Source organism: Homalodisca vitripennis, chromosome 1, assembly GCF_021130785.1.
Source record: "Homalodisca vitripennis isolate AUS2020 chromosome 1, UT_GWSS_2.1, whole genome shotgun sequence".
Classification (NCBI taxonomy): Eukaryota; Metazoa; Arthropoda; class Insecta; order Hemiptera; family Cicadellidae; genus Homalodisca; species Homalodisca vitripennis.
The window spans coordinates 112,780,524-112,841,471 of NC_060207.1; the positions used below are offsets into that span (position 1 = coordinate 112,780,524).

The following is a 60,948-nucleotide window of genomic DNA, read 5'->3' on the forward strand; positions in this document are numbered from 1 at the left end:
ATTTGTCAATAATTGTTTGAGAGATTTGGTGAGCTTTTGACTGTTTATGTTCAATAATCTTTTTCCTCAAAGATTTGAGTTGGTTTGTTCTATTTGAGCCATAAAAACTTTGTACGAACGCCACTCATAAGAAAGCTAAACATGTTCTTTTTTGTAGGCTCCCAAATTACCGACTTCAAAACAAATGTTACAGCTTAATTTACCTTCCTTTGAGTATATCCAAGGAAAAGCCGCCTTCTTTCTCTGCCACATATCTTCTGTCCAAATTTCAAGCCACTGTGTTCTGTGGGGGAGAGGGGGTCATCTGCTCGAACTTCCTTTTCATTAGGCTCAGGCTCAGCGAGGTTACTTATTTTAATTTTAGCTTTGGGATTTGATGTTCCAGGAACTGGATTTGAGTCAGCCATATTAGGGGCACTAAAAAATGACGTTATATATTTATGTTTAGGTTTTGGTTCCATCACTTCACAAAATTCACAAACTAATGATTAAAAAAAATAGTAATAGGCTTTCACAAATGTATTATAGAGGACTCAACTCAAACAAAAAACTAACAGTATATACGGTACGCTGTTTGAACTCAACCACTACGACTAAGACTTTTGACGATAACAGCTTAATACAAGCACTCACGACAACATAGAGACCGGGAACGCGAATAACAAGTCTCTGTGTAAGTATACACTTCCTGCAGTTAGTGGGAGATGGACGGGCGGGGTGGTGTGGCACACCGTGACAAGGGGAGGTGAGAGGGAGAGTGAGAGAGCATCCTGATTTTTATGAAGGCGCTAGTTGCGAGTTACAAGAGTTGTCTATTGCACAGCGCCTACAATTACCTTGATACCACTCAACGGACATATAAGTGATGCTGGTTTGTTCTGGCCTTTTTATTATCCAGCGACTCGTCATCCGCCTACCACTTTACAGGCGGGTGGCGCTCCAGTTCACAGCTCCGGCTCTAGATGCTATGCCGGAGCGACGCTCAGTTTCTTAAAGCTGTGCCGGAGCGCTGCTCCGGACCGCTCCGGCCCCACTACACCACTGTAGTGCTCCTGGATTTTCATTGTCACTGGGTTACCCAGATGTGACACATTAGTTTTTAGTATACCCAGTGTAGATTCCACTGACAGGTATAAACCAGCTGGAAGTAACCTGGGGGAGTCAGAGGGTTGGTTGCAGGTGCAATACATATCTTCAAATACTAGATCAGTATTTCCTGTTTTCATCCAAAAGTGAAAATGCATGTACATTTTGCCACTACATGCATGAGATTATGTGCAGTATCTTTGCTATAAACGATAAAAATTTATTGAAAACCATTGAAAATATTTTGAAAAAATGTATAATTTTTTTGTAGCAAAACACCTTGTGAATGGAAACACAAGAACAGTTAGGAAAATGTTTTGGACCCTTTCTTATCACTGGATGCAGGTAATTGCACTCTAAACCAGTTGGTGCTGCTTCTTATCTAAGATAATAACAACATTAGAAGTTGGCATGATTAGTTTCCTTCTGTACAGCCCAACATTTGGTTTGCTCACGAACATCTATCAGCCAGTATTGACCCGTGTTTTGTTTAAAATGAGTTGTTTGGACTACGAATCTCTGAATCAAGCCATGGGGATGCTAAACATTGGTGAATCTATGCGTTCAGTTACAGATCGGTTCAATGTAAGTGTTAGTGTGATACATCGGGCCAGGCAAAGGTTTCTGGAAACTGGTAGTGTTTCTTACAGGCATGGTGGAGGGGGTGGCCGTCGAACTACAGCAGCCCAAGATAGATTTTTAGGAATCCAGGCTCGAAGAAGGCGAGCAATTACAGCCAGAATCCTTCAAGCTGAACTTAGACAAGCAACACACACATTGGTTTCAACACAAACCATACGTAGGAGACTTCATGAGCAAAATTTGAGGTCCAGGGTTCCCAAGAAATTTCCAAAGCTAACACGAAATCATAAGCAAAGGCGGCTGGAATGGGCTTATGACCATGTAAACTGGACTCGTGAATAGTGGAACAAATGTCTGTTCCAGAATACAAAATGGCTGACTGACTACAGTCTCTAGTGAAGTGTCTCCCAAGAAAGTAGTGTTTTAAAGTGGTAATACCCCAACAAATTATTATTACTTGCACATAAATCTTACCTTGGAACACTTGTAAGTAATCAACATTATATTATTATCAAGAAACAACTTAAAAAAAAAAAAAAAAATACACAAGCAACTGACACTGCCAAACTTGTAGTCAGTAATTCACTTTCAAGAACAAAATAACTTCTTCTTATAGCAACTTCATTGTAATAAACTACATTTAATTTTATCCTTAACAAGATCGCAGTAGTAATAATAAAACAAAAGGTTGACTGTGACGTCGCAGAAATTGCCAACACATAAGCGACTAAACACGTCACTGTTTCCTCAGGCATTCCTCAGGAAGCAGTGCAAGACCTTATAAACAGCATGCCTAGAAGGTGCCAAGAAGTAATAAGGAAAAGAGGAGGTCCTACTCACTACTAAAGATGACAAATACGTAAAAACAGAGGTTTCTTTGAATTTTTATTTGATTTTTAAGAACGCTTAACCTTCTTTATAATAGTGAAATTTATTTTGTTTAACATTTTATATCAATAAAGTTGTTTAATTTTGTTTAAATTTGTTAAAAATTTATTTTTTCCATATGATCTTAAATATGATATATTCTAGAAGCAAAATAACCATCATTACGTGAGCAGAAAATGAAAGGGAATCATGGAATCGCAAGAACTGCTTGTGTTCCACTTCGAGTGTTGAGCAGTATATAAACAATAAAAAAAAATTATTCTACTAATACATAAAAGTCAAATTTATCTATTTAAGGTGAGGTAAGGTCTATCAGTCTAAACCTAACAGCAACATATTTTTGAATGAAAACAATACTTTCTCTTGGATGTATTTTGTATTGGGAAAAAGTTCAATATAATTGAGCCTTTGAACAATGAAGGCTCTGTTTAGATAATCTAATAGAATCCAAATTCATTACTTTGGCCAAAAGAAATACTGTAATCAAATGCTCTATATGTTATAAAGAGAAGTTGTAACACAATTTACACAGACAGTTTTGCCTTGTGAGTCAGAGATATATATGGGATACCCAAGTATGAGGTCGTATTTGTTCCGGATACTTGGTAATGAATTATTTGCACAGTTTAAATTAAATATCACTGAATCTTACTTATTATCCCCTTCAAAGTTTTTGGCTTAATATTACGTTCATAGCAATTGGGTAAACTGTGCTACTGACATAATATTACACATCGTTATATTGTTCTTCTTTTGTTCTGCTTTCTGCTGTAATATTGTGTAAGGTCCATTTCTACACAAGTAGTTCTTGCGTTATTTACTAGATGTCAGCACTTCCTTGCTCCTTTGACATGAGTGTTTGCACATTGATGAGTCGCTGAAGTCACACAGTGTGGACGGCTGCTGCGTGTGGTTGCATGTAACTTATCTTGGAGTATTTCGTGGGTTTATTTCTAGTGTTTATTGTACCATGGAAATAACCGATGCACAAATAGACAATTGGCTTCGATGATGAAACAAACAGGGATAGTAAAAATAATTTAGCAGACAATATATAAAAACTTTCAAACATGACACTGAAAATAACTTTTATTGTGTAAAAAAGTATATCTCTAAACTCTACAAACCTGTTGTTGTAAAAAATAGCAGAATAAAATTCACCAAAACAACATATCTTAAGATACAAAAAGAAAACTGTTAAAGGATTAAGAATTGTTAGATTCTCTAAAAAAAGTCTATATTTTACAGGGTGAACATAATTTATTCCTTACTACTAATTTTTAAACTATAGCATACAGAAAAAGGAAACATGTATTTTTTGGATCAGTGAGATCAACTGATTAGCATGTTCAAAACTTCCCCATGTCCCATAAAGGGAGGATGGCCACCAATTTAAAATAATTTAACAGCATCACATCTTTTGTATGCAGTACACCATTGTAAAGGGGACAGACGTAAAGCATGTTTGTGTAAACCATAACTTCAGTCTTTGTTTCCCATATATGGTAGATAAGAATATCAATTTGACATGTTAAATATTCATAAACCATATTTATGAACTACCTGAAGTCATGGATAGCGACTGAAAAAGATGTATATTGAAAAAACTTAAGGATGTACCTGAGGGTTCAAGATGATTCGAGCAAGTACAAACCATGTCACTGCACAGACATGCCCTGACTAACACATCTATAACATAACATGTCTGTAACCTCGCTTATTTGACATATAACTTTTTCAGTCGTCATCCATGATTTAGGTGAGTACATTGCCACATATTTATTAGATTAATAAACATTGTCTGTACGTAACGTATAACCTTATCATAACTTAAAGTTTTTTGACACCTGATAAAGGAGAGGATAAATTCCAATCTTCAAAATATAGTGTTCTACTTTTGTATCATTAATAATGATAAATGTCCAAAAATCTGTTGTCCTATCAAAATATCCAATACACCCATCGTCAATAATAACTTTAAACAAAGAATTGATGAACCTAATAGAGAACATATACAGAATATGTATAGTGCAGTACTTTAAAAAGTCTGTGTTGTGTAAAACAAGGATAATAAATTTTATTCATCTAATTCATGGATATTAATATGTGCATTTTTTTAATAAATAAATACCAGGTCTCAGAGAGTACCATCCACAAAGGATGAGATAAACATGAAAATATCTTAATCTTATCTTAATTTACTATTTTTTGCTTTGATGGATCCTTTGTTGTTAGTATATAATTAAAGAATTAGTCAACCTCATTAAAAAACGTATTATTATTTTGACAATTTTAATTTTAATCTAATTCTGAGGAAAAGTTGAAAACTGCCTTGGATATTTTTCCTTTCCTGAGAGAATCAAATGCCTCTTCATGTTTTTCTGGTGAAAACAGTTGCACTCCCAATTTCTCAAATTCCATATATCTGCAAAATAAGTAGAAAATCTTAAAACATTTCTTTCTAAATACAGTAACGAGTGATTTTCTTAGATTATATTTTATCACTTTCACTGTGGCTCTACAATGAGTGATCTCAAGTTGTTTAAACATCCAGCACACACTGTGGAATATGCCACAGTCAACATGTTAATAATGTGTAAATAATTTACAAAAATTTGATATAGCTTTTAATAATTTCAAATTTCATAGATAACACAAAAACGTGTTCTAAATATAAAAGAATAATCTCATCAAAGAATATTGTTTTAATTTAATTTTATTTGAATTTTTTTGGAAATGTCATTACTTGGGCATGTCCTAAGTATGGGTAATGAAGATCAATATAAACTTATAACTTATGTAACGCAATTTAAGAATTTTATTCTGTTTGTTCCGATGCCAAAAATTGACTGCACTTCTAAACAAAAGTAAATAACAATTTCTTAAAGGTTTAAATCACTTTAACATTGATTCACACATTTTGACAGCATCTTTTTTGTTCAAAATTCAAAATTGTTTAGATACGTTTTCCAGACCAGAAGACCTTAATTGGTGATTTTCAAATGATGTATTCCTATTACCTTATTTTTTTATTGTTTATTTTTTGGAAGTTGTACTTACCTGGAACCCATAGCGTTTATGAGATTGATAGCGTTTTGAAAACTGTATGGATTTAATGCAGAACCTACAATGCTCAGCTCTTTCAAAAACATGTCAAATGGTGATATTCTGCAACAAATAAAATCTATTAAAATGCAGTTAAGGTTACTGCAGTTTCAACACCATAGTGTCAGCATAAAACACATAAGTAAAAAATCAATAGAAAATTCATTACAAAAATATAAAACAGATTTTAAAACATTTTTAAACATTCAGAAGAAAACAATTAAAATAAAACACAGATGACCTCTGTGGTACATCACGCTTTTGTGGTTGTCATATAATTTCTAAAATTGTCATGGGAAATAAGACATATACCATTTATGATGTTCCAACTTACTGAGAGAATAGTGTACAGGTGTTTAAAGATGATTTAACTCAACGGTGGTGAAAAAACAGCAGTCAATAAAGAAAGTCAAATATGCTGTATTCTTTACGAGCAATGAACTGGTGAACAATATAAATTTGGAAGCATAGAGAACTGTCACAGAAAGTGGATACACTTAGCAATATTTGCCTGAAGTTTGCATGATTTACTCATTAAGAGATTTAATGCTGCACTGCAACCATTAAATGCATAACTGTATGGTGACTCTTGTTTTACAATAATAGTAGAGTTTATTAATTTATGGTTAGGTGTAAGAGAGGACTTAATAGTCCTAACCTCGCCAATTGAATATGTTTTACGTTATATTCAATAAAGACATTTTTCATTTCATTTCAACCATTGATCTCACACTTTTAGAATGTTTGAGAGAAAATGCCATCATAAAGATATAAAGTGCATCTTACTACTTTGGTCTTGCTATTATGTGATTTCTGGTAATTCTTCAACTTCAAATTTATTCATAGTCAGTTAAAAAATAAAGTGACTGGATGTTTTCAATATTTTGAAAATTCTACTTCAAATACATATTAACACAAGTGCAAGACACCTGATACACAATAATATACTAAGCACATTAGTGTTGGTTACTTTAAATATGTATGAATTTTATGAACATAGCACAAAAACTATCCTCTTATCTCAACACTTTTGGCATTACTATTATTTTTAATAAACATTATGGATGGAAATAAACATTAAAAGAAATAATAAATGAAAAGTGTAAGAAAAAATTTGTTGATAAAGTTCATGTGGAATAATAGATCTTAAATACTTATTTCAAATATGTATGGTAATTAAATAACTTTTGTTTTAAAGCCATTATTATAAACACATAAAAATCAAGAGGGAGATGGTTTCTTCCTGATAATGACACAAAAAACATGTACATTTTATTATTCTTTCTATTGTTTAATGTTTGGAGTGAACAAAAATAGGTTCACATTATTTAAACAAATTTGACACTTGATAAATAAATCCTGAAAACAAATTATTGTCTTTATTAAAAGCTAATTATTTTTCATTTCCCTGATAAGCATCCATGATGTATTCTCATCAATTGAGTTTATAACATCAATTAGGTATTCATCATTGAGTTATAAAAATTTTTCCTTCCATTGGCTCTTCCTGGTTGGGGATGGGATCCTGTCGTCACAACTATATACAGACTAAGTTTTTTAGATCAAGTAATAATTATTATAATACTTAGAATATATGATCATCTACATTCCTGTGTAAGTACCAACTATATTATTATTACGGAAGTTATATAGAATCATTTATAAAAAGTATTGTAATCACTAGGATGTATCTCAACTCACCGGGAGGAATCGTTTTAAGTTAAGTTAGTTTTTCGCAACCTTGTTCCTTTTAAAAAAACAGCTATATATCTCCAATAATTTAGGTTTATGCCTGGAATATATATAACTTGTAACTTACTTGATTTTCTTCTCATTTCTAAACCATGTTCAGATGATTTGGTACCATCCTTGAAGATAAAGAATGAACTGAACTTTTGGTTTATCACTCACCTTATTTTAGCCTCAGGGGAAGCCACGCCAAAGATGTACAATCTGCCGCAAGGATTTAACAAAGACATAGCTTCCTCCATGGCATGACAGCTACCACTGCAGTCTACACACAGGTCTACCCCCCACTGAGGATTACTGTCCTTCATGGCCTTCAGCTCCTCTGGGCTGCAGCACTTGAATCCTGTGTCTGCAGGCTAATCAGGTTAATTGTGTATGATTATAGAACTACGTGACAAGGTTTCCACTAGCTTTGAACCCGATTGTGATCTCAGCTCTAACTTATCAATACAAAGAGACAACCTAATAAATGCACCAAAGTCATCTTAGTGGGGAAACATAATTATCTGTAAGTAGTCTGTTACGTCTTATCTAGTGCAGTCATTGAAGCATTATTGCTCCGAATTTTTTTTACTGTGAACCGAATTGCATACAATTTTGGAATGAGGTTCATTTTAACTCTTAACTTCAAAAGTGAAAATGATTTGTACTCCGCAACCAACCACCCTGGGGGTGGTTGCCACCCCTTCTCGGGGGTGATTTTTTGTTTTTCAAAATAACCTTGGATATAGATAGAAGGCCCCTAATTTTAAGCAAAAAATCATCTATAAAGTTTTTTCGAAAAATCCAATACTTTTTCTAATTATTGGCAATTGAAATTCGCAATTTTTTCACGTTTTTTTCATCGTTCTTTTGCAAATATATCCAAAAAATATACGTTTTTAAATATCGAAAATTGTATAAAAAACAAAATTGTAGCAGGTAAAAAAATGAACAATTTGGTTATTTATAAAGTAATCTAAGTGCAATATTAAGGTAGATATTAAAGATCAAAGCCCGTTTTTTATTTTGTCCTGAAATTAAATCGATGTGGTCAATGCCATCTAGCGGCAAGCAGATGCATTTTAGGCATTCTAATAAAAAATTGTTTTGTAGTGCTTGAAATAAACTTTAAAATGAGCACTATTAAAAGTCTTTTGCACGTAAAATAAGTGAGCTGTATTGCAAATAAGAGGAGCATCTTAAAGTTTTTTTCTTTTTAAATCAATGGGTTTCATAAGTGCCATTTCCACCAAAATTAAAATTAATCGTATTCCGCCTAGAATTAACTTTATTATAAAGAGTTTGATAGATTTTATCAGTTTGGCTGCTTCAGGACACATATGTTTCAAAAAGTCACGATTAAAAACAAATTCAAATTTTAAAAAACCACCTTTTTTCATAATATCCCTCAAAAATGAGGACAGATACGTATAAAATTGTATGAATGAAAAAATTAGGTATGTTTCTGACAAACAATTTGGTGTTTTTGTTTTTTCTGTCAAACAAAAATTGACGTAGATATGATTGTTTAAAGAGCGCGTGGTAGCGCAATCACAGCCTCTCTTAAGCCCTTTAACCCTTCAACCGTTTGAGAAAAAGGTTTTTTTACTATATATTGCAATAAAGGATGTTGTAGCTCTCTTAAGTACCTTTACAATGGTTTTTTTATAAATTGGGATAGCATGAAAATTGAAGGAGTTATGGTCCAAAAACTGATCATATTTTTTTTCTACTTAGTAAACTGAAAATTTCGGAGTGTGAATATTTGGAGCAATGTGAAAGTACGCAGTATAATAGAGACCCAAAACTATTGTAATGTGTATATATATATACATAATATGGCTAATATATTTTGGAAACGTAGGCATGAATACACACCAACGTTCTTATATGTATATATAACACATGTGAGTAAAATTTATATAATTTGTAAATATTTTATTCAATAAATGGCAATTTTAACTCTAAATTAAATTATTTTTAAATATGTAATCATATATATTTACGGTTTTTAATTTATGGGTAGTTTTAAGGGTAGAAACTTAAGAATAATGATAATCATTTTCGAGAGTGTGGAATAATATTTAAAATCCTTTTCATTTTATAAAAAAAATGTTTAACAATTTTTTACCAAGGGGTAGTTTTCAAGGGTTGAAAGGGGGTTAATAATTTGATAATTATCACAGAGAATATAAAAAATATTTCTTACCTCTATATTTACATCTTTTTATGTTTGTACCAAAGTAGTTTTTGTGATTTTTTCAATTTAGGGGTTGTTTGCAAGGGTTGTAAGATTTTCAAGGGATTGAAAATGATTTTAATATGAGGTAATTGTGTTATAAAACACTTTACAATTTCACCACTTACTATTAGACATGTTTTTCTAGCGATAAAAATGGCTCAATGTCAATTTTTTCCATTAAGGGGTTGTTTACACCCCTTAAAAAATAATAGGCGGAGTTCAGATCATTTTCACTTTTGAAGTTAAGGGTAAGATGAGCCTAATTCCAAAATTTCATGCAAATCGGTTCACAGTAAAAAAATTTGGAGGTAAGACGTATTTTATTTTTCGCTTCAATGACTGCACTAATCGTGTTATGTTCGTTCATAAAACTTACCAACTTAAATAGATTCCGTCATCAATTTATTTTTCGATCACTTTGTTCTTTGAAAACAAACTTTCTGCATATTAAACATTCTTGATAAAAATGTTAGAATAAAAAAGTATGTTATTTGTAAAGTCGTAGTTAAACTTCATGTCAAACTGTAAAGGAATAACGTTATAAAGAGTAAAAAATTACAAAATATTATTTTTAAAAGCCTACTCAAAGTTAATTACCCGAAACCACACATACAGTGTGAGTTAAAAGTATGGATACACTCTGTTCAGTTTTTAAATGGATAAAGATGGAATGGATTTCCCAAAATGGTATTTTGGGGGGGGGGGTGGCTCAAAATTTTTAAATCTACATATCCATTAAGTGACACCTCATTTGAAAGGTCTTGATAAAAGAAGAAGAACAGTGGAAACTAGAGCTTTCTATCTTAACCCAGTGCACAATGGCAGCTCATTGAATCATGCATGATTCATCTATTTTTAAATGGGCAATGATCAAAGCAAAGAAATGGGAGTCTGCTGATCACAATGAAAAAAGCTAGTCGTGAACTAACTAAACTGCAAGATAAGATCGCTAAAAAATTTGTTGATGAAAACAAATGTCGGACAACAGAAGATGTGAACAAGTGGCTAATTGATGAGGAAGAAGAAACGTACAGATTATGACAGACTACGAAATTATGGAAGATGAGTTGAGTAGAAAAGAAGAGGAAGACGCTGATAGAAGAGAGGAAGCGTCCATTCTTGACACAATCAGCAACAATGTTGCGATGAATGGCTTTGCAACTTCTGCGAAATGGGCAGAAGACAATGACGTGTCACTTAATGGGTCTTTACATTTAAAGATTTTGAGCCCCCCCTCCAGATCCCTTTTTGGGGAAATGGGCAAAGTTGTAACAGTTACTATAAAGCTCACTTCTATTTCCTATAAAGGTGTTCCGAGTTCTATCCCTCCATCAAAAACTAAACAAAGTGTATCCATACCTTTAACTGACACTTGTATGTGTAGTTTCGGGTAATTAACTTCGAGAAAGCTTTTTAAAATAATATTTTGTAATTTTGTACTCTTTATAACATTATTCCTTTACAGTTTGAATGAAGTTTAACTGCGACTTTGAAAATGACATACTGTTTTATTCTAACATTTTTATCAAAAATGTTTAATATGCAGAAAGTTTGTTTTCAAAAGAACAGAGTGATCGAAAAATCAATTTATCATGGAATGTATGCAGTATAAAAGTGTTTCATCTTCAATTTCTTAATCATTAAAATCATAATCATCACTTAGTCATCATATTATTTGGTGATTCAGTTTTAGTGACACTTTTATTATTTTGAAACCCAATATAAGTATTTGATGATAGCTATTAGTTACAACTAAATATTACATATTGAGGTACATAAGCATATGAAATATTATTTAGTGATTCAAATTAGGAGACATATATAATTTTTAAGAACACATATTATTTCAGTTCGATCACTGACAATCCATAAATTTATACCCCACACTGCTTATTTATTTTATTTTATAGTGTTTGGTACAAACATAATATTTTTTTTATTTACAGATACAAGGCCAAACATATCACAGAGCAGGTTCACTGTTACCAGTGTCAGATAGCAACTACAAATTCCTGCAAATTTATTTTATGGGGAATTCACCACAAGAAATTAATCTGTGTTGTGCAAATGACAATTTAGTAAACAGGTCTATTGTAGAACAATTACAAACTTTATTTCATGAACACAATCAGTTGATTATATTGTTTAAAACTGTACTGGATCTGATGCCATCTGATAATCACAAAATTGTAATCAGAGCTGATAAAACACCTGCGGGTCAACATGCAAGACGTTTTAATGCACCAACTATTGATGAAGTTGCTATCGTGGTAGTTGGAGAAAACTTGGAACCCCGTGATATTGTTTTACATCGTCGGAATGATCAATTACAACGTATAAAGGAAACACACCGCTCATATGATGCACTGCAGTATCCCATTATATTTTGGCAAGGTGAAGATGGCTATGATTTCTCAATAAAAATTATAAATCCCATTACAGGTAATTAAAATATTAGTATGTTTAGCTATGGCGATAATATCTCAGTCACTATATTATGTTTTTTAATTTTATATTTCAATGTTATTAAAACAAAATCTATTTACAAGTTCTGAAACCAACAAAAAGGTCAGTTCAATGAACTATTATTCATACCGCCTAATGATTCGGGAAAATGAAGACAATCACATATTGAAATGTTGGCGATTATATCATAAATATGTTGTTGATATGTATGTTAAAATTGAAACGGAGAGATTAACATTCATCAGGTTGAATCATACCAAACTCCGATCTGAAGAGTATATTCACCTTCGAGATGCGATTAATACTGATGGAAATGCACAGAATGTTGGTCGGATGACTATTCTTCCAGCAACATACATCGGAAGCCCTCGACATATGCACGAATATGCTTAAGATGCCATGTTGTATGTTCGTCATTATGGTACAGCAGATTTGTTCATCACATTTACATGCAATCCGCACTGGATAGAAATCAAGCAGGAGTTATTCCCTGAGCAATCACCCATTGATCGTCATGATATTACAGCCAGAGTCTTTAGACAACAGTTGAAATCTTTAATGGATTTCATCGTAAAACATTTTGTGTTTGGTGAGACACGCTGCTGGATGTATTCTGTGGAGTGGGAAACGGGGATTGCCACATGCACACATTTTGATTTGGTTGGTTGAAAAGATAAGGCCAAATGAAGTTGATGCAGTGATATCAGCTGAAATCTCTAATGTAGAAGTAGATCCTGGATTGCATGAGGTAGTTATAAAAAACATGGTCCCTGTGGAACTCTTAATCAAAATTCACTGTGTATGATGGATGGTAAATGCAATCAACAATTGTCAAATTAAGTCAACAAGATATTGAAATAGATAATTGTTGGGTTGTTCCTTATTCACCCATTTTATCAAAGACCTTCAAAGCACACATCAACGTTGAATCTTGCCATTCAGTAAAATCTATTAAATACATTTGAAAATATGTAACCAAAGAGAGTGATAAGGCTGTGATTGGAATTGGTGCAGAGAGTTTCAATGATGAAGTTACCCAATACCAAATGGGCCGCTATGTTAGTAGTAATGAAGCACTAGTACTAACACTAGTGCTATGTTAGTAGTAGTGAAATATGTGGCGAATATTTTCTTTTCCTATTCATGAGAGACACCCTTCTGTTGTTCACTTAGCTGTGCATTTAGAAAATGGACAAAGAGTGTATTTTACAGCACAGAACGCAGTACAAAGAGCTGCTCAGCCACCATCTACTACATTAACCAGTTTTTTGAGACATGCCAAAACGATGATTTTGCACAAACATTGCTATATTCTGAAATGCCAAAATATTATACTTGGAATCAATCCTCAAGGAGATTTATACGACGGAAACAAGGAAACCCAGTTCCAGGATACCCAGATGTGTATTCCACTGCTGCGATTGGTCGAATTTATTCAGAACATCCAAGCAATGATGAATGTTTTTATTTACGACTGCTATTAGTCAATGTAGGCCTACGTGGACCAAAATCATTCCAACATTAACGAACTGTTGATGGTGAATTGTGTGGATCTTACAGAGAAGCCTGTCAATGTTTGCAATTGCTAGAAAATGACGCTCATGATCAAACTCTCAATGATGCAGTAATATCATCACATACTCATCAAATACGAACATTGTTTTCTATAATCATATCTACATGCTTCCCATCAAACCCAATTGATTTGTGGATCAAGTACAAAGATTATATGTGTGATGATATTTTGTATCAAATGCGGAATAGAATGGCAAATCCAAATATACAAATCAGTAAAGAGATTTACAACGAAGCATTGATTTCAATTGAGGACATGTGCTTGATGATGTCAAACAAACTGCTAATTCAATTAGGTCTGGCCGTGCCCAATCGTCCAATGCATGATGCTTTTAACCAAAAGTTGCATCGAGAAAAACTGTATGAATTAATTCAAAAAAATCTTCCACTGTTGAATGAACAACAGAAGTATGTATTTGATACTCTTATGAAAGTAACAAATGATGAAACTGGAAGGATTTACTTCTTAGATGCACCTGATGGTACAGGAAAAACTTCTTTGATTTCATTAATATTAGCAACAGCAAAATAAAATTGCACTTGCACTCGCTTCGTCGGGAATCGCAGCAACTTTGCTTGAAGGTGGTTTAAGAGCCCATTCAGCACTAAAATTGCCATTAAATATGCATAGCAATTGACACTCCAACTTGCAAAATTTCGAAGAACTCTGCAATGGCCAAGGTTTTGCAGCAATGTAAATTGATTGTTTGGGATAAATGCACGATGGCACATGAAGCATCTTTGGAGGCTTTAGACAGAACCTTAAAAGATCTACAGAGCAATCATAACCGATCTGGTTGTGCAATGATTTTATTAGCAGGAGATTTCACATTGCCAGTGATTCCACGATCAACGCCAGCTGATGAACTCAATGCATGTCTAAAGTCCTCCAATTTGTGGAAACACGTTAAAGTACTTCATTTAAGCAAGAATATGCGTGTCGAGTTGCAAAATGACTAATCTGAAAACATATTCTCTAAACAACTCATTGACAATGGTAATGGCAAATTTCCTATAGACGTGTTGACTGGCTGCATTATCTTTCCTCAAAGTTTTGTCAGTTAACTCGATCAAAAGACGAACTTATTCTGAAGGTGTTTCCGGATGTTTCTCAAAATTAGAGAAACCATGATTGGTTGAGCGAACGAGCTATATTGGCTTCAAAAAACATAGATGTAAATGAATTAAATTTCAAAATTCAAGAACAAATTACAGGCGAATCGAGGATATATATATATATATATATATATATATATATATCCTTTAAAATATAACTAAATTCTTTATTGACCAAAACTTTTATACATATACTAATATTTATTTTATTTTACTTTTAACCATATAAATTTTGTACTAAGTTTTACTCAGCTGATATTTGTTTTAAACTGTTGATTCATACCTGATGATGGCATCTTCGATGTCGAAAGGCCTCGTGGTAAAATACAAAAATTATTGGAGAATTGTGTTTTCTTTTGTTTTTATAATAGAAAATTGATATTTCGAATAAGAAGAGCTCCTCCTCCTTCATTACAGTATGTTGTATTTAAAAGAGAATATACCTGATTGGTACATGCCATGGTATTGATATCCATAACCAAACCGTAAGGCAAAGGCGCCTGTTAGTTACCTCTCCCCTTTCCGACCATCGTCTTCCTATTTTCTTTGTGTCAGATGACGTGCCGCAATACTGCAGGAAGTGCCGACATTGGTTTTCCCCCATCTTCCACCTCTCCTGACGCGTGTAACATATATAGAATTCTTGGTTCTGTGCAGTGACATTGCTTGGATTCATTCTCACCAGTCTTGAGTGTATGCTGATGTTGTGCTTGTCAGGTATACGCTTTTTTTTCCTTCCTGAGGGAAGAGGACAGTTTGTCCCCGCACTTAGTCCTAAAAAGGACCTTTGCGCCTCCCTTACTTTAATTTGTGCCCTCAAAGACCGAGGCTTTTGCAAAAACCAATCAGATTTAAGGGCTCCTGTTCTCTAATGTCCTTGGGGCTGAGGAGATATGCTCCCAAGTATCTTTTCCTAGTCTCTACAATGGCAGGACAATCCAACCAAATGTGCTCCGCTGACTCCTCCTCTTCTCCACAGAGTCTACATTCGTTGCTCTGACTAAGGCCTACCTTCATAAGGTGCTTCCTCAGAGGGCCATGTCCTGTCAACATTCCTAATATCAGTCTTATATCCTCCTTATTCTGGTCTAGGACAGCTGTCCACCCTTTAGCGTAAGGAGAGATTAACAATTTGGATAGTCTTAAACCTGAGGCTCTACTCCAATTCTCGTGTTTTGTCCTCTTTTCCCAATCTTTGACCAGAGCTTTAATGTTGGAGAAGGCTATCCCACAACCTGGCTCAGGCCCCACCAATGTGGATTCTGCTCCCTTTTTGGCGAGGATGTCCGCTTTTTCATTCCCATGAATACCTTCATGACCCGGTACCCAACCGAGTGTTACTCTGTTATTTGTTGCCAGCTCTGCTAGAGCATTCCTGCATTCCCAGACCGCTTTCGAATCAATCGAACAGGTATCCAGTGCCTTCAGTGCAGCCTGACTATCAGAAAGTATTAGGTATGATAATCCTTTTGTCCTCAATTGTGTGAGTCTTCTGGAACATGAGTCTATTGCCATGACCTCCGCCTGAAAAACCGTGGCATGTCTTCCTAGGGGCACAGCCATGTCGACTCCAGGTCCACGTATTCTGTATCCTGCCCTAGAGTCTAGGAGTGAACCATCATTGAAAAACTTCAGGACTCCTTTTGTAGGGTAGGCCTCCCTTTTAATCCATTTCTCCCTACTTCCGATCGAGACTGTGTATGGTTTTTCAAAGGAGTATTTCTTAACCATAGCATCTGATACTTTGGTTAGCATTTCAGCCTCAGGAAAATTTTCCAATATTTTCATGTGGCCTTCTAAGGAGGTAGCATTTATTACCTTTGTTCCTAAAAGCTTCATTGCGCTCATCGCAGCTGTTCTCATCACCTCCTGGCCAAGAGGAGTGTAACCCAGGACCGCTTCCATTGCTAGTGTTGGACAGGAGCTCATCGCTCCCATGATGCTTAAGCAAGCTAACCTTTGAAGACTCTGTAGCCTTTTTGCAGCTGTTGTTTGTTCTACCTTCGGCCACCACACTAAGGCAGCATATGTGACCATTGGTTTTATTATGGTTTCGTAAATCCAATATATCATTTTGGGTTTGTCCCCATTTAAATCCAAAAAGTCTCTTACAGGCCCCAAGGGCCATTATTGCTTTGGATATCCTGTTTCTAATATGGGAGTTCCAAGTGAGCTTTTCATCCAGGATTAAACCCAGGTACTTCACTTCCTTTGTTTGGTTAATGCTGATTCCCTCCAGGACAGGTTGTGCTAGCTGGAATTTTCTTTTCCTGGTAAAGGTAATCGTATTTGTTTTTGATGGGTTGATCCGCAGACCTTCCCCATGACACCAATTACTTATGAAGTTAAGTTCTGTTTGTATTAGGCGTTCCAGCCTGCCTTTGTTTTTTCCTTTAATCATAAGCACTAGGTCGTCCTCGTAACATAGTAGCCTTATTCCCCTCTTCTCTGCTTTGCTTAGGAGATCATCCACTACCATCGCCCACAGGAGAGGAGACAAGACTCCCCCCTGGAGGCACTTAGCTTTCTTCCACCTGTCTGCTTTTTAGGAGGGCTACTATCCATTTGACTACATCTGGGGAAACTCCAAAACGTTCCATCGCAGTCTCCATGGATTGATATGCTACTCGGTCGAAAGCTCCTTCAATGTCCATAAAGACGCTGACTAGGGCTTCCTTTTTTCGAAGGTATTCTCCACCTCTCTCACTAAACTGTGGAGAGCAGTGGTGGTTGATTTTCCTTCTATGTAGGCGTGTTGTGTGGGACTAAGTGGGTGTTCCAGTAATATTACGTCCCTTATGTGTCTATTTATTATTTTTTCCATAGTTTTCACCATGAAGGAGGTTAGGCTTATGGGTCTGTACGAACTGGGTTTTGTTGGATCCCTGTCGTTCTTCCGCAAAAACACCACTAGTGCTATCCTCCAGTTCTTTGGTATGTATCCTAAGGCGAAACTGCTTCTAAACAGAATGCTAAGAGTATTTAATAGTATATCCAGCCCCTCTTGAAGAAGGGCTGGAAAAACTCCATCCGCCCCAGGAGATTTAAATGGCTTAAACGATCTTATAGCCCATTTAATTCTTTCATGTGTGAATAGTCTGTTAGACTGCTGTCTGGCTTTTGTCACCTCCCGACTGGATCCCCCCTGATTAGAGAATATGTATCCTTATTTCGAGTTAGGTGACCCCCCGGGAAGTGTGTCTCCAGAAGTAGTTTTAAGGTCTCCTTCCTGTTCATTGTTAGGTCTCCATTGTCCTTTGCTATGTCCCCATAGGATTAGTATGCTCCGTTTGGAGAGTTTTTTGAAGCCTGGATGCCTCGGGAAGACTGTTAATGTTTTTACAAAAATTTCTCCAGGTTCTTCTTTTATTCGTTCTAAGTTCTTTTTTATATTCATTTTGGGCCTGTAGATAAGGGAGCCAATCGTCTGTCCTTTTTGCCCATTTCAATAATTTCCTCGTTTTGTTTCTTAATGTCTCCAACCTCCCAGTCTACCACGGCACATCCTTCTTCAACCAGTTTTGCCTGGGAGGGTAGTTTTTCTCGTAGGCCTTTATTATAGCTTGCTCTACTATTTGTGCAGACCTTTCTAATTCAAATTCATTTTTCTGGAAGGGTCCTATTTCTTCCAACTCTTCTACTAGGGACTCTCGGTATCCTCTCCAGTTGGTAGATTTAGGAACACTGTGGGTCACGTATCTTTCCCCTATCTCCCCTATGTCGAACCTAATTGGGCGGTGGTCCGATAGTGAGGCCTCCTTAGAGACGTGCCACCTTACAATGTTTATGTTTTTGAGTCCTGTAGATAGGGTTATGTCTAGGACTTCTTTCCTATTTCTAGTTATAAAGGTTGGGCTTGACCCTCTATTTTCTAACACTAGGTCATTGCTGAACATAAACTGTAGAAGTTCATCACCTCTTTGGTTTATGTTTGTGCTTCCCCAATAAGTATGGTGAGCATTGCAGTCGCAACTGAGAATGTGGGCCGAACCTCTGTCTCTGCAGCTCTGCAATAGTCTTTCTAATTCTTTCGGTGGGCAGCTTGTTGACGGGTTGGGGAAGTAGGCTGAGGCTATAGTAACCTCTCTGACCCCTTGCAGTGAAGCCACCTTCACTGTAGCCGCCACCAGATCTCTTGTTATTAGTTCTGTAATCGGAAAGGCTGTTATTAGTTTTGAAGTTAGAATACAAGTTCTTGGGTTTTCAATTGTTCGATCATATATGAGATTACCTACCTGAGTCGTCAGTCCTCTGATGCAACCTCTATTGATCCAAGGCTCCTGGATTAGAGCGATATCCAGGCCTGTTGAGATAAACCTTCTTCCCAAGATGTCAGTTGCGCCCTTTGCATGGTGTAGGTTTATCTGTATTAGGCGCATACTTACGCCTTTTTCCCACCTCCGCCTGGTGGTCCATCCCCGTCTCTTCTTTTGGATTGTTTGGAGACTTTGTCCCCTTTTCTTCCTCGAGCCGAGACGGATGGTCCTTTGAGAGAAGGTCCCCTCTTCAAGAAGAGAGAACAGGTTGGTTTTACGTCTTCGACCGCTGCACTGGCTTGTGGAGTAGACCTTTCAGGTAAGGTATGTACAGATTGCTCTGACACCTTCGTGGCCTCCTCCACTTCCTTCTCTTCAGCGGTGCTTTTTTCCGTGGTGACCGTCTCAGATTTCTCTGAAGTCCCCTCTTCCCTTGTGGGTTGTTCTGTGTTTCCTTGGTGTTTCTTTTTCTGTCTAAGCTGAACTTTTCCAAACTTGTAGCCGATCCATGGACCCTCCTTCTCAAGTTTGTTTGCTGTGGCGCAGTCGACTGCCAGGGTGAGTAGTACAGACTTCCCCTCGTCGCTCCTACGCAGAACATTCCATTCTCCGACAGATAGCTCTTTATTTTGTCCTTTTAAGAACTTCATTATCTTGTCGGTAGTTTCGTGTATACTATCAGGAAGATAGACAGTCGCAATTCTCGCACGAGTGATTTCTTCCTCTGGTACAATCTTCAGACTGGCCTCTTCCTGTTGTGTTACGGGTTACGGGGAATCGGAATAAAAGACTGAATTAGTTTACATCATCGACTGTGCTCGGTTAAGGTTGGAGGGTAACAGAGAGAGAGAGAACAAGGGCAGGACACTGGAAGTGGTAGGTGGTGTGATCTGGTGGCGTGATGAGAACAGCCAATGGCATTTATTCAAACTAATTCACCCCATATGACGTCACAGCATCATAGATCATACAGTTGGTCTTTGGCTGTGGCTTTAACTTGCCAGTAACAATTTATAATATGTATAATAATTATTATTATAATTATTATTGTAATTCAATACATTACATTTCCTCCCTTCCAAATTTCAAAATAAATTGAATTCACACAAGTCATAGATAAATTAAACAATACAAGTGTTAATAATAAATATATAATAAACACATATAAATATAAATAACACATATCATTATTAAATGTCATCCTTAAGTACTGTAAGTTATTTACAAGTTTAATTTCTCTACAGGTTTCCTAATACGAGTTGGGTATCTGTTTGTATGATCAGCTGTTCTAGTGACAGGAGAAGGAACAGCTGAGGGTAGAGAAAGACGTGGTCTAGAATGAGGGGTAGTGATGTGACATGGAGAGGTATGATGCGGGTGAGGAGGGGGAGAGACCAGCTGATCTAGTGAGGTCAGTGTTACTAATTTCTGACTGGGCTTGGAGTTGGCGGACACTGAGCGCCTGTCTCACGCTCCGCAACTGTACCGGTCCTGAGATGGTGGAATTTGACTGTCACTGTCAACAATACTACTGTGTAGTCCTATCAGCTGATCAATATGTCTACTCCAAAATTAGACCAGTTTTTGTCATTACAGAATACATTACATTATTTAACTGTTTTATTACAATGCCCTCTATCCATTTGTCTTTAGAGCGATAATCTCTCACTAATACAGATTGATTAGGAAATAGAATTCTCGTTTTTTCTACCGCCAAAATATTCTTTTTGTTTGTCCTGTTTTAATTGCACAGTTCTGGCTATATTAGGTCTGAGTAAATCTAGCTGCATCTTAGTGGTCTATTAAACATTAATTTGGCAGGTGTCTCGTTAGTAGTGCTATGAACGGAGTTTCTGTAATCAAATAACATCCTATTCAAGGCTACTTTAGTATCAATATTTTCTTGAAAAGCCAATCTTATTTTTACGTTTAGCATACTTAACTGAGTTCTCAGCCTGACCATTAGACTGAGGATGATAAGCTGGTGAAAATGTATGTCTTATACCATTAAGTTGCATGAAATTTTTAAATTCAACTGAGGTAAATGGTGGTCCATTATCACTATGGATAGTGACAGGTAATCCAAATCTAGAAAATAGTTCTCTTAACTTTTCTATAGCTAGCTTAGCTGAAGTAGAGCCTACTTCAAATACTTCCAACCACTTAGTGTAAGCATCAATTACTACCAAGTAGGTCTTATCTTTGAAAGGACCCAAAGTAATCAATATGCAATCTTTCCCATGGCATAGATGGATAGTGCCAAACATGTAGATTACTCTTACTAGGACTAGAACGTTCCATAAGACAGGAAGAGCAATTGTTCGCTAGGCTTTCAATGTTTTCATCTATATTTGGCCACCAAATATAGGATCTTGCTACTGACTTCATTTTTACAATTCCCAAGTGACTCGCGCGTGTAACTCATTTAATATGTAGCTACGCAACTTGTTAGGAAACAACAATTCTATATCCCCACATAACAATGCCATGCTCAACTGTTAGCTCGTCCTTCCTTTGGAAATAAGGTAACAATTCCCTATTCTCTCCTGACAAAAAATTTGGCCATCCGTACATCACATAGTTATGTATTTGTTTTATAATAGGATCATTTTGGGTTTCAGCTTTTACATCTTCAAAAGTTAAAGGTACTGAACTTTCAGCGATACAGTGTAAATAGGTACCTTTCCACCTTGGTTCATTGTTATTATTTACAACGTGTTTAGTGGCTTAATGGTAAGCGTGATAATGCGTCTGCTTTACCATGCTTTTCTGACCTTACATACTGTACATCAAAATTGTATCCACTTAAAAAAACAATGCGTATCTCTGTAATCGGCTTGCTGCGGAAAAACAGGTAAACCCTTTTTCGGTCCAAATATGCTAATTAAAGGTTTGTGATCAGTACACAATGTGAATTTTCGGCCATACAATATTGATGAAATTTCCTTACTCCATATACTACTGCTAAAGCTTCCTTAATCTATTTGTGAATATTGACATTCTGCTGGTGATAAAGTACGAGAGTGGTATGCAATAGGTTTCTCAACGCCTTCAGGGGGTTATGATACTAAGTACGCAGCCCAGCCCTGTCGAGCTTGCGTCTATGCTAGTTTTACAGGCAACTTTGAATCATAATGCGCCAAAACTGGTGCTTTAGTCAAAACATCCTTGACATATGGCTAAATGATTTGAGACATTTTTTCATCAAAATCAAATGGCACGTCCTTTTTTAACAAGTTGTACAACGGACTCAAGATTGTTGACAAATTTTTTGATAAACTTTCCATAATAATTTACCAAGCCAATAAAAGCTTTGACTTGAGTGACAGATTTAGGTACAGGTGCTTGATTTATAGCTTTAATTTTTAGATTCAGAGGTATGCAGTCCATCTTTATCGATACTAAAACCAAGATACTCGATTTTGTCTACAAAGAATGTACATTTATCTTTCTTTTCGGTAAATCCTTTTTCACTCAGGCGTTTACAAACCTCTTGCAACCTACTTACATGAGTTTCGTTATTAGGTGCGGTGATAAGAATATCATCCATGAACACTGATATGCCTTCTAAATTATGCAAAGATTGTTCAATAACTCTTTGAAATATGCCTGGGCTGATGAGATTCCATAAGGCATTCTACTATATGAGAAAAGACCCTTATGCGTGCTAATTGTACATAATTTTTGTGACTCACTATCTAACTTTAATTGCATATAGGCTTGACTAAGATCTATTTTAGAGAAACGTTCTCCATGCTGTAAATTTGCAAATAAATCTTCTATTCTAGGTATAGGGTACTTGTCTACTTCTAGATACTGATTTAGAGTAACTTTAAAGTCTCCACATAACCTAATTTCACCGTTCTTTTTTTAATACTGGTACAATGGGCGTTCCCCATTCCGAGCTGCTTACTGGAATTAACACTTGTTCGTCAACTAAGCGTTGTAGTTCTTTTTCTACCTTACTTTTCAATGAGAATGGTATCGGTCTTGGCTTAAAATACCTAGGTCTAGCATTTTCTTTTAGATTTAGTTTTACTGGTTCGCCTGTATACTGACCTAGTTTCTCAGTGTGAACACTTCTGGAAATTGATTAGTTAGCTCGGACGTCATTGTCTCGAAATTAGCCTTGTTATCTATAGGTCTGTTTATAACACACAAGTTATTTTTAAACGAAATGTCAACTCCCAGTACTTTAAGCCAATCACGACCCATTAAAGGATGTGAAACCTCCTCTAATCACATACAAATCTAAGCATTTATGTATTTTCTCATAGCAAACATCAACATTAACTTTGCCCACAGGTATAATAGGTTCATTAGTATACGAACTCAAAGTTAGGTCGTTTTCTAAACAATTTACAAGAACTAAAATTATTTTCATAAAAATCCTCACTACACACTGTGACACTAGCTCCAGTATCAACTTCAAATATGGTTTCTCGACCTTGCACTAGGACTTTAATCTTAATTGGGTCAACTCTAATTCTTTTACGGTGAGTTTCATTTACTTTAAATAAATTCTGTATGTCCTCGACATAACTCTCAAGATTTTCATCACTCTGAACATAATTCTTAGAATTATTTGAATCTGACAGTTCTGAACTATCATTTACAAAATTATGTATCTTATAATCTTTGTTTTTCTTGTTTTGAAATTAGACTCTGATAAGATATACCTTTCTTAACTTTCGAAAGCTGATTGTCTGGTAACTTACTAATTTCAGTAGATCGACATACCTTAGATATGTGATTTCTTTTACCACATTTGTGACACACAACACCAAACAATTTGTACTGCTTCCTATAGTGACCACACTGCCCACATCAGGTACACTGCACCTTGACTTCGTGCCTTGCGTTTGTAGCTCGCGCTGCCACCGCTGCCGCCGACTCTCACATGTGGGTGGTGATGCGCTGCCATCCGCTGGACCCCGGCTGCCGCCGTTCACTGTCAATGCCGCCGCATTCTTCTCCGCCGCTTCCACTGAGCAGACGATTTTCACAGCCTGGTCGAAGGTTAGGGTGGTCTCTCCCAACAGCCTCTGCTTGGTCGACTCACTCCTGATGCCGCTCACCAGTCTGTCTCTGAGATAGTCGTTGAGGGATGCGCCAAACTCGCAGTATGCAGACAATTTCTTGAGGCTGGCGATGTACTCTGCGACTGATTCTCCTTCCTGTTGATTCCTTTTGCTGAATTTGTACCTTTCAGCTATGAATGATGGCTTCGGGTACAAATGGTCCTGAATTAACTTTCACTAATTCATCGAACTTTTTCACTGAAGGTTTTTCCGGCGTACATAAATCTCGTAACAAACTGTACGTTTTCACACCCACGACTGTTAGTAACGTACTAACCTTTTTGTCGGTCACTAATACTGTTACAGTCAACGAATAATTCAAATCGTTCAACATACGAATTCCAAGTTTCTGCACTGTTGTCGAAGTCACCAATTCCGCCAATAATTCCCGCCATTTTTTACTGTTTCACTAAATAAAGACGAAATGTTCTAATTTACGACCTTGTTCTTCCAACATCAAAATGTACCGATTTTGAGTCCACGTGACGCCAAACTACAGACACACTTCCTCCCACTATAATTTTCGGAGAAATTATTTACGCACAATCGAACAGTTGCATTGCACTCGCGGGATCGCATTAATACCTCGTCGCCAATTGTTGTGTACGGGTTACGGGGAATCGGAATAAAAGACTGAATTAGTTTACATCATCGACTGTGCTCGGTTAAGGTTGGAGGGTAACAGAGAGAGAGACAAGGGCAGGACACTGGAAGTGGTAGGTGGTGTGATCTGGTGGCGTGATGAGAACAGCCAATGGCATTTATTCAAACTAATCACCCCATATGACGTCACAGCATCATAGATCATACAGTTGGTCTTTGGCTGTGGCTTTAACTTGCCAGTAACAATTTATAATATGTATATAATAATTATTATTATAATTATTATTGTAATTCAATACATTACACTTCCCAAGGCTTGAGGGAGTCTTGCTTTCCTTTAAGCCATTCAGCTGTTTCGGTGTTTTCACAGGTGAAGATTAGAACCCCCTTGTCTCCTGTTAATACCGTAGAATCTTGGAGAGTAGGGACCCTCCTGTTCCTTCACGATAGCTTCCAGGATGAAGCTCTGAATCTCCTCCATCTGTTCCGTTGTGAGTAGGGTCTCGGGAAAATTGGAGTGTAGAACCCCCACCCTTATACCAGCTACCGCTTGTTTGTAAGAAGGTTTCTGGGGTTGTCCAGATTGCTTCTTATGTTCCCTTGTCTTCCTTCGTTCTTTGTTTTTTTCCTCCGATGGGCTTCCGGAGTGGATCCATCAGAGTGAGGTCTTTTTGGTTTCTTTCCCTCCTTTTGTTTGTTCAATTGTTTGTTTTTTTTTCTTCTGGAATTGGTTTTAAGGCCAATTCCCTGGCTTCTTCTTGAGAGTACCTACCCTTTTTTTCGAAACCAGACCATGCGTTTCCTGGCGGCTCCACATAGTTTAGGCAGTACTGGGAGCTGTCTCTCGACTTTTACTCCCTCTTCCTTCTTGTGATCGCCCTGCAGTATTGCATCTTCTTCATCAGTTTCGACTCTGACCGAGTCGGAGGTATTTGGACTTCTACTAGGAAGTCCGCCTGTTTTTTTGGGTTCGTTCAGGATTGCTAGGGTCAGAGCCTATCATCAATCCCTCTATGTTTTGTGAATTTTCATTCACTTTTTGAGTGCTACAAGAGCTCTCTGGTTTTGTTTGTTGGTTTTTAAATTGTGTACTCATTTATGTTCTCACGAGTAGCGGAGATCTAAAGGTCACCCCAAGCATTGTCCCGCTCTACTTGGGGAAGGCTAGGTTTAAACTGGAGGTCGCCAGGTATCCAGAGTTCGCATATTTACGACCAAGCTCTCCCTTGATCACGCAGCCCTCGGCATATGCTGTTCCACCTTGGCTTGGATACAGAAGGAAATCTAGATTTAGGATAGTTTAAGATAGATTGTTGGGAAGATTGCCCGACAGGTGAGAGTAGTAAGAAAAGAAATTGAATGTTGTGGGATAGTTTACAGAAAGCCCGCCAGATCAGCTCAGCCTGATCTGAATTATCAAAGAAGACAAGGTTTGGATCAGGCAGTTTCCAGGTGCACGCGCATGAAAAAATACAGCACTTTAGAAGAGAGAAGGTGGCTGTGCGTGTGCTTCGTGGACGCTCTGGCTTGGCACATGTGTTGGGGTATGAAGACCCCGCCACTTCCGCACCCCAGGTATACGCTTGATTAGGGTTAATTGTAAGACAGGGCCTTATGGCCCTAAATTCGCCCTTTTGTATATATGATACAAATAAAGTAATTTGAATTTGATTTTTTACGTACTGCATATCTGTTGTAACATTTAATTTATAGTGTGTGGCAAGTTCATCGGCACTCTTTTAGTTTTAAATTTTGTGTGCATGTTTAATGTTATGTATTAAAACTGTTTGAGTCACGAGGAAGCTAGTAGATTTAAATCCACTAATTGTAGTGTTGTATTTTTGTAACATCCAACTATGGCAGATCTAACTATGTCCGAAATACTATTATAAGTTCAAATCATCCATTGTTAATAACAAACAACAACTGGTCATTTTATAGTCCGAATTTCTTTAGTTTTTATTTGGTGTACAATCTATCTGTTATATAATGGTATACTCATATATAGTTAAAAGAAATGGTATTACTTCAACTATCAGCAACACTACTCTTTCACTTCTGACGTCACACTTTCAAACCCTTCCTCTCGTCGTCGTTTTTAATGAAATGAGTTCCTAATTTTTAAGGCTAACAAAAATAAATGGAATATAGTCTCAGTATATACATTATTATAATGTCCCATCATTCACATTTCTGTATCTACCAAAAACTTATTATTGGCTCCTGAACAAACTATCTAAAATATAGGTTATTTACCTTCCGTCAAACTAAAGTACTGTGAGTGATGCAGAAATTCTACACGTGTCAACATGATAGCACCAACATCGGGTTTACCGAACAAACTACTTCACATGTACTCTGTGAACAAGTCAATGCGCCCGTTTAATTTTCTGACTTTGACCAGTTTACAAAGTAATGTGTGTGTGTGTGTGTGTTTTCGTAATTGTGTTTAAACTAGGGTTTTCTAACTTTTTAAAATTAGAATGAAAATTATTAATAATATTAATAATTTTTATTGTTTGCATCCCTGATAATTGCACTTTTGAATCGAAACAAGCAGAATTTCTCGACATCACTTACATTGACATTAGACGAAAAATAAGAATTTATTTTTTATATAATATTATATATGTGACGGATCTTCACCTACTTTTCCAGGTTTAAGGGCCTAACTTACTATTGTGGAGTTAATAAATAAATAAACTTTAAAATCAATTTTACAATAGAAACATTCTGCGATACAAATATTTATCCACATGAACAATAAACAGTTAAATTATTAGCTACACGTAAATTGAAGTATAGACCTATACATTTTATATATAGCATGGTGGAAAGGTCATTCTTGGATTGGGAAAACGTATTGTTTTAAACTCACCAAGTTTCTTGTTGAGAGTCTGTCTAGCCGGGGAAGGCTCGCACACGACAACTTTGCGGTGGCCAGAGTGGTGCAGCAAGGCACTGACCAGGTTACCAATGATACCAGCTCCCAGAACCAGTACAGACGAACCTATAGGTACTGGCGTCATCATGTCCCAGGTATGAGATATACATGACATCGGCTCGGTCAGTAAACCTAGAACAAAAAGTAACAAACGTCTCAAGTGTTTCAGTTTTTCTATTGCATTTGACCGCAAATGTTCCCAATAGTCTTTGTATGAGTAATAAATATAAATTGAAATAAAATAAAATAATACGATTATAATGCAATTTTGAATGAAGGAAGAGATTAAACAACTTTTAATAATGTTAACTCATTATTGAATTTTGTTCTTTTTTGTTTTGATTTTCCGTTTTCAGCTAGGATTTTATAATTGAATAAAAATAAATAAGTGACTAAAATTAAAACAAACAATTAATAAATGAATGAACGAAACAATATATTTTATAATCATTGCAATTTCCCCTCAGAATAGCAATGTATAGAAAAATACACCATTAAAAAACAGTGTAGTGAAGGCCTGAACCTTCTATTTCTCTCCATAGCCCCATCGAGATGGATACCTTGTTGGAAGGTGGTGGATTCAGGCAATCGGTAGATTTGTCCGGCAGGTGCTTTGCAGTATTGAGCCCAACCTCCATCCTTGTAGAAACCGATATAGGAGGCAAGGCCTCCCGTGGGACACAAGTGATACCGGCCTGTAGTACAGTACACACAAGTACCACATCCGCTGTAAACATCAGTCTTTTATTAACATGATAAACACAACAGACAATTGGTACAAAGAAACACTGAGTTATTATAACGTGAGGAGAGGAGCATCTTACCTGTTAGGATCCACGGCCACTCTGTCCCCTTGTTTGACATGTTTCACCTTGGAGCCGACAGAGTGCACCACACCGCACAATTCATGGCCCAGAATGAACGGCCAGTCTGCGCATGGAAACTTCCCCTGTTAAGTGAAACATGATGTATCAGGAAGGAAAACCAAATGTAGAGAAAAACATCAACAAAAAATTTAATCTGAATGTTGAAGAATTCTTAATGCTATGTTGAAACATTGTTATGTAAGAAGTGAAATTTATTAAAAATATACGAAGTTAGATTTAAACTTGGAAAAATTGGTAAAATTTTTAAGATATGAAATAAAATAGAATATGTTTTATATTGAATAAGATTTTTGCTGACACTACTGCCATTTTTATTTGAGGGAAGCAGAAGAGAATTCACTCGAATGTATTTTTTTCTAATTATTTGACGGTGATAAAACTGTTATTTGTGTCTGGCGGTTGTTTTCGTGTTAAACAAAAATATATGAAAAGTATAAATCAAAGTTTAACATTTTGACGCCTTTCAACACCCAGGAAAATATACATAGCCTATACTGTTGTTGAACAGTTTGTACAATTTCTTAAATGTTTCTATAATTGTTTCAAAGTTAGTGCCCTAATTAACTCGTATTGACAGCTTGTATGGTGTTTGGTATCTCACTAGCCAATGCATTGTTCTGATTTTACGAAAGTAAAGAATCTTGTACATCATTTTGCCACTTTGACTTGTAAGAATTAACCGAAATATTATACATCGGAATCTCCTACTTCAACTCGAAACAACATATTGTAACATCTATATCATTCTGGACAGTTTGGGCGATGAGACGTCTATGTTCTAGCGTAATCGTGTCAGTGTGCGTTATTGCGCTCAGATGGGGATGCGCCATATGTTGGGGGTTTATTTGTAATTATTGAATGGTTTAATGTTACAAGAAAATTAATTATAAATAAACAGGAAAATGCATAATAATGTGGGAGAAGATGAATGGAAGGAAGGACGCTATAGTACCAATAATATTGACCTCTTGTAGGATGGATGGACACTGTAACTACATGACCTCGAAAAACCTCCACAATTCTGGTGATCGAAGACAATCCGACCTTAGATGTCTCACTGAAGTTAGTAACGAGGTCCAATCAACAAAATTCGCTGATGATGCGCGATGTCCCGCATTGGCGTTGGTGAGTTCCTAGCTATGGCCGTTGTGTGCGCTGTGAGTAATGTCCCGTGAGTCTTTTGTGTTCTATATTTTCTGTGCTAGCGGTCGTCTTGTTTCTGTTTGATAAAATCGTGTAGCTAACTCGAAGAATCTCCAAAACACAGGATTTGGGTTGCCTAACCCAATCTTAAGGAAATTATAATTAATTTCCTTAAGATTGGGTTTGGAGTGGTTTTTAACCCTATTGATTTAATATAATGAAATATTATATCGATGATCCTACTGATAGTCATTAGACAATGGTTCTTTTTAGATTTTATATAGTTGGCTTCTACAACATAAAAAAACCAACCTTGATCTCATAGGATATTTATAAATGCGTTATAGATTTACAGATGTATATAGGTACTTTTTAAAATTTCAAAATTATTTGACACTCTGTTCAACTGCCGGTATCTGAAACTATAACACTCACATCCATGAGATGTAAATCTGTTCCACAGACTCCGGCATATTTGACCTTCACAACGACATCACGGCTCTCCACTGCAGTAGGCATCTCAGTCTTGGTCAGCGACACCTGCTTCTTCTTCAGGTCAAACTGTAGGGCGTCCATCTGTTTAGAGAGCCTTTTCTCACCTGTCGACACCAAAATACGTTAGTAACTTAGTAATGATCTTATTCTAGATGGAAAATGGGAATTTACCTCTAGCATATTTGGTAAAAATATACGAAATATAAATAATTTTTGCTGTAGTTTAAAATACATATTTTGAAGCTCTTTGAGCGAATTAAAAGATTGAAAATTTCATAAGGATGTGCATTTTTAAATACAGTTCTCAAAGTCTGATGATTAAGTGTTTGCTTATTAAGAAGTGCAGCATAATATAGTAATCACATATTCCAAGTAAGGCAGTGTACCTACTAGATTACATGTTGGATGTTACGGTGCACTATTAGACATAAACCGAAGTGTCATCCTGGACTGATAGTATTGTGGAATCAGGAAATGTCAACATCATTTTTACTATCCAAAACCGTTAATAATTCCTGTTAGCTTGGGAAAAGTTATAGATAGTCCATGAGGGGAAAGAAGACAATGCTCTATAAGAGACTGCTTTATGAGACAGACATTAAGCCCTGAAAATATGTTGTGTTGTTGAGATGAAAGGAACAAAGCTGGAAAACTATAAGGATATAGCATCTTGTCGTAATATCTAAAAGATGTGTATAAGTAAGTGTGTTAGTGGATAAAAGTCAGAAGAAGAAAAAACCTGTCAGAAGTAACCAGGAATCGTATGCTAATGGAAAAGTGGCACCACAGAAATTACTCTGTACTAAGTTGTATGCTTTCTAATAACAAATCAGTAAAAGCTATCCGTTATATACTTACTGAAATAAATGTGAAAGTCAGTGAAAAACTGATCTAGCAAGCAATAGATTATTAATGTTTCATTAGAGATGATCGGTACATTAAGTAATAAAAAAACAAACTAAAATATAAGTAACATGCTAAAAGCCTACGTATGTAGTAAACTGTATACAGCAGTTGATTTTGAGTTTAGTGTAACTAATTCGATCACTTTAACTGTAATTTAGAACTAGAGATTCGATATTAATATATTCATCTTTTTAAGTTCTATCAAATAGTAATTATTATATCAATGGACACGAAATAAAATAAGGATAGAAAAGGGCGGACGCTGATGCCCAGAACACTGAATCCGTTTAATTCACTTGACTCTCACACGTAACCAAAGTAGATAACTTGCCTCGCACAGTGCATGCGCCATTGATGGCTCTTTCATTCCATTTTAAAATTTTAATTACTTCCTCGGAGAACCGTAGTCACGATTCCTTTAAGCACCTGAAATGTTAGAACCTCATGAACTCCCACTTTATAATTTGATGCTGAGAAATAGAGCAGATGTCAGTACCCGAAGCAGCATTCTTGTTGTAAAACGTAACATACTATGAAACATGTATGTACCTATAAATTAATTCACTAGCTTGCTAATATGGTTTATCCAGAGAATGTGTGTGCCACCTTTAGTCTTATACTGATTACTTTGTGCAACTGTAACCTAAAACTTAATCGTGCAAAGAAAATTATACTGTAATCACGTTGTAGCCTACCCGTTGTTGTATCAAAAACTGTTGTTCTCCCAAAACACCTTCTTGAAACACTGTATATTTTGTTCACTCTCATAAACACTGGGATGAAAACGATTATAAATGTAAACATTTTGTAATATATTTTCGATGATTGTAAGCCTAATTTACACACTTAAAACATTAAAATTTATCTTTCGAGGAATTTATAAATAATATTGGTAAATACATAAATATGAATGAAGCAATATGATGCTTTTCTGCAAATATACAGCTGTTTATTAGTATTACATTTGTCAGGGTACAGTAGAGAATTGTATTTTTATTAGTCGTAGTGAATTTAGGAAACATTTTTCATATAATATTAAAATATATGAGATAATATTTAAAATGTAAAGTTTGAAAGTTTTCAATTAATTGAAGTGAAAAACTATGAAAAATATTTGTTAACTCAGTCCGGATAGCTTTGACCCTGAAGGATTATACCCTCGTCCACAAAAACTATTAATTAGTATTCACTGCCAATACACAAACATTCTCACACAGCCGGCCGCCACAACCCTTGTAGTCTAGGAGCCGAAAGCCAAATTTGCACTGTAAGAGCACATCACTTGGTTTTTCTCTGAAATCGATAGGAGAATATTACATAAGAGAGATATCAGTCGCCAACCACGCTAATTCTGGTAAATATAAAAATGGGAATGTATCGAAAGGGCTTAAAATATGAAACGATAATTATTTTTGCAGATTGTATTTCTTCTACCTTCAGACACACACAAAACCGACCTCAGACAATAAAGAGTCCGTAGAGATTTGTTTAAAAATCTAAACATTAACACAATGTTTAATGCGATGTAAAATATTCGCAATCCGCTGTTCTCTTACTGTTACTTTATTGGGTCTCTGAGCATTAATTAATGTATTAAACCTTTTAATTGTCAATAAATAATTCTCTCCTATTCCAAACCACTTGTGTACCATTCTCTAAGAAAGCCTTGTGCACAATTGTGTAATCCAAAGAACTCTAGACATTCCTGTTGTGGAGTTTCACATCCAGCTGTTGATAGCCATTTTCCCTCGCCCTGTAAACACTTGTTTCTACAGACAACTGTCCGGTGAAAGATGCCTAATCAATTTTATTTTACCATTTTTCTATAACTAACATGTGTTTTTGTATACTTGAGTATTTACCAATTTGTACTTTCTTCTCTCTCATTCTACTCTTAACATATTCCTCATTAATAATTCGTTGAGAAAATGGCAATTATTATTCATAGTCTCAGTTATTTGTGAACTTCAATCCTCTTAACTAATTTACCAAGCCGTAAATTGTTAATTATATTTAAAACGAAAAATAAAATAAATTGTCGTGCTTACTTGTTACTAAATTTAAAAATGCAATGTATATAAGTATAATTGTAATCCGAGACAATGGTATAAAGACTACTGTAAGGTTCACGTAACGCGAAAATAAACAGCACATATCCACACCTAAAAGGCCTTTTATGACAATTTGAAATGTTTAGTGTTGAAAAGTAAAATACACAAAACATAGTCTATATTTGTTTTTATTGCAGAATAATTTATGAGTATCTGTGAATGCCAAGTTCAGCTTGACTTCACCTTCCTCTTAATACAGCGACTGAAATCTGACGCTGTGACAGACTTGACTCCAGGAATCTGGTCATGTTCGTCTGAAAGAAAACCGACGACGAAGAAGCTCAAAACGAACTCTTTACATCTTTTCGACAACTGGAGCTAAACTGAAATTTAATTTGTTGATACCAAAATTCGACTATCACGAACTCCGCGTTATGGCGCATTATTTATCTACATTGCCATATTTATTCCTGTTAAAATGAATTTATTGAAAACCAATTTATGATACTCACATACTCAGTTTAACGATCTAGGTGTTTAATTCATTGTAATCTAAAACAATTAATTGAACAATTGGAGCTACATGTTTTAAACGCAAAATCAACAGAATTATTACTAGCTTTGATAGTATCAAGATGGTATCAATAACTTTTAAATTAGCGGTACGTGTAAAGTGCCGAAAACTACGGCCTCCTGTTTCCGATGAGCAAGGGGGGGGGGATTCAATAACGTGAGAGCGGGTTGAATTCAATTCTTTGCAACGATTTTTAAAATTGACTTTCCATTCTCATATGAAGCAAAATACACAGAAAGAATCAGACAACTGTCAGGTCTGGTTTTTACAAGTGAAGACTGTAGGTACGCCTTTCTTTATTAGCTTATAAACTTCAAAGTATTAGCCGTTATAAAATATATAAATGAATTGTGATTTTTCATTATTTACGATTGAGTAAAGATTAAATAAATACACTCAATGTTTAAATGACTGTATTTTGATACTCTGTACAGTATGTACTCTGACTGTATTTTGATTTATAACTAACTGTATAAACATTGACTGTATTTATTTAATCTGGAAATTATAGTTTTAACAATATATTACTAAAGACCGTGTCCATTTATGCAAAAGTTTATTTTTATTTTATCTATTTATATTTAATCCGATACCTAGGAAAATTTGAAAACTGCTTTGGCGATTTGTCCTTTTCTGAGGGATTCAAATGCCTCCTTGTACTTTTCGGGTGAAAACACCTGCACTCCCAATTTTCCGAAGTCCACAAATCTGCACAATCAAGAGAAAACACTAATAAAACAACTCTGTTCTAACTAAATTAATGTCATATGTTTGATTTGTATCGGTTATTTGTTTGTTTAAGGTTGCGCTTACCTGGAACCCATAGCCTCTATGAAGTTGAGAGCGTTTTGGAAGCTGAAAGGGTTTATTGTAGCACCCACAATGGTCAATTCTTTCAAGAACGTGTCAAACGGTGATACGCTGTAACAGTGTGTTATCTAGTAAATGTTCTAACCACAGAACAGGCTGTCTTGTACTAAGACTTACGTAAAAGCTATGATACTACACGGTCCTGGTCCGGAATGAGCTAATCACTTACAAGTGTGCTCTCCCTTAGTCCACTTCTACAGTTTTGAATTAGACTTCCATCTTGATCTAATTTTTTTGTTCTCTTAGGACAAGGAGCTTATAAATTGCACTTAGTCATGAAAGAACCTTTGCGCTACTTCCGGAGTGACAGGATATTCAGGATGGGTAAGGTTAGGGAGTAGGAGCCACCTCCTATCGAGAACCATGAGAAAGAATTAGGGCACTACATCTCAAAGTCATGTCTCCCCGGAAGAAGGGGAGGTCAGCTCTAAACCAGCCTCTCCAGTCAAAGCAGGCAGGGGGTGGCACACCCTTGTTGAGGCTAGCAAGTACCTCTGAGGTTAGGGAACAAACCCCACCAACTCCAACAGTTATCTCCCACAGTGGCCTATCGAATTGCCCATGAACCCCAGAATCTCGATATTTGCGGTTAATGATGTGCCGCTCCTGGACATCCATAAGGTTGCCCATATTTAAGTGACACATCGGCTTTTCCTGTGCCCAGTGGTGGGTTCAACTGGAAGATATAAACCAGCCATAAGTGATACCTGCTGGGTCTCTTTCTTGATCTAATTAGACAAAGTAATTACACCAACCAAGTAGTTTCCACGTGCTTTGTGTAGCACATGGAATTGTATTTTTTTTTGTAAAATGTTTGGTTAGTAAAGACTTTTGTGAACTGTGAACTGTGAAAGTAATGATTGACTAGAGTAGTTGTTATTTTATAATACGAGGACGGTTCAATAATGAATGATTATAATTTTTTTGACAATATACCTATATTCCTCCTCATAATTTTAGTGGTCCTTCTCAAAACAGTTTCTCTCGAATGGGATGCATTTGTCCTAGCGTTTCTCCCAATTTTCAAATACATAATTACTGGAAACCATTTTTTGAGAGGTCCCTCAAATTCGCCAGCGCAGCTTTCACCACCGCTTCTGATAACGGGTAATGCTTCCCACGAAGGCATTTATTTAAGTTAAGGAATAGAAAAAAAGTCACATGCACTTCAAGTTGATTTTTGGCAGATATTCAGCAACAAAATTGGCAATATGTAGCCGCACATTATCGTGATGCACAGTGTGAACTAGAACACTTAGAATAAAGTTATGACACAGTCCATGTAAGGTGAAGTATTAAGATATTCAAAGATCCTCAATGCTACAAACTCTTTGCTTTCCTAAAGGGCTGCAGTTCAAGGGTGTGAGTTCCTCAAATAAAATATCATAAAAAACGTAACAAGAGAGGAGGGAGACTGTTCTGACACATCCAATGTTTTTGTCATTTATTGAGAAAGATACCAATAATAATATATCGCTGATAAATGTAAGGGACACAAGGTTTGGTTTGTTCACGTTGTATGTGCTATTTTATGCCTCTTACCTCATCTTAGCGTCAGGGGAAGCTACGCCAAAGATACACAGTCTGCCGCAGGGGTTAAGCAGAGAGACAGCTTCTTCCATCGCTTGACCATTTCCACTACAGTCCACACACAGGTCTACCCCCCACTGAGGATTACCGGCCTTCATGGCCTTCAGCTCCTCCGGGCTGCAGCACTTGAATCCTGTGTCTGCAGGCTAATCAGGTTAATTGTGTTTGATTATAGAACTACGTGACAAGGTTTCCACCAGCTTTTGATCCGATTGTGATCTCAGCTCTAACTTATCAATACAAAGAGACAACCTAATAAATGCACCAAAGTCATCTTGGGGGAGATAATTATCAGTAAGTATTCTGTTTCGTCTTATCGTGTTATGTTCGTTCATAAAACTTACCGACTTAAATACATTCCGTGATCAATTTATTTTTCGATCACTTTGTTCTTTTGAAAACAAACTTTCTGCATATTAAACATTCTTGATAAAAATGTCAGAATAAAAAAGTATGTTATTTGTAAAGTTGCAGTTACACTTCATGTCAAACTGTAAAGGAATAACGTTATAAAGAGTACAAAATTACAAAATATTATTTTAAAAAGCTTACTCAAAGTTAATTACCCGAAACCACACATACAGTATGAGTTAAAAGTATGGATACACTCTGTTCAGTTTTTAATGGAGAAAGATGGAGGGATGGAACTCGGGACACCTTTCTAGGAAATAGAAGTGAACTTTTTAGTAAGTGTTACAACTTTGCCCATTTACCCAAAATGGTATTTTGGAGAGTGGCACAAAATTTTTAAATCTTTTTTTTTTATTATTAATTTATAAGGGCATAAAACACGGAGGTTATCAATGCCCGTAGGGTTAAACGGAACACCTACACTTTAAAAATATGGTGTCACGTTATCAGTATAGAGAATGGACAGCGGATCGCTGTGTCAAAGAAGATTATCACATTAAGACAATAAGAAAAAACAACAGCAGTGAACAGAAAAACTAAAACTAAATAACAAAAATAGCCGAGAGGCTGTAAAGGGGCCCAATATTTAAAATATGTCAGATAAATAATAACGATAATAAATATAACAACAATCTAATGCTAAAACCAGGTAAGTTAGTGAAGGTAAGGTTGTAAAGGGACCCACCCTCACTAATAACAAATAACAATAACAAATAACAATAACAAATCAAATAAAAAATAACAATAACAAATAACAATAACAAATAACAATAACAATAACAATAAACAAATAACAATAAATAAAAGGACAAAGTTTATATATAACTTAACAGGTACTCGCTCAGATCAAATCTTTGAGATAAGACTCGTTCTTCTTAAGAATTCAAAAAGCTTTACAATGACTGATTCATCATCCCCCAACAGATCGAATAGACTTGCTGGGAGCTGACAAGATCGTCTTAGCATTGCGTAGTCACGGCATTCGACCAAAATATGCTCGACACTCAGAGGCCACTCCACAACGCGCACACTCCGGAGGATCCCCGCGGCTCATGAGGTACCCGTGAGTCAGCAGCGCGTGACCGATTCGCAACCGACACAACACTACTTCCTCTCTGCGGTTCTCGCGGATGGCTGTCCCCCAGGGAGCTACTGTGTGTTTTATGGCTCTTAGCTTGTTGCACACCGTCCGAGACCAAGAGTCACCCCAAACTCGTCTTAACTTCTCCTTCACCACTGGCTTTAGGTCTGACCCTGTCACCATAGCAGTAAAAGGAGGAAGCTCATGAGCACTCCCAAGCAGCCCTGTCGGCAAGCTCATTTCCGGGAATTCCCGCGTGACCGGGCACCCACACCAGAACAACCTGTATATTTTGGACTTGAAGTCTGTGAATGGCACAACGGATGTCGCGTACAAGGACATGTTTTGAATACATGTCCTTGATTGCTTGCAGACTACTAAGCGAGTCGGAGCAGATGACCAGCCTTCTGGTCCTGGGGCAGACGATGTTCAATGCTTTTAAAAATAGCGGTCAGTTCTGCCGTGTAGACTGACGCTACAGAGGGCAGACAGAATCTATACTCACGACTCGCCGTTATGAACGCACATCCGGTGCCCACTCTCAGACCTAGATCCATCAGTGTAAATTATGTCGCAAGGTGCCCGAGCACTCAAGAGTTCCCAGAAAGCCTGAGTGAACACTAAATTAGAAGTATTTTCTTTCTTGTACTTGTGAAGTGACAGGACAACTTTCGGGACTTAATACTAACCAGGGAGGAATATCACTCTGGTAGCATTGGCTTACTTGGTACTCCTCGATACCAAGGTCCGAGAGGAGCGCTTTAGTCCTTACTCCAAAGGGAGCTGAGATGTCTAGGGCGATTGGCATAGACTTCGAGCAAGTCACTTTCAAATACGTGTTCATATGCCGGGTTTTCGGGCTTGGCCTTTAAGGGAGTGAAAAATAATTTATGGCAAGTTGCTTGCGTCTCATATCCAGCATTGGTTCACTAGCCTCCGCTAATAAGCTAGGTGTAGGGCTTGAAACGAAAAGCTCCAGTAGCCAACCTGACCGCAGCAGAGTGGTGAATCGAGTCAAGCACTCTAACGCGTTTGGCCGGGCAGAAGAATAAACCTGAGAACCATAGTCAAGGCACGAACGGACGAAAGCTTTGTAAAAACGCAGCATACATGTCCTGTCAGCCCCCCACTTGGTCCCAGTAAGAAACTCGAAGCATATTTAGCTTTGTAGACATTTTGCCTTAAGGGATTTTAAGTGAGGGATCCATGTAAGTCGGGAATCAAATGTAAGACCCAAGAATCTCACATTCCGACTTGATGTTATTCGGGATCTGTTCAAGGTAAGTGACGGTTCTAAATAGTTTCTTAGTCTGGAGAATGTTATACATTGGGTTTTGGAAGTAGAGAACGAAAATCCCGTCCGCCTACTCCATTCCTCCAGTTGCTTTATGGTTAGCTGCAGGGAACGCTCCGCCGTAGCAAGTCTTCTTGCAGAGACGTAAACGGCGAAGTCGTCCACAAACAAAGAACAGCGTACAGGACGGCGGACACAAGCCGTTATGCCGTTTATGGCGACGGCGAATAACGTGCAGCTCAAAACGCTTCCCTGTGGTTACCCCGTTCTCCAGATTGGTTGTGCTGGATAGGTTTGTCCCTAGTCTAACCTGAAATGTACGGTCAGACATGAACCCCTGAATGAAAGCCAGGCATATTACCACTCACTCCCCATGCCTGGAAAGTGTTAATGATGCCTCTCCGCCACGCTGTGTCATATGCCTTTTTCAGGTCAAAAAATACAGCGACTACTTGCTTTTCGCTCAAGGAATGCGTCACGTATGGGTTGTCTCAAGGGAAACCATGAGGTCCAACGTCGATCGTCCTTGGCGAAAGCCGCATTGCTCTCTCGAAAGGAGATTGTTCTTTTCGAGGAACCAGATTAGCCTACGGTTTTACCATCCGCTCCAACACCTTAGAAAGGCAGCTGGTAAGCGAGATGGGCCGGTAACTAGACGGAGATAGTTTGTCCTGTCCCCGGTTTGTATAAGGGGATGACGTGCGATTTACGCCAAGCTAGTGGGAAAGTTTGTTCCTCAAACACTCTATTGTAGAGCGCTAAGAGGGCCCCCTTACCCTCTGAGGGTAAATGTCTAAGCATGGCATAGTGCACGTCATCTGGACCAGGAGCAGAGTTGGAAGTACATGACAGTGCGGAGTCCAACTCCTGCATAGAAAAACTTATATTTAAGGGACATTGATTTGGATTGTTGAGTAATATGTCTGTTTGTTCAGAATATTGCTTATATATATAAAAAACTCAGGGACAGTAAGACGAACTTTTTGAAACCTCCGATATGGAGGAGGCCAACAGTTCGGCAACATCCCGGGGATCAGTCACAACGTCTCCGCCCGACTTGAGTCCCAAGATTGGCAAAGGCTGGGATTTGCCGCACACCTGACCTTAACCTTCTCCATACTTCGGCCTTTGGAGTTGTTCGAGATATTGTGGTCACGAAATTTTGCCATGAGGTTCTTCGGGAATTTCTGAAGACTCGTCGCGTTTTTGCCCTATGGAACCGGTAGGTTTCAAAGATTTTCTTGGGTTGGGCGTTTGTTGAATCTTCGCAGGGCGCGTCTTCGCTCTCGCAATGCTCTCTGAACACTCCTCTGTCCACCAAGGAACATTTTTTCGTCTTGGTTCGGGTGATGTCTTTGGAATGCTATCCTGAGCAGCTGTTATTATAGAGTTTGTAAAAAGTTCTACTACAGTATTTATGTCCAATGGAGTATTATATATCTAGTAATATAAATTGTTTTTGGAATTTATCCCAGTCACCTTTGTCGAGGGATCCATTTTGGTCTTCTAGTGATATTCAACGAAGAATCAGGTATTTTGATCTGAATTGGGAAGTGATCACTCCCGAATGTATCGGAGAGGACCTCCCAATCGAATCTATGAGCAAGTTCAGGACTGCATATAGATAAATCTATAGCAGACCGACCTCCCGTCCTAGGACACAGGTAAGTTGGGGATCCGTCATTAAGGACAAAGATATTTTGATCTCCTAGGACTCTTGCGACCAAGTTTCCCCTTGGTGTGCAATGGTCTGACCCCCAAATGTTGTGGTGGGCATTGAAGTCGCCTAGGAGAAGAAAAGGCATCGGTAACTGGCCGATCAGTGCCTCGAGATCACCTTGACAGAGGGTGACTGGGATTGGTGGAAAGTAGACGGTACATATATACAGTTTAATCGGGACTTGGATTGACACACAAACACATTGGAGATTGGAGTGGAGGGGCACCTCAGAGGCACCTAGGGATTCATCCACGAATAGAGCAACATCACCTCAGGCATGCCCGTCGTGAGGGAAATCTTCACGAAAGATGTCAAATCCCCTCAAGGGGGTTTGGCATCCCGGGTGGAGTTTAGTCTCTTGGATGCTAATTATATGAGGTTCATTGGTTTGTAAAAGATGTTTTACATCTTCCAAATGTCCGCGATAACCGTTAATATTCCATTGGATAATTTTAAATTCGTTCATGTTTTATTTAATTGTATGTAATTTTCTGTCTGTTTTTTATTTTTATTAAGTTTAAATGTACCTTGAGTTGTTTTGAAATTCCGATCGAAGCAGAAGGTCATCTCCCGTCTCATCCTCATCAACTATGGAAAGTTTGAGAGGAGCAGGGAGTGGAAGGTGAAGCAGTGCCTCCCTTTGATCTCGCCTGAGCTTTCGATCGGATTTGGGTTTTAAGTCTCTCTTGGAGAGACTTCCTTTCCTCCGCCATTTTGGAAATGGTTAGATGGTCGCTCTTTTCCTTTAGCGGGTGCCACAGACACAGAAAAACTGGCCTGGGAATGGTTCCTGTTTGTTTCGGGGGTCCCTTTGCTACGGGGGCAGAAGTCGTATGACTACTCGCTTGTGTTTGCGGCAAGGCCTTGGCATTTAACTGCTGCACCAAGGCAGCGACCTGTTTAGTGAGTTCTCGCACCATGCCCTCCAGAGCGGAGCAGGAGGAGCACTGTGCGAGTTGGGCTGGAGGAGCAGAAGCGGCCTGAGAGGTAGGAGATGTCTTTTCTTGGAGTTTGTCCAAGTCGTCTCCTATACTCCCTTCGGGCGTCGCCAAAAGACAGTTTTTCTAATGTTACTAACTTTAATATCTCTTTCTCCTCCAAAAAAATCTTGCAACTGCGAGGGCTTGAAGAGTGTTTGCCTTACAGTTCACACAGTTCTCTTCTCCGCTTGTGCAATCTTTGTCATTGTGGCCACTTTCACCACATCGGCTACATGTCTCTAAGCCGGTGCATGTTTTGCTCGAATGTCCGAAGCGCTGGCATCTGAAACATCTTTGGGGATTTCTGAAGTAAGGTTTAACTTGAAGAGAAAGGTATCCTGCTCTAATCGTGGCTGGTGGGTGAGGGAGGGCGAAGGTCAAAATGTGACCAGGTGTGGGTGTTGGTACACCATTCTCGACCCTCGTTATTCTCACCACATCAGTGACGAGAGAATCCTTTAACTCTTCCTTCAGTTCCGCTTCTGAGCAACACAACATCTCGCGACTGAAAACTATTCCTTTACTGTAATTTAGGGACTCATGAGGCTGTACAGTGATATCAACCTGATCATAAAAAGTCTTCATGGAGAGGAACTTCTGAGCTTGTAGAGCGTTCACCGCCTCAACCAGGATAGTTCCGTTTACGAAGTTTCCTGACCGATGACGGCGAACCGCCTGCTCCGACTAATGCCTTGTTGATCACAAAAGGACTTACTTTGGACAGATTGTCGCTCTCGTTTTTGTGTTTAAACACAAGGAATAGTGGCGTAGGAAGATACTGTTTGTTTGTGTTACTTAGTTTTATCTGCTTACTTATTTCTTCCCCATCTTCGGATTCTGAAGAGTGGGGACGTTTTTTGTCTAAATAATTAATTGATTCTCTTTCTACTACTCGGTGTGTGTTTTGCCCATAGAGTTGAGGTTCATTGCCCACATCCATAATTAGTAGTTTACCAGCGCATCGTGAGTAAAGGTGCAGGCCGAGACACCGGGGAACGGGTATACCCTAGGGTACCTGTCAGCCGTAGCTTGGCAGGCAAGCCCTACCCCAGTTCCCCGGGGCCCGGTGTTATCTCGTTTAAACCGAGCCGGGAATTCACGCACGGCTCGGGCTCGCACGTGGCAAACAGAAATCTCCGACATATCTGTCCCATTACTCACTTCCTGACCAGGGACCGAAGTGGCTGGCACCAGGGTTCATGTATATTGTTATGCCTCGGCAGAGCTAGCTCACATCAGCCTTCTGCTACCACACAGCCCCGAACACGGGCATGCTCGAGGATCTGTGCAGCAGTTCCGGCACTCCAGCAAACAACAACACGACCCAGTCGGGGGGGCAGGATTAGGAGTTTTCGGTTAGATAGGGTGAGGTGCCAGGTTCGGACAATAGTCTGGCACCAGCTCAGGGGTACGAAAGGTCGCCCAACCTTAAAGCGTCCGGGCAGGCCGCTCCCCTACGGAGAAAAATGGAAAAAGAAGATAGAACATTGATAGGAAAGAAGTAAGATAAAACGAGGGCTGCACAAAGAAAGAAGAAATGCAGACCATAGAATAGACCCTGGTGCGAAGAGAAGGGACACAGGGTAGGCAGTTTTAAGGGATTGGGTAGGAATTGGGGGAATGGGTTTGGTGGGAGTGGGCAGTTTAACGTCATACCCAGGACGGTTTTTAAATCTAAATATCCATTAAGTGACACCTCATTTGAAAGGTCTACGCATCACTCAGAACTGTTTAATTTGAAGTTGACATAATCGTCATAGTGATATTTGTATGAAAAACGAACCTGATATACAGATTCAGATCCTCCACAGTAGTTTCCTTCAGGCAATCTGTAGTTTTTGTAATAATTCGATATTAATTTTTTTGTTTAGTTGACCTGAAATTTGGTAACGTATTAAATGCTATTCTAAGGATATTATTAATTTTGTGAAGCCCTGGATGGTATTAATTATGGATGACTGTATGCAAATTTAGAAATTAGTGGTATTTTATTTAGGTCGTTTTTCTCTGAGTAACTTTCTTAGATAACCTCTTCATAAGAATTGAATACATTACATCATCCATGTATTTTTCCAAGTCAGTTGTGTTATATATTTCCTTGTTCTACGAAACAAGGCAAAATCGATTATGGTACAAAAGGAAAAGACCTTAAATTACAATATCCTTAAATATACGCTTTTAGACATAGTTCCTTAACTGTGCCAACAAGACAAAATCAACATTGGCGTTGGAAATATAACTCACTCGAACTAGAGTACTCATACACTGCAAAGCACACGACTTTGCGAGTGGGGTGCTAGTATATACACAATACAACAAAACATGTCTATTTGGCTTTTATACGAGTGTATCCTTCATTAAGTATTGTTAACGCACAAAAACATAAATCTACAACCTACAACTGCACAATTATATCACCAGTAAACATAAACATCAGCAATGGCATGCAGTTACAGAGAGTTACAGGTCGGGAATTGAGCTAATCCGTGAATGATGTCAGGGCCAGCAACTACTCAGCTGTAATACCACAGTTTAAGCGCAATGACATACTCATTTCTATTTACACTACGTGTTTTATAATACATTATTAGTGTAAATACGTTATATTACAAAAATATGAAACACAGCTTGCTATTGTATATTGTATTATTGGCAGTTTTTGTTTGCTTCTAACAAGAGTAAAACACAGATCAAAAAATCTGAAACACCTATAGTTGAATATCTCAGGATGGCAAAAAACCTAATACTCTATAGACTTGAACGTTATTACAACTTTCAGAATGAACAAGATATTTTGAAAAAGAAAGTTAAAATCAGTACGAAATTGAGAATATAAAAGATCTAAAAATTAAAATCCTACATAAGAAATATTTCGTTTGCCAAGGAATTATATAACAACTAACCCAGTGTTAATGAGTATTTTCGATTTAGAAACATCTAGTGACTCAACAAATACATAAAATTAAAATCGTATATAGTTTTTTGTATAGGCCAGTATAGGCCAGGGCACCAGCACCCGCTATTTCGCCACCCCGTGTAAAACAATTTTTTGCCACTTCGAAACTTTTGTGTGCTTTGATGACCATAGACGTTTAATGTATCACAAACTAGGAGACAAAGTGTAATCAATCTGCAAACATGAGGTTAGACCTACTGTAACGTACTGTCCGTTACATCCCCTCAGTATTGACAAACACATTTTCTTTTTTCATACCCTTAGTTCATTATTAACTTAAGGTGATTTGAAAAGATAACAGGATGACGAACATTTACCGTAATTGTGTGTTATAAAAACAGAACAAGACGCTTCGAGAAGTGATGGTGTGTCATCATGTAAAAAGATCATGCTAAAACAGTAAATAATTAAAGAATGGTGATCACACTGGTTCCTATATAATATTATACAGTAGGGCAATGACAATTTAATACATCTTAAATACTTTTTTGATGAAGGTGTAGAAATGATTTAGTGGTGGAAAGACGAATGCATAAACACCTGTATAACAAACGTTATATGGTATAATAAATTAATACCTCTCGACCGTATTTGTTCACATGTCACCAACTGATAACATTACTCTTACACCTCAACGATCTTAAGACACCAAAATATTTAGATTAGTATAGAATTACTATAACAGGCAATCAATGTAATGTTAATCACGACGATAGGGAATATTTTATATTCCAAATATAGCTTTAGAAAAGTTAAAGCTACATAGTCCAGTCATTTAAGGTTTTATCTGCGGAAAAATTCCTAGTGAGCTGAATTTTGGTGTACACCTTCATTATACGTTTTAATGAAGATGTGAAAAAACGACATTGATATCGTGCCGGCTAAAAAACTTATAAGGGTCAAAAGGTCACGAAAATCAGTTTTTCGTGAATATCTCGCGACCTATAGCTTGGAGGTCAACAAAGGTCATTATAAAAATTATTCCTCATGCAATTATCTACAAAATATGTCACTTGCATTTTTCTGTAAAGTCAACCCTTTTCCGGCTAGAGCGCTGAGAAAGCGGCAACTACATTATGATGATGCACTCGTTTCCGCACCACCTTTGAGGTAGAATGCAAGGCGCGTTTCTTTTACATGGATTCCCCCGTAGACATAATCCATGATCCGTAATAAAAGTTTTTGTTTGATTTTATGCTCAATAGTTATTTATTTGTACATTGAGAAATAGGGGAAAACATTGTGTATACAATTTTCTTTTATATTCATTCGTCGTCGATATCCTCCATTACAACTTCATCAAAAGTTGCTGACTAAACATTGAGTGGACTTATTGCTATATTTAAATCAACATCATCATTTTCTTTGGACTCTGCGTTTAAGCATGACTGACCACGACAATGTCCACTTTAGAACATCCCAATACAATTTTTTACATCCACATTTGTTACCACAACCTTTTGTACAATTACAAAAGATTGTGTTTAGTAGATCATCAGGTGCTGGTGGCAATAAAGTTGTTATTGGCTGTAATATATTATTTTTCAACTCCCAACCCCATTAATTTTATTTAACATTTGACTTGGTGGTGGATAGGAGTCGTGAATAATCTTAATGGAACGAATATCTTCTTTGATTATCGATGCAGCAGTTTATACAATTCGTAAACGTTAATCACAAGGATTTTTCTTTTTTTCTTCGTACCTCGAATTAGTCAAAATATTAGCTGAAGTATCTTGAAAGCAAATTATAGTAAAAAATTTGTTTTTCGTGGTAATTACAATATTACTCCCACATCGAGCAATCAATTCTTTTTATAAAATTCTCTTGTCATCTGGAACGTAACTTCGAACTACATTTTTCAACTCAGCCAATGTAAATGACAATCGTCATTGTTTTCAATGTAATAAAAAACATTGTCCATAACAATTCTGATATTCTCATCCAATGAACAGCCTACATCACCATTTCCACTAAATAACAAAAAACCGGAGAAACACCCATGGTACTTAGCTTCGACATAGACAAGGTCATATTCAATATTTACACGCTCCTTTACATTTCTTCCATATTTATCACCACGCGCCTCTCCAGCTTTTAAGACTGTGTCTTTAAATGTGAGAGTACTCACTTTTCTTATGGCGCGTCTGTATGTTTTTCTTTTTTTCTTTCGATTTTTTCACTTGCTTCTTACCCACAAAACAAACATAATTTTTTGAAATCAAAAGAATTAATTCTTTTTTTGCGCGGAGATGTTGATGTACTCGGCTCTTCTTGGCGTCGCGTCGTTTGAAGGCCGCAATACTCAAATCGTTCGTATAATTTTGACGACAATTACTGTGAACATTTACAAATGTCAGAGTATTCAAATGTTCAATGTTACCATCACTTCGAGCGACACTAGCATTTTTGTTTGTTTGTAGACTAGGTCTAACTTTTACTACGTCACCACTAGATAACGATTCATTACATATGAAACATTTATCACTCATTATGAAAACTGTTCAAGAGCACAAAACTACGAAAATAACGTCTTTAACACTCAAGAACTATTTTTCAACTGAGTTAAACACAGTCCGACAGACAGTAGCAGGTATAAAGGGATGGGGCTCAGAACAGTAGAGAACCGAACATCTGCCAGTGGAGGTCATTTGTATTATATATAGTACATTTTACTAAGTTCAAAAACCTCTATAATATAAGTATATTTGTCACAAAACGCCCGAATAGAAGTTAGAGGTTTTAAGAAAACTTAAATACATTGATAAAAAGCAACAGAGTTGACACCTTATATGTATAGTATATGGTATAATACCCTGTGTGAGTGCATTCTACTTGCTTTCTCAGCACCCTAGTCCGAAAATGGTTGACTTTACAGAAAAATGCAAGAGACATTTTTTGTACATAATTGTATGAGAAATAATTTTTATAATGACCTTTATTGACCTCCGAGCCATAGGTCGCGATATATTCGCAAAAAACTTATTTTCGTGACCCTTTGACCCTTATAACTTTTTTAGCCGTCACGATATCAATGTCGATTTTTCATATCTTCATTAAAACGCTATAATGAAGGTGTACACAAAAATTCAGCTCACTAGGATTTTTTCCGCAGATTGAGGTTTAAAACACCTAAAATGACTGGACTAACAGTAATGTCCTTGCTGTACTACGCACTCACTCTGGTCTTGGCTACAGCATTAGGAAATGTGACAAGCAGTGCATTTCATGTTTGTGGAACTTGACAATATTATTATTGGGAAAGCATATTGTTGTATTGTTTTAAACTCACCAAGTTTCTTGTTGAGAGCCTGTCTAGCCGGGGAAGGCTCGCACACGACAACTTTGCGGTGGCCAGAATGGTGCAGTAAGGCACTGACCAGGTTACCAATGATACCAGCTCCCAGAACCAGTACAGACGAACCTATAGGTACTGGCGTCATCAAGTCCCAGGTATGAGATATACATGACATCGGCTCAGCCAGCACAGCTGAAAAACATCAGCTTTCTTGTGACACATAAGATTTAAGATTTCCTTCATATGCCTTGTATTGATTTGCAAAAACCGTAATAAATTATACATTTTCAGAAAGAAAGAGAGTAAGTCGGTTCTGTAATATTTTCATTTTGTTAATTTCCTCAATTAATTTCATTTTTGAGTATATTTTTACAGATATCGAATTAAGATTCTAAACAAATGATCCTAGGCCCCCTCTTTTCCTTTTGCTTTTTGAATTTAAACTTCTGATTATTTAAGTATATAATTTACGTTAATTATTTAACCTCTTTAAAATATAAGTTTAACCTAAACATAAGTATAATATATTTCCTTGCTACTTATATTAATATAGGATATATCAATATCAAATCAAGCTTAGAGTAATTCGGTTGTGTGTGATGTTGTTAATGTGATGAAATATTCTAATTTTGAAGTTTGAATCCTCATATTTATAGCTCTGTATACTGACTGCCTTGAATGTATGAATGTAGTACTTACTAAACATTAGTCATTTGGCAATAATTATTTAACATTAACCTTTCTTCACAGAACGCAGGTGGGAGGGTTGATCTAATGTGAATGTTGAGTGTAGCTACAGTTCTTGGCGTAGCGTCTGAAATCTGACGCTGTCCCAGATTTGACTCCTGGAATTTGGAGTTGTGTTCATCTGAAGAGATCCATGAGAAATTGGCGATGATGAAACTCAAAACAACAGAAATACAGGCACATCTCGTCAGGTTACACTATTGTGCATCTAATGCACAGAGTGCACTACGATGAGAAAGGTCTCTAAGCACGGGGGAGTATCCCGATTTCTACTAAATAGGCTATTCCCTCTGAGGGTTGTTTTGAAGCTCAAAATGGAAGGTGAATTGGGTATGAATTACATCAACTATGTTGATCACCCTTCCCAATAAAAGATTTGGACTATGTCCAATCTATATAATTGTAGATTTTTACATCTGAATGGAGAGTATACTATAAAGTAATTGTTAAGTGAACAGTTATAGCTTATAATGTGCTTTTGGTCTACTTTAAAAGAGGAGGTAACAGCATAGGAATTTGCCTATTTGGGAACAATATACTTTTTAATTAAAGAAATGAGGCCATTGGAAGTTTCAAACCCGCAATCTCTTTCCACAGCTCTGATGATGGATACCTTGTTGGAAAGTGACAGACTCTGGTAGTCTGAAGATTTGTCCGGCAGATGCTTTGCAGTATTGGGCCCAACCTCCATTCTTGTAGATACCGACGGTGGTGGCGAGGCCTCCCTCGGGACACTGATGGTAACGGCCTGTCGTGCAGTACACACAAGTACCACACCCTCTGGACACATTACACTTTGATAAATACTGACGAATAGTTGATAAACACGAGAAAACTGAGGACAATCATAAAATTTCATGTTAATAGTATATTAGGATTATTAAAGTTTGTGTGTAACAATATTTATTGCATAATTTAATAGTATAGCTCTATGCCTAACATATTTTACAAACATCCATGTTCTTTTCCAGGTCAGTGAGGCTTTAGAAAACTTGAAGGCAGCTTCTTGACCAAACACCGGTTCTCATATCATTGAAGACTAATGCTTTGAGGTTGTGGGTCCATATAGAACTATCCATTCTAGAATATCATATTCTAGAGCCATTGTAATGGCTAAAAAAAGATATGACGTTGAAGACCATAATGCTGAGACAGTTGAAGCTCTCCAAAAAACAAACAAAAGACCACATAGGGGCACATGGCGTCAATGTTATAAATTATTCAAATCAAACTTTGAGTTGAGCGTTGTCAAAGTCGTAAACACAGATTCACTTGACAGTTCAATCCAGATGAGAGAAGAAAGCAAGATGAAAAGGAAAAGCGAGTGGTGAATGCCAATAAGAGAGAGTGGAGATTGTTCAGCAATATTTAATTAAGATGCTAAAGATGTCTTCCCTAAGTAACAAAATTTATAAGGATAGGCTGGCTACATTGAGCATGTCAGTAGCAAGACTTACCTGCTGTTGGAGGTAAGATTTAACACTAAACTTATTGATTCCAGAACAGAAATTCAAGCGATTCAGGTCAAATCACTGTGGAGCTCATTCGCAAAGCCAATAACCAATATCTATTCAGCACTGTATTAAAAGAGATTGATAACATGCAGGCTTGGAGGCAGTTTTAGAGATCTGAGTCCTTAACAATCTGAAATATATCAAGGATATGAGAATTACAGTCATCAGGAACCTCGGTGCTAATGTGTGGTGCTTGAGAGTTTATTTGTTCTAGTCTAAATTGTGGAAGCATAGGATCACTGTTATAATCCTTGTAAAACAGGCAAACAGGCTAATCGAAAACATAATCCACATCAAAATTGGGTGAATCAACTACAGTATACAGTGATGAATAGATTCTATAAATTGCTTTTTGATTGTCAGGCATCTCCTGAATTTTGGCTCAGATCCTTTGGAAAGCAAACATAATCGATTTTCATTTCTTAGATCAGATCTGTCCTGAGAATACCAAGTCTAGAATGTTATCATGTCAGAATTGTTGTCGAGCACCATGTGCTTATGGTGCTTTGTTGAAATTTTTGGTGATGTGAATTACTTTGTTATATGTTAATGTTTTCATGGATTGAGGAGTGGCACATGGAATTCAAAAAGCTATAAAGAACCACTAAGAGTGAGTTTGAGAGCATTTGAAGTGGCAGGCAAAAGGTATGGATTTATTATATGTATGTTGTGTAAGGTAAGATAAATTGTATCACTGATCTATTTGATTTGTTGTCATGTTGTGTTTAGAGCTGTGCCCTAAGGTATTGGCTTTGAGGGAAAGAACCAACTAATCCATTTGTTGGCTTTATTGATGATAATTTCTTATTATCTTGTCGAAGTGGGGTTTTCATACTCGTGTGGAGCCAGTATTATCAGAATAAGTGAATTAGAGCTTAGTAAAATACTATATGGAACAGTGTAAAATGCTTTGGTCACATTTAAAGATTTAAAAAATTAATTAGTGAGAACATTAAGATTCCTGATTTCCCTCATGGTAGTAATGTATTATAAACACTCAACTTTACTAAAGTGATTATTTTCTTTATCCTGCACCAAAACTGGTTACTTGACAGTGTTATATAGTGCAAACAGTCATTCAAAGTTCATTAATTAATACTGTAATCAACGTTTACTGATAAATATCGCAAACATAGTTTGCATCTTTCTTGTGTACAGGTATTAGATTATCTTAATTAAGTTTTAAAACAGTTTTGTAAACGCATAAATTGAAAAGATAAGAACCTTACAAATAAAGACAGAAGCTATCTTTAAAATGAGAGCATGGCTGTAGAAGAGAGAGGTTTCTTACGTGTTAGGATCCACGGCCACCCTGTCTCCTTGTTTGACATGTTTTACCTTGGCTCCAACAGAATCCACCACTCCGCTCAGCTCATGACCCAAAATGATGGGCCAGTCTGCACAAGGGAACTGCCCCTGTTGGATGTAATAGACAATGTCAGAAAAAGAGAAAATGCACGAATGACAGAAAATAGCCATAAACTGAAATGTTTACTTTATAAAATTGGACTTTATATTGACCACGAAATATAAAATATATGTTTTTAAAGATTTTCGGTTTGCATTTTTATTGATTATGTAAACATTAACTTATTTATTTAATGCTTAATATTTATTACACACTCTTAATGTGGTTGCCAAATTTTTCAACAACAAAGATATTTGTGTCTTTGTCTAACAATTAATATTTGGTTCAAAGCCATCTGGCTTGAAATTATTGTATGGAATAGGTTATAAATTGACACAAATTTAGCAATATGCAGAGAAAATAGTTTTGTGGATGATCTGGAAGTTTCACAAACTGGTTAGAGAAGATGTGTGAAATGAGCTTCAGATTCCTGCACCTCTCATCTTCCAATCTTACTGAGGTAGGCTTAATATTAAGGATCCATCAGGTTGTGCTTAAAATTGTGTCCTTGTCTGTTGATTACTCTTGATAGAAAGGTCTAGAAACATGAAACTTTGTACATAGGTTTAAGGAAGTTACTCTGATTTTGGTCCAGTTAATCCTGAGTACATTATTCAGTAATCAGATGTACATACTAACATTGCAAAGAATTCAGATTATTAACTAGAGGCAAGTTTTTATGGAACTTGAAAATGTTACATGAGCTCTGTCTATGTGACAGAGTGGTGAATCTTATGGATATATTCATGAAGTTGATCTAAAATATCCAACAAATTTACATACATTTCATAATTATACATTTGAGTTATTTTTGCACTAAGGTGGTTTTAAGTAAAGTTTCATTTTTCTCAATTGTTGCATGCTTGTATGGACCTGAGGGCTATTTTGGACACTTGTTTTTCGAGTTCTACTGGTTGGATGTCATTGTCAATGAGATGATTGGTCAGGTATAGAGGTAATCACAGCTTCACTACTAAAACAAATAATGATAATTTTTCCATACAAAATAATCATTATAAATATTAATAACACTAAAAAGGGTTGTGTACCCTCTGGAGTAAGCAAGTTCTTATGTACTTTAGTTAAATAACAAGAATAAAAAAAACTTATTTTCATAATACAATGTCACTCACTACTCATTAGACCACGCCATTGCACCATCCTCAGAAAGAGCGTATTTTTCTGATTGATACCTCTTCTATTTTATATGGTCTAAAATACTTAAATGCTCACATCTATGATATGTAAGTCTGTTCCACAGACTCCTGCATACTTGACTTTCACCACAACATCATGACTCTCCTTCGCAGTAGGCATCTCAGTCTTTGTCAGCGACACTGCTTTCTTCTTCTGATCAAATTTTAGAGCATCCATCTGTTGAGAGAGTCTTCCATTACCTATCAAACCCAGGCTTTATTTGTCTTTTTAAAGGAGATAAGATTGATAAATAGTCCTTCCGGCTTAGTCGGAAGAAGGTAGTTTTTGTAACAACTGAAATGTTATTAATTTATTCTCATGAGATTTATATTTACTCAATATCTCAAAAACAATTCGATATACAAAAAATTTAGGAAATGTTACAAGTATTCCAGAACAGTTTGTTTTTTTGCTTTAGGACCATAAGTAATGAAGTTCTAAATCTTCTAAAAGTTTAAACGGCTGCCATAAAAGTAAGAAATGGAGTAACAACCTGGCCAACAAAAAATTCATTGTCCATTTTGCAATAAAGAATTTTTGAAGAAAAATTATGATAGACATTGCAATTCTAAATAAATTTTGAAAATAAGAAATTAAAATATTAACAATTCAACAATTTAATAAATTGGGCAAATGAAAATCAAATTTTAACTATGAAGATTTAGGTCATGAAAAACTTGAAGAATTGAAGAACTTTTTTAAACAAAATTAAAATAATTTGGACCTACTTAGTATTAAAAAAGTACAAGACATTGCTAACAAATTATCTTTTTGAAAACAAATCTATGGATTATTACAAGAACATTTAATAAAACATATAGAAAAGTTTAAAATAATCCTAATAGACCTGGTTTTAGATATTCAAAATGGAATAAAAATTTTGAGAACATCCTGGAAAGTGTTAATTGATGAACTATACAAAGTTTTAAATAGTCGAAACCTGTAGAAAATATTCTATAGGTTCAAGTATCATCATGTATAAAGGGATATTTTAAAGAACAGGAGAATGGAAAGAAAAAATGTTTAGAACTTACTGGTAACAAATTAAAAAAATTTCATAAAGATCTAACACTTACTCCACAACATTAAAATAACAAAGTATGGAGACCTACAACTTTTCTGAATAAAATAAATATGTCATTCATTTGAGAAATAAAAAATACGAGTATTATCTAAAACAAAGAATGATTTTGAAACACGTTAACAGAGTTATTGCGTTTGATCGGAAGCCTTGTATGAAAGAATATATAGATTTTAATACTAATATAAGAACTCCAGCTACAAGTGATATTGAAAATGATTTTTATAATTGCATAGCATCACACTTGTACAAGCAAAAGTAAAATTTAACAAACCGATTTATATTAAAACATAATATCCTAAATAATGCGAATATTCATTTAAGCTCCAGTTCACCTTCCTCTTAGTGCACCATCTGAAATCTGATGCTGTTCAGGAATCAGACTGACTCCTGAATTCTGGAGTCATGTTTGTCTGAAGAGATCCAAAAAAGTCGGTAACGAAGAAGCTCAAAATAAACTCGTTACATCAGAGACTGCAAAAAATATTTATTTAAATTTGTTCCTACCGTCCTTGTCATCTATAGGCATAATAACAGCAGGCTATTAGGAATGTCCTCTTATTTTAGCAAATACAATGTATCCTAACATTAATGTCATGTTGATATTAATTCAGAACAAATAATCCGTTGAACTGTTTTTATAATTTAAATTTTATAATCAAATTTGGCATTAAAACCACAAACTGAGTATAACACTCATAAAGATTTCACAAAATAAAATTGATTAAAATTCAATTTTAAAAATAAATAAACAACAATGTCTTTAGTTCCTATTTATATAATGATTTATTGATAGGTTAATAAAGTATATAGTCCTAAAGTAAAGCTTAACTGATTTTCTCAACAGTGCTTATGCTGGTTACTAGCAAGATTATTCTTGAAACACACAATTTCCTCTTTTACAAGAAATGGTTCCACATCTTACGACAATTGTGGACCAGTTTATGAATATTGTTGGCTTGTGTTGTACTGGCAATTTCAATAAAGTTTCATTTAAAACTGTATATGATTTCAGTTTGTATTTTGATTCAGTTAAAACTTGCATCAGAACTACAAGATTGGGCGGATGGATTTGAATACAAGTTTGAAAGAATTTTAATTCACACTAAATCCACCTTTTCATTGGAATAACCACTGAAACTAATTTTTTGTTTTATTGGGAGGAATAAGAATGTTTAATTAAGGTAATTTGAGATTGGTGATTTTATTAAAAGATAAGAAACTAACAGGATTTCAGACATTTGCCATAGTTATAGGTTATAAAAGGTATAAAATTTTAACAGCAATTCTTCCTCCATTCCCCTTACCATAGAGGTAGAAGTAACTCCCCGTTCTGGACGTGTGTGTAGTAAGAGATACGGATGTCCTTAAGACAACAGTTTATTGCAAGAAAACACACACTGGCCAATATCTAAATTTTCAATCAAACCATAAAAAATATGTCAAAGAAGGAGTAGCAAACTCATTGTTTGATGGAGAAATGAGCTAGTGCTCAGACAAAGATGGGTTAAAAGAAGAAATCAAAAACGTTGAATCAGATCTTTTAAAAAACGGATACCCTCATTCTGTCATAAATAAGTGCAAAAGAAACAATACAAAAATCCAAAAGTCAGAGAATGAAAACGACGAGAAATTTACATACATTTCAATCCCACGATTATCGGAGAAAATTAGAATAGTAGGCAGGAAATATATTAGAACCAATTTTAGAACACAAAACACTCTTATACAAAGTCTTGTAAAAACCAACCCAAAAAATGGTACACAGGACATAAAAAACTGTGTTTTCAGTGTAACATTGTCTTGTTATAGGGAATACATAGGCGAGACAAAAAGACCACTAAATGTGAGAATTAAAGAACATAAAGACAATACAAAAAAGGACTATGGGAAAAGTATAAAATTGCTCAGCATAGCTGGTCTGAAAATCGTCACATGAAATGAGATGAAGCCATAATACACAGTGAGGAGAATTTTTTCAAACACAAACTTATTGAGGCTTCATACATAAAATTAATATACCAACTGCTAAGTCAACCTTCGGTTAAGGTTAGATCTCTTTGGGTACCATTGTAGCCAGTGCTTGTGTGATTGTGATCCACGTACTTGTGATTTGTTGATTTGAATCCTAGAAACGTTATGTTATACCTTTTATAACCTATAACAATGGCAAATATCCTAAATTCTATTATCCTTTCAAACTTCCCATTGTCATAACAAACTTTAAACAAAAGAATTAAAAAACTATCTACATTCAAAACCTTAGAATATTGACTTGCAGATAATTAAGGTGGTTTTCCATCAGAAAAATAATGTTCTAATCGTCCTGTGCTCTAAATTGTATAAAACAGTAAACCTAAGACACAATGAAACTAAAAACATAATAATTAGTTAATTGTACCTTTGGTTATTTTGAGAGCTAGACTTTTCCCAAAATATCTGCAAGAAAGTCTACCACAATATTGGTTATTGATACTACAATACATTAACATAGAAAGTGTTGTAGATTTAATCATTTTGTAAAATAATTGATTGCAACACAAATTTTGAAAGTAGACATTAAATTTAATGTTTAAGAAATTTGTAAATAATAGACGGCCTAGTGATAAAATAATGACAAAGGTTCAATAAGAACAGATGCTTTTCAGCAAATGTAAACGATCAGCTGTTACATTCCACTAATATTATAATATTACATAAACATTGAGAGCAAAATTATTTTGTATATATAAATAAACCATGCTTTTATGCACAGATATCTGCTTCATAACAGGGACATCTCCTTTTTAAAAGAAATTGTTTGATGGAAAAGTGATGGTCATTGGAAAATATTCCCATCTTCATACCTAATTTAGAATAATTTGACTTTTTAGAGTAAAGAACGGTGTGTGTTGGATATTTTCTTTACTCTGTGGTGTTAGAGCACTGAGAGCAAGACAGTTTCTATAGGCACCATTGACATATATCCAAAATACTATATATTTAATAGAATATCTTCTAAAATGTCAGTAATTACTATTGACACATGGCCAGTGGGACAGAGTCCATATCCCTTTTTTACTGAGCACCATTAATGATATTATAGAGCCCTAGAATAAATTATAAAAGTATACATGTATAAATAACACATATTATTTTATTGTTTAAACTATGTTAATGCAAAGTTTTAACTGAACATAATATGCAGTAGCTATTGCATAATTCTTGAATCTTTGAAACTTGTAGACTGTGACTTCTCGCATAGCAACCCGCTATTTTGAGCTAATCTGCTCAGAAAGATTGGTAGTAATCTATGGAAGTAGTTGGAGAGTTACCACAAGTTTCATGCTGATTAGCATACCCCTCCCTCTGCCTGATGTTCAAGATATCATTAAATTCATTAGCAAGGATGTGTGATAATAGATTCCTGTCTTGTGTATGATGATAATCTCTACAACACAATCTTACGAATCCCTACTCACATCATAAGCTTCTCAAGAAAACAAAACTCCTACCTCTAAAATATAGTTTTTAACTGTATATATGATCCTCAATCCAAAACTCTACATAATCTCCACAGAGTGATGGGTGACTTTATTAGCTCTCATTATTATTGATGTCATAACTTTATTTGCGCAGGTGAAAGACATGCTAATTTGTGGCAACTGAATAATGTTTCTGCTGACATTTTACTGATCTTAAAGTATTGACATCAGCCTCGTTGGTCACCCTTAGATACTGTTCTGGAGCCTAATCTCCACAAAGTCTCTGTTAATATGCTTAAACAATTAATATTTAAGCTAGTAACCTGTCACAGCCAAGGTTATATAGTTTATTGACAATGTTCTGTACAAGTACTCTGCGTACAACTGTGACCATATGGCTGCATTACGGGTTATGTGATTGTTACAGGTTAATCACTGACAACTTGTCCTTACATTTCAACCCATCGAATTCACAGGAGTTATAATTTCCATCTCATTCCTTCAAATATAGTATGGACTCTTGATGTTTTTTTTCCTTACTACAGCCTGTGTTAGTTTCAACTCAAGTGTCAAGTGAAATAATGAATTAACGAAATTCTCTAGAGCCATCCAGCATAGCTTCCCTATCCAGGAAATCTCTTTTCAAAGCTTTTTTCTCAATCACACAATTTAGCCCTCATTACTTTTATTCCAGACTTGTACTCTGCCATGGCTGAGGTTTTACAGTTCCAAAATCTCAAATACACATTTAATATAAATCTCATTGATAAAAATAAGATCTTTTAATCTTGAATATAGAATTAGATTACTACAACATACACACACACATTGACAAATAAACAGATTATCCATCTTAAATGTGCCACCATTATAAATATATACTTACAATATTCAAATTATTCATAGCCATTTTCATATGTTGTGACAAAGTTGAAAAATTTCTAATAAAATACTATATTTTTTGAAATTTTCAAAAGAAATAACAATTTTAAACGTTTAAGTCTTCATAATTTCCTTTATTACTTGTTTTAGAAGTAAAAGGTACAAAAATTTAAAAAAAGTACATGTCTTGCCTTATTTATTGTTGAATTTGAAATGTTACTCATTGAACAAGAGCATGGAAATGGAATGATAAGGATTTATTTCCTTCACAGCTTTGAGAACCATAGGTTTTGAAGAATAAATTAAAAATGTGTAAATATTAAATGCATTTTGTAGGATATTATTAATTTTATGCTGTTCTGGAAGGTACTGAACTATATACATTTTGGATTGCCGTTTAAAAATTTACGAGGACTGGAATTTTTTCAATTGGGTTTCTTCTTTAATTAAAAATTGTTTTCAGAATAAACTCGTTTTAAGAATGTTTTTATTATCTTTATCAATATACTCTGTCAATTTACTTAGTACTTATGTCTTTAGTTTTTAACTCTGTGAGCTGGAGTACATGGTGTATTCTTTCTAATATTCACAGATATATTTATATCTTACATTCTGCTTTTTCTATATTAAAAGTTTGTTTTTGACGATGGAAGGATTGTGAAGGAATCAGGATTTTGCCATCACTCAGTCATACAAAAAAAATCAGTAACACTACGTTTTGAGATCTCCAATCTGATCCTTTCTTAAGGTGAATAATTAAACTAACATAAAACTACAATCTAGGTTAAAATAATCAAATCATACCAGAACATTGTGACATGTATAAGTCACAAATCACAACAACCATGGTATGTGTCAACTCCGTGCACACTACCTCTATAACATGTATTTAATACAAACCAATAAAGAATATAGGTCACAATAGGTCTGCACTCACCGACTAATGACCTAGAACCGACCAGAGACCAATATTAAATGGCGATCGTCATGGCGTAGTGTTCCTGATATTTTGTATCACTGAACATTGGCAAATGTCTGGAAAAAGTCTACCGTCTTATATTATTTTCTTTTATATTTATTTTACTTTTACATCAATAAGCACTTACATATATAAAAATGTTTGTAAATGATCTATTTCTTGTATCCAAATCAAAATAGGTCATCAATAAAAAGTTTCCATATGGGTTTGTAATATTGGTTGATGAATAAATCCAAGTCTAATTTCCTCATAAAAGTTTGGCTTGTGAGAGAGCTATAACATCCTCAAGGTCTTGCCTCTTTACTGTAAAACGAGTCATTCTTACAGAAATAGTTCATTGCAAGCACAGTTATCAGTTCTGTAATAAATAAAATACTAGATCTGTTACTAATTGGTTCCTGATATAAGTTACAGCTTCAATTTTATTTCATGTTTCATATTGGTGTACATTTCTGAGGTTCTGCCACAACCCAGACTTATAATCCTAAAGTATGCATATTGCATAGTCTATACTTAGTGCAGTCATTGAAGCGAAAAATACGGTCTTACCTCCGAATTTTTTTACTGTGAACCGATTTGCATGAAATTTTGGAATTAGGCTCATCTTACCCTTAACTTCAAAAGTGAAAATGTTCTGAACTCCGCCTATTATTTTTAAGGGGAGTAAACAACCCCTTAATGGAAAAATTGACATTGAGCCATTTTATCGCTAGAAAACATGTCTAATAGTAAGTGGTGAAATTGTTTAGTGTTTTCTAACATAATTACCTCATATTAAAATCATTTTCAACCCCTTGAAAATCTTACAACCCTTGCAAACAACTCCTAAATTGAAAAAAATCACAAATAAATACTTTGGTATGACATAAAAAGATGTAAATATAGAGTAAGTATTATTTTATATTCTCTATAATAATTATCAAATTTTTAACCCCCTTTCAACCCTTGAAAACTACCCCTTGATAAAAAATTGTTAAAATTTTTTTTATAAAATGAAAAGGATTTAAGTATTATTCCACACTCTTGAAAATGATTATCATATTCTTAAGCTTTTCTACCCTTAAAACTACCCCTAAATTAAAACAGTAAATATATATGATTACATATTTAAAAATAATTTAATTTAGAGTAAAAAATTGCCATTTATTGAATAAAATATTTACAAATTATATAAAATTCACTCAAATGTGTTATATATACATATAAGAACATCAGTATGTATTCATGCCTACGTTAACAAAATATATGAGCCATATTATGTATATATATACACATTACAATAGTTTTGGGTCTCTATTATACTGCGTACTTTCACAATGTTCCAAATATTCACACTCCGAAATTTTCAGTTACTAAGTAGAAAAAAATATGATAAGTTTTTGGACCATAACTCCTTCAATTTTCATGCTATCACAATTTATAAAAAACCATTGTAAAGGTAATTATGAGAGCTACAACATCCTTCATTCCAATATATAGTAAAAACCCTTTTTCTAAAACGGTGAAGGGTTAAAGGGCTTAAGAGAGGCTGTGATTGCGCTGCCATGCGCTCTTTAAACAATCATATCTCCATCAATTTTTGTTTGACAGAAAAAACAAAAAAAACCAAATTGTTTGTCAGAAAAATACCTAAATTTTTCATTCCTACACGTTTATACGTATCTGTCATCATTTTTGAGATATTATGAAAAAAGAGGTTTTTTAAAATTTGAAAATTTTTTTAATCGTGACTTTTTTGAAAAATA

The 60,948-nt window shown here is 36.0% G+C and overlaps 1 protein-coding gene across 7 annotated transcripts; it reads right to left on the bottom strand.

The window, feature by feature from the left end:
• Positions 1 to 4,816: 4,816 nt before the first annotated feature.
• Positions 4,817 to 56,495, bottom strand: LOC124369528 (D-arabinitol dehydrogenase 1-like). Of its 7 annotated transcripts, none has more exons than XM_046827583.1 (9): positions 56,280 to 56,495; positions 52,834 to 52,974; positions 51,484 to 51,608; positions 49,292 to 49,458; positions 47,926 to 48,123; positions 36,144 to 36,330; positions 34,545 to 34,652; positions 34,325 to 34,439; positions 30,170 to 30,304 (listed from the first exon to the last, which is right to left on the bottom strand). In XM_046827583.1, the coding sequence occupies exons 2-8, from the start codon at positions 52,972 to 52,974 to the stop codon at positions 34,325 to 34,327; spliced, it is 1,041 nt and encodes a 346-aa protein (XP_046683539.1). In that variant the 5' UTR covers positions 56,280 to 56,495; the 3' UTR covers positions 30,170 to 30,304. The 7 variants fall into 7 exon arrangements, with proteins under 7 accessions (XP_046683523.1, XP_046683533.1, XP_046683509.1 ...); XM_046827559.1 differs by having other exon boundaries at positions 52,834 to 52,997; XM_046827563.1 differs by having other exon boundaries at positions 30,182 to 30,313; positions 52,834 to 52,997.
• Positions 56,496 to 60,948: the final 4,453 nt, after the last annotated feature.

Bases quoted from the DNA above. Each gene is read 5' to 3' on its own strand.
- LOC124369528 (XM_046827553.1), bottom strand. From the start codon at position 31,910: ATGTTTACATTTATAATCGTTTTCATCCCAGTGTTTATGAGAGTGAAC. The intron at 28,625-30,140 runs GTGAGTGTTATA...TTCACTTAACAG, and splicing joins CAGATTTACATCTCATGGAT to GGGAAGTTTCCATGCGCAGA. The intron at 4,982-5,616 runs GTAAGTACAACT...CTTATTTTGCAG, and splicing joins ATAAACGCTATGGGTTCCAG to ATATATGGAATTTGAGAAAT.